At 34.6% G+C, this 72,089-nt stretch overlaps 3 protein-coding genes and 1 long non-coding RNA gene across 10 annotated transcripts; 2 read left to right on the forward strand and 2 right to left on the reverse strand.

Annotated features, from left to right (window-relative positions):
* Positions 1-2,679: 2,679 nt before the first annotated feature.
* LOC128239225 (uncharacterized) lies at positions 2,680-5,675 on the reverse strand. Of its 2 annotated transcripts, none has more exons than XM_052955774.1 (2): positions 5,563-5,675; positions 2,680-5,361 (listed from the first exon to the last, which is right to left on the reverse strand). In XM_052955774.1, exon 2 carries the CDS (start codon positions 5,276-5,278, stop codon positions 3,137-3,139), a length of 2,142 nt encoding a protein of 713 aa, XP_052811734.1. In that variant the 5' UTR covers positions 5,279-5,361; positions 5,563-5,675; the 3' UTR covers positions 2,680-3,136. The 2 variants fall into 2 exon arrangements, with proteins under 2 accessions (XP_052811734.1, XP_052811741.1); XM_052955781.1 differs by having other exon boundaries at positions 2,680-5,358; positions 5,563-5,637.
* A 3,126-nt stretch (positions 5,676-8,801) lies between these two features.
* LOC128239344 (coiled-coil domain-containing protein 89-like) lies at positions 8,802-37,224 on the reverse strand. 2 transcript variants are annotated; one of them, XM_052955974.1, is made up of 8 exons: positions 37,172-37,224; positions 27,797-27,933; positions 24,409-24,878; positions 23,859-23,989; positions 22,278-22,414; positions 21,191-21,273; positions 18,796-18,889; positions 8,802-10,405 (listed from the first exon to the last, which is right to left on the reverse strand). In XM_052955974.1, exons 2-8 carry the CDS (start codon positions 27,869-27,871, stop codon positions 10,319-10,321), a joined length of 1,077 nt encoding a protein of 358 aa, XP_052811934.1. In that variant the 5' UTR covers positions 27,872-27,933; positions 37,172-37,224; the 3' UTR covers positions 8,802-10,318. The 2 variants fall into 2 exon arrangements, with proteins under 2 accessions (XP_052811934.1, XP_052811926.1); XM_052955966.1 differs by having other exon boundaries at positions 27,797-27,925; positions 37,172-37,202.
* Positions 31,793-36,201, forward strand: LOC128223902 (uncharacterized). The gene is made up of 3 exons (XM_052933391.1): positions 31,793-32,192; positions 32,833-34,911; positions 35,188-36,201. Exons 1-3 carry the CDS (start codon positions 32,153-32,155, stop codon positions 35,727-35,729), a joined length of 2,661 nt encoding a protein of 886 aa, XP_052789351.1. The 5' UTR covers positions 31,793-32,152; the 3' UTR covers positions 35,730-36,201.
* An 11,479-nt stretch (positions 37,225-48,703) lies between the features above and the next one.
* On the forward strand, positions 48,704-64,060 carry LOC128240020 (uncharacterized). 5 transcript variants are annotated; one of them, XR_008262006.1, is made up of 7 exons: positions 48,704-49,440; positions 57,075-57,169; positions 57,922-58,057; positions 58,320-58,423; positions 59,473-59,550; positions 60,448-60,554; positions 61,882-64,060. It is a non-coding gene; the product is annotated as an uncharacterized LOC128240020 (long non-coding RNA). The 5 variants fall into 5 exon arrangements; XR_008262007.1 differs by having other exon boundaries at positions 48,704-49,201; XR_008262008.1 differs by lacking the exon at positions 57,075-57,169.
* The last annotated feature ends 8,029 nt before the right edge of the window (positions 64,061-72,089 follow it).

Here is a 72,089-nt window from a genome sequence, read left to right on the forward strand (position 1 = left end):
GTGTCCATTACCGAAGTGTTTACAGTATATGTAGTGTCCATCACCCAAGTGTTTACAGTATTTGTAGTGTCCATTACCGAAGTGTTTACAGTTCTTGTAGTGTCCATTACCCAAGTGGTACAGTATATGTAGTGTCCATTACCGAAGTGTTTACAGTTTATGGAGTGTCCATTACCGAAGTGTTAACAGTATATGTAGTGTCCATTACCGAAGTGTTTACAGTTCTTCTAGTGTCAATTACCGAAGTGTTAACAGTATATGTAGTGTCCATTACCGAAGTGTTTACAGTATATGTAGTGTCCATTATCGAAGTGTTAACAGTTTATGAAGTGTCCATTACCGAAGTGTTTACAGTATATGTAGTGTCCATTACCGAAGTGTTTACAGTATATGTAGTGTCCATTACCCAAGTGTTTACAGTATATGTAGTGTCCATTACCGAAGTGTTTACAGTATATGTAGTGTCCATTACCGAAGTGTTTACAGTATTTGTATCGTCCATTACAGAAGTGTTTACAGTATTTGTAGTGTCCATTACCGAAGTGTTCACAATTCTTGTTATGTCCATTACCCAAGTTTTCACAGTTCTTGTAGTGTCCATTACCCAACTGTTTACAGTATATGTAGTATCCATTACCGAAGTGTTTACAATATATGTAGTGTCCATTACCGAAGTGTTAACAGTATATGTAGTGTCCATTACCAAAGTGTTAACAGTATATGTAGTGTCCATTACCGAAGTGTTTACAGTATATGTAGTGTCCATTACCGAAGTGTTTACAGTATATGTAGTGTCCATCACCCAAGTGTTTACAGTATTTGTAGTGTCCATTACCGAAGTGTTTACAGTTCTTGTAGTGTCCATTACCCAAGTGGTACAGTATATGTAGTGTCCATTACCGAAGTGTTTACAGTTTATGTAGTGTCCATTACCGAAGTGTTAACAGTATATGTAGTGTCCATTACCGAAGTGTTTACAGTTCTTCTAGTGTCAATTACCGAAGTGTTAACAGTATATGTAGTGTCCATTACCGAAGTGTTTACAGTATATGTAGTGTCCATTACCGAAGTGTTAACAGTTTATGAAGTGTCCATTACCGAAGTGTTTACAGTATATGTAGTGTCCATTACCGAAGTGTTTACAGTATATGTAGTGTCCATTACCCAAGTGTTTACAGTATATGTAGTGTCCATTACCGAAGTGTTTACAGTATATGTAGTGTCCATTACCGAAGTGTTTACAGTTCTTGTAGTGTCCATTACCCAAGTGTTTACAATATTTGTAGTGTCCATTACCCAAGGGTTTACAGTATTTGTATCGTCCATTACCGAAGTGTTTACAGTTCTTGTAGTGTCCATTACCCAAGTGTTTACAATATTTGTAGTGTCCATTTCCCAACTGTTTACAGTATATGTAGTGTCCATTACCGAAGTGTTTACAGTATTTGTATCGTCCATTACCGAAGTATTTACAGTATTTGTAGTGTACATTACCGAAATGTTTACACTTCTTGTAGTGTCCAATACCAAAGTGTTTTCATTACTTGTGTTGTACATTAAATAAAAAAGTACTATACTTTAAGTGTATATAGTATTAGTAGAATTTATCCTATGTTTCAGAACAATTATGTCGCAGCAATACATAGGTTGTAACTCGTGACTTCAACGTGTACTTGTGGATTGTATACGATTAAAACTCGTAGGACACATGCACAAGTTGTTTTCTATGACGCATGTAAGCCTTGGTTCAGGCCTAATGGTTTATGATGCAGTCGGCAGTAGGTGAATATAAAGGTACACGAATAGGAAATGCCTTCGCAAACATATTTTTAGTTGTATGTCTAGTTTCGCGTATGCGTACACGTATTGTTAAGCAGTATCTTTATTCTTCCCACTAAAATGATCTGACTAATTTGATTACCCTAGTATCTGGCCCAAATATCATCAATTCTCAATCTTAATCTCATTTTACCACAGAACCGCGTTGCATGATTGAAAGATGTATGTTTTACTTTTGTTTTCAAGGTGCATTCTCGCATAGTTTACATCTATGTTGATACAAAGATTGTTTAAAGAAAAAAATAGTTCAAACGCAAAAATTATACTGGAGTTCAATATTCTGTGTTTATTACTCAAGTACTTGTTGTGCTCTAGAAATATAGAAATATGTTTTTAAATACATTAGAAAAATAATATTTTCCAAAATAATGTAGAAAGCGTTTTTTAAAGTAATTTTAAATCATGCCTTTCTTAAATGTGGAAAAATAAGTTGAGTATGAGAAATGACTTTTTCGTGAGATGGAGACCTGGCCCCAATATCACGAAAATACTTAAGTCAAGTCTCAATTATTATCTCAACTCATTTTATCACGCACAAGCATCGTATTATTCAAAATCTTGCATGTTTTCATACTTTTTGTAAATTTATTTCCTCATAGAATGTGTTATTGAAAGATGTTGAAAATATTTCAAAGAAATCTTATTCTAGAGCAAAAAATATACTTGATGAATTGTTAAAAGGCAATGAATTGTACTCAAGTACATTTTGGCTATAATATATAGTAAACTGAGTTGAGACTGAGTTTGAGATTTGACTTAAGTATTTTCGTGATATTGGGGCCTGCTGATTACTATATCGGATAGTATGGAATGATTGGGGTTGAAAACAGAAACTGTACATTCCGATTAATGTAGTTTAATTATAGATATATACATAACAATACACAACACATAAACAATGACATGTTTAGTAAATCTCATATTAGTAAACACAACTGGTCCCGGCTTCAATATTATACCTTTAAGGCGACATCTATTAAGCATTGTACATGCCAATGTAAACATGAAATTCGTATACAGTTAAACGAAGATGTTCCTTTCTTCCCCAACGATCGCACGACAGAATATAGCAGGATAAAGAATTTCAGTGTAATATTTTAATTGAAAGTTTTACTTGCTTAAACATATACACGTCACCGATCCATATATATTTTAGTTTCGGAAAAGAAAGAATAACTAACTCATATATATTTCATTGAAATAAATACGGTTGATCGATACGTTCGTCAGTAAGATTCGTCGGACATATTTGGGCCCGACAGTTTAAACTGCTTCCCTTTACTCTACAAACATATTTTTACAAAGCCACAATGCCGAAGGTGTTCGATTTTTCCTCGTCTTGAGAATCTGAAGAGATCATGGCGATGTTCTTTTTCTCATCTACGTATAAGCCTCTGGCCTCGCCGACAACATTGGACGTCTTCACAAGCTTTCCAACAGCACCGGATGCTTTATTCACAATTTTTATCCCGTCCTTGAATAAAATGTACAACGCTTTGGTTCCATTGAAAAGTGCCACCGGTCCCAAATTCCCGTTTTCTATCTTCACTTCCCACTTCTTTTTGTTGGCGGCAATGTCAAAGCGCTTCAAAGACTGCAACGACGTGTCCAGAATAAACATACAGTTCATTTCAAAGTCATATGACGTTTTCAAGTCGGCCGCCTTTTCTTTTCCCGTCATGCATGCTGCAAAGGATAGGGAATGCTTTGTTTTGCCAGTCTCCATGACAATAACTAATTTTCCGTTTCCGCTGACGGCATATTCGCGAGCATCGTCGTTAAAATCGAAACCAATCACGTCAACAATATCGCATTGAATGTCTGTACTTGTTTGAACTTCTATTTGTTCTGCAATAGCCATGTAGATGGTAAGATGAAGTTTCGTCCCTCGTCCAAGAACAGCAACCTTACCTCTATCGTTTCCGACCATACTTATGTAGTGACTTCCCTTGGGCTCGGATATTACATGTCCATCAGTACCAGCTAAAATTATCGCTGAATTTCGAACGTCGAGTAACACCACTCGATTTGTACTAAGTAAATTGATATTCACAATCGTACGCTTGATATCTTTCGTCGAGAGAGTTGAGGATGTATTCTTTAAATCCAGAACGCTGGAAGACTTGTGTTTGTGAATGATATCAGTTCCTTCAGCTTTGGCCTTTAGTGCGGGAAATTTGTCTAACAGTGATGACCTAGCAACTACCCTTTTTTCGGAGCCGCGACCTATTGTGGATTTTGATTCCTTCTCGCTATTTGACTGTCCCTGTGTAACATTTACTTTGACTTCAACTGGATTTGGTTTCGGTCTGTCACATGGTTGTTCCTTCTTTGCAGATTGAAGTTTAAGGTTAAAATAGGGATTTTCAGGAGTCGTTTTGGGAGAGGCTGGCGAGAAGTTTGGCAGAGACTTCTGCCGCTCGGGTAGCTTTACGACCGGTTGTTTATTTGGCTTTACTTCTGGTGTTGAGGACCCTTTGGTCACTGCAGCTTTCTTACTCATGCTTTCATATTTTTCGTAATTTTGTTCTTCTGATTTCTCAGTTGGAACAGCTGGTAAAGGCTCTCTGAAACGACCAGCGCTTAACTTCTTAGGTGTAACTTGATTTGTTGTTGTTGAAGATATTTTTGGTTTCCCAGCTTGTTTAGCGAGTGTCGTGTACGGTCCATGTTCTTTACCAGTATTTTCAAGCGTGTCGTAATTTGTCTGTCCTAGGGTATCGTCTGTGTCTTTACCAGGAGTTGTTATAAGTTTTGACGTCACTGGCGTCAGGTATTCATTGTCTTCTTGTAAGCCTTCATATTGTTCGTCATCTTCGTCTATCAAAATCTGACCGAGATACGGGTTGTTTCCGTACACGGCCTGTTTCAGAGTTGTATCGACGTGAAATCCGGACGATGTGTGTACGTCCGTGAACGGCAGATTCTTCACATTCTGTCGTAGGGAAAACATATCACTACCATCGTCGACCTTACTCCCTTTCTTGTTAAGCATTCGCTCAATCTCAGTATCGAACATTGCAATGGATGAATCGATACTTTCCATTCGACTGCGGTTAGTGTTCTGAATAACAGTCACTTTATCGTCAATCGATTTCAATGAACTTTCAAACTTCTTCTGCAATTCCTCCTGCAATTTATAAAAATACTTCTCTACCTTCCTTTTCAAGTTTTGCTTCTCAACATCCGTGTTTTCCATATGCGATTCAAGTTTGGTTTTCTTCAGAGTGATGCCAAATTTTAGTGCAAGAAGAGCGACAAGGTTCCTCTCGCCAGTTGTTTCCATGTTCTTGATAACTCTCACCTCACATTTCTTGCGGCTATGTTTCTTGTCTTCAAGGACACACTTCATGCAGATAATTTGTCTGTGCTTCATGCATACGGCCTCGCCGTGGACCGATGGGTGGTCCCCACACATTGGAGTTTCTGATATATCCATTTTGAGTGCGAAGACGGTTGTTTTTAATTAATCCAGTAGGAGTAGGTCATGTTCTCCGTTGTATAGTTTTCTTTCTTAATCTTCTGAAGATGAATCATAATAATATTTTAAACCCTTTGAATTAGAAAGCATTTATTAAATCTATCATGTTATTTCAAAAAGCAGCTATTAGGTATTTAGTATATACTATATGTATTATTAAACTTACATAGAACATGCTTAGATTCACATAAGCAAATGTATTTACAGAAGATCAACAAGCAATAAGATAAAAAAAGACTTACATTTTGCAGTCCAAACATTTGCACACACAACACCCTAATAGTTCAGTAAGTTGCTTGCAATGAACGGTTATGACTTCCTTGCAAATGCGTTATTTACATTGAACGAGTACGGGTATTTCCCCACCCAAAACGAATGGCGAGGGTTGATGATTAAAATCCGATATTCAGACTGCTTAAAAATACGACTTGTACATTCTTTAGTTACATGCTTCCGTTCGTGAAAGTGGATATGCTTTGGGGATATCCAGCATATGTCGGTTTTCGGGGTCATTATTTCTATAAAAAAACATATTTTGACAATTGTTCCAAAATTGTTACAAGCTTAGAGAACACAGTTTGGTAATATTTGAAGACTTGTAACGTATTGAAAAGCGTTTACTTTGTTTGCTTTTAACCATCTATTCTTATATCAGAACGTTTACCCGTAAGCTTCTCTCCGTGTTAATTAGTAGCGTGCGGCTTCAACGATATAAGTGATTAAATGCACACTGCTTATTGAACGCCGTCTTTCCAAATATGGAACAAAACTAAATTTTACACCCACTGACATCGTGACTGAAACTGAAGTTCGCTTTTCTTCACAAGTTGCGCTTCGTTCTCGTGTATAATTTAAGAACTCTTAGTGAGCACAGTAACCGTTACTTATATTTTACGAGCAATGAGTATAATAATTGACTTATCAGATCTCCGATCTGAGTATCCTGCGGTGCAATTTGAGATGTTTTATGATAGAAATGGACCCTAAATGGCCCTGAGCCAATAAAGAAATACACAGAAAATAGTCCCCTAGTGTGACACCAGTGCAATTAGCTGGAGAAGCACAGCAGGGGATTATCATGCCAAACATTCCTTATACAAGGCCTTTAAATCGAACATTCCAAAAGATAAATCCTATTAAGATCCAGTTAAGAACAGTAGTGAATCCTACCCCAACCATGTGGATAATTTGTCCTTTAGAAAAACAACAACTTTAAAAACATGTTTAAATCAACCAAGCTTTGTAAACTGGTATGGACGATACATAAACCCGCACTTATCAAATAGCTTTATTTGTATACGCTGTTGCATCTTAAACACCCCTTCCCTTTACAAACCACAATCCCATTGTATGTTGAAGATTTCTTTACAATTAGCGTGGCAAATATTTATTATACTGACTATAGAGTAGAGACTTATTGCCTTACCTTCGTCGGTGAAATTTGAGAACCACTCAATAGGAGAATAAGTATATGATGATTTTAAATTCGCACGTATTCCTCGATTTAGCTTTCAATAGTATTAACTTATAAAAGGCGCACAATAAAGGCTGATGCAATAAAATGTTTTTAAATTTCTAATGCATTATTTTGTTTGACTTATTTGACTTAGATGATCGAAACAAAAAAGTGCAATACTTTAATAAAGGTAGTTAAAAAGTGTCATTAATATTTTTGCCACGTAGCTGTTATTTTTTTTTATAAAGGTTAATATATTTTTATGTGAACCAAAATCACATGCTTTTGTGGGTTCATCCTTTAAATCAAATGAGTTAAACATAATAATTCATTAAAAATACATATTCAAAAACCATTTAATACAGATTGGAATAAAAAAAACATATGGTGTCAATCAAAGTATGTATTTAACTTAGATTTAAAAACAACAATTTTCGTGCCATGAATGTGTATTATCTTTAATGCCATTCAGAAGTAGAATCCATCTCGCTAAAGCTTTTTCAGCTATAAAACAGATTTGCTCCATTTAACTCCAAGCAGGTTTTAAATAATTTAGCTACGTGTTAACATTAGCGACATCATGTGCAGTGCATAAACAAAACCAACGCTTAAACCTCTACAGAGGTATTCACCGCATTGACTCCTTTTGAAGAGTGCACTACTAAGTCTGCTTGATTTAAGGTCATATTGAGTGATTTAAGTAGAGACACAGTACTGTATTTTGTATCAGCTTGTAGTCTTCAGCAGACGAATGAACTGACATTGATTTGGAAAAAAATGTTTATCAGTCAGTTCCCCGTCAAACTCGGGTTTCAATATGCATTCAAAATAAGACTGCGTAACTTAAACTCTAGACAAGAAGCATTCGGAACTCCTCGGCCATTTTTATCGAAAACAAATGCCGGTACATCAGTTGAAGTAGTTCGTAAATTTTGGAATAATATCATTAATTAAATGTAGTGTTTAACAGTTGTATTTATTGATCTCAGTTTACAATTGATGGCCAGTGAAGTGTTTTATTGCAAACATTATTAAGATTCCCAAGAGTTAAGTCATAAAGTTTAACTGCTAAATAAGATTACTACGCGATCTATTTGCAGCATACTTAAACGTGTCACTTTTTGAGTATGTAAACCGTCCAAATACATCCGAGGTTGTTTTTGAAAAAATGGCCGAGGAGCTCCGAATGGACATGAAGATACAGTTTTTCAAGTCTCAACCCATTCGGAACACCTCGGCCATTTCCCAGCTTTGTTTTCGATGGAAAATAGCTGAGGAGTTCAGAATGGTCTCAAGCAATTTATTCAGATGACAGTGTCAGTAGCAGTAGGTTCTGTTTTGCATGTTCCCCTGTTCCTATTTTAAGCATAACGATGCTTTTCCATACATGAGACAAGCAAAGGGAGAGAAATCTGTTCTTGTTACAAAAACAAACGTCTATTTCACTAATGGTTACAGGGGCGTATCCGAAAGGCAACCCCCACCACAAATCGGTCCAAGGTTACTTTTTTCGATATAGGAGAAACTTAAAAGTGATAAAGTTCTCTCAAATTGCAAAATTTCGTACTAGAAACTGTTAAAATCTTCTTTGGGGAGTACCCCCCATAACCCCCCTGCCCACACTTTAAACCAAATAAATTTCGGTTCTGAGGGAGGGGCGCAAGTCAGAATGTTATGCCCCACAGTTACACCCCCTCTAATGTAGAATACTGGATCTGCCCGTGTAGTTAAAATTGATTTCATCATACTTCTTACTTTTTTGATACAAATGTCAGAGCAAAAAACAGTTTGAAGTAAAAAAAAAAACTCATTCCTGATATGTGGACTTCAATCCTGAAAATTAGAACACCTTATAAAAGAAAAGCCCATGTCGATTGGAGCTAATTTTAATTTTTGTCTTAATATTGCAAATCACTATGACAACTAATACAAACGAATAAATTAACAAATATATATATATATATATATATATATATATATATATATATATATATATATATATATATATATTATATTAACATACATTTTTATACACAATCATTTAATTCATTAACACAGGCAACATTTGGACGGAATGCATTAATAAAATAACAGCTTCGATTCCGAAGGAATGTAATCGAAATTGGACAACAAAATAAAATATATACATATACAAATAATAGGGTTTCAGCTAAAGATTTAGAACAGGGTGCTGCACCCAGCCTTAATTTTGGCCACACCCCTATCCCCGACCTCATGGAGAGAAACATTGAGAACCTTTCTACCTTTTTAGAATATGAAATTAATTATACCCCTGGCATGGACCTCATGGAGAGAAAAACTGAGAACTTTTCTGCCGTTTTATAATATGAAATTAATTACTGGGTATTGTATGTGTTGTTGTTTTTTTTAAAAACGTTTCTATATGATTTATCATATGATAATAGATTTGTATAAACTAAAAATATTGGGCAATCAACCAATTTTTTCTCTCGTTTTAACATGTTTCTAACATATTTATAATAGTTTATGGAATGTTTGGCATGATTATCCCCTGCTGTGCATCTCCTGCCAATTGCATTGGTGTCACAGTAGGGGCCAATTTCCTGTGTATTCCTTTATTGGCTTCAGGGCCATTTAGGGTCCATTTTAATAATAAAACATCGAAAACTGCACAGCAGGATACTCAGATTGGAGATCTGATAAGCCAATTAGGCAATAAGATTAAGATCAATTAACAGAGGTTGTGTACAATTTTTTTTATTATTATTATTTTAGTTTTTTTGGAGGGGGGGGGGGGCACTTATAGAAGGCTTAAAATAGGTCTTTTAATTATTTTTTCTCCACAACCTCAGAAACCACTCTTTCCCTTTTCTGCAATACCCTGTCCTTTTCTTAAACCCAACAAACAAAAGTATTTGGCCTCTTAAATGCTAGCTACTAATATTTGCAATATCATGCTGATGAACAATAAACAGCAACACAATCCTAAGTGGAATTCATTTTTTACATTTTGTTGTAATTCAACCTTAATTTTGACAAATGCAAAAGGAAGTTAAAGATTATTTTAAAAAGTAATGATAGTTTCCTTAAGGTAAGCAAATTGTTTTTTATGCAGTTCTAAACAAAGCTTTAAATACTAAGAGAAGCTTAAAAATTATACATATTTTCAAAACACTGTCATATTGAGAACGTAAGGAATTTCGTACAAAAAAGCTGAGTTAGGTTTGAAATAAATGGAAGAAATATAATGCAGGTTCAAAGCCAATCATTTCTTCTGAAAATCATTTTAATGTCCTGAATAAAATTACCGGTTAAAGAACTTTGTTTTTTAGAATTATAAAAGTTTGATATAATAATTATAATAAAAAAACATAAAAAAACAGGCTGTACATTTTCAATTTTTCCAGATTACCATTTTGACATATATAAAATGTTAAAAAATGTATACACAAAACTTATAATTAATACTAAATTTCATATGCTGAACAGTAAATTGAAAAATGTGCATCAATATCTATTTAGAATTTAGTGGTGTTTAACTGTGCAGCAGACAACAGGAATCATCCACAAAGATGCCGAAGCCTTTCATTTAGTTCTTTTTCCTTCTTCAGAAGGGCTGTTGTGTGCTTCTTGTAAGCTTCAAACTCCTGAAACAGATATAAAGAAACAATTACAAACAGCAGTACACCGAAGAGGAAATGCTGAAATAATTGGTATGCCCAATGATAGGGTGACACATAAAAATTAACAGTACTTTGTTGAAAAAGGCTGCGAAACACTATACATTCTTTTTGCGTTCAAGGTCACTGTGACCTTAAACTATGACCCGATGACCCCTAAAGTCAATAGGGGTCATCTACTGGTCAGGTCGAACCTCAGAGTCAAGTTTGAGGGCCATGGGTGCAGGCATTGTCGAGTGATAACTCGGACAACCTTTTCACATTCAAGGTAACTTTGACCCCTTAAATCAATCATCTACTGGTCAGGCCCAACCTTCATGTCAAGTGTGATGACCATCGGTCCAGGCATTGTTAAGTTATCATTTGGAAAAGCTTTGACAACCCTTTCATGATAAAGTTCACTGTGACCTTCACCCGATGACCCCTAAAATCAATAGGGTTACCGGGGTAATATACTGGTCAGGCCTAAACTTCATGTCAGGTGTGATGACCATAGGTCAAGGCATTGTTGATTTATCACTCGGAAAAGCTTTGACAAACTTTTCACGTTAAAGTTCACTGACACCTTGGGCTTGACCCAATGACATCTGAAATCAATAGGGGTCATCTACTGGTCAGGCCAAACCTTCATGTCAAGTTTGATGACCATATTTCCAGGAATTGTCAATTTATTACTCGGACAAGCTTTAGTCTACTGACGGACGCACCTACAATCCGACATGTGCAAGGCAATTATTTATACCCTCTCTTCTTCAAAGGGGGGGGGGGGGGGGGATGGGGACGGGGGGTTTGGCATAACAAGTCAACTTAGGAAAACATGATCACATCAATAATGATGATTTACGCTTCCATACTGATGATTTATAGCAAGTAATACTTTTCCACAGGTTGAGTACAGTATTTATCAAAACATTTGCATGTTTTTTTTAAGCACCAAGTGGGAAGAAATATTCATAGATATGATTTGCAATATGATATGAAGTTATTTTTTCTATTTAACCTCTCAGTATGAAATTAAATTGTTCAGACATTCTTTAACAACTATGTCCTGTCAATATTATTTAAATGCCTTCAAGGTTAGTTCGTTCAAAATATGACAAAGTAAAAATTTGTATAATGTAATATGATATTTTTAAATCTTATCCTTCAATAAATCATGCTTTTTATTTTAAAGTGTATTTAAACATATTGTATTGATATATCAATACAACATCTTGATGTTTACCAATGTGCATTTTTATATATTGATGTACTGTACACAGATTTAGGGGACTGTGGTACGCTGCATGAAAGGAAAACAACACACAATGATTACTGTTTACGAAATTTAAAGTAGTAAAACCACAGGGGACAGAAGTATTCAAGTATTATTATTAAGGGTAGGAAAATATAAGGAATGGTTTGCCTTTGTTCCCTGTGGTTAAACAGTAGCATGCATTACTTGAATTCTGTGAATTCTCTTTCATAAACACTGAGTGAAGAACATGATCGACCAGGTATGTGTAGTGTGATATTCAATTCAATTGCTGGTAACTACATGGAGCAATCATGTCACAAGGGCTGTTGTAATGCCTTCTATTTCTATATGGAGTTGCAGCTGTCTTACACTAAGCCCGATATATAAAGAGATGAGGAAGGCATAAATGAAAAAGAAAGATAAGAAGAAATCGAAGAAGATGAGGAGGACATAGAAGAAGAAGAAAGATGAGGAGGACATTGAAGAAGAAGAAGATGAGGAGGACATAAAAGAAGAAGAAGATGAGGAGGACATAGAAGAAGAATAACGATGAAGAAGAAGGCAATTAGGAGAACATAGAAGAAGAAGAAAGATGAAGAAGAAGGCGATGAGGAGAACATAGAAGAAGAAGATGAGGAGGACATAGAAGAAGAAGATGAGGAGGACAAAGAAGAAGAAGATGAGGAGGACATAGAAGAAGAATAACGATGAAGAAGAAGGCAATTAGGAGAACAAAGAAGAAGAAAGATGAAGAAGAAGGCGATGAGGAGAACATAGAAGAAGAAGAAGATGAGGAGGACATAGAAGAAGAAGAAGAAGAAGAAGAAGAAGAAGAAGAAGAAGAAGAAGAAGAAGAAGAAGAAGAAGAAGAAGAAGAAGATGATGAAGGGGACTCTTTTAAGGATCTGAGCTATCAATTAGCAAAGTCCTCTAATTTTACTACCATAATATATAATTGGCTTAAGTTAGTTCTCCATTTATGACTATTAACCAATCCAATAAAAGCATTTCAATTTGAGTGATAACCACAGCTTTGTAAGTTTTGAAATTATTTATAAAGTAAATGGTTTGAACTTTTTATCATTTAAGAAATCTGGTTTAATACCTGTTCTTATTTTTGTAGGAAATCGGAATTTAGGTGATTTCATATTGTGTGAGAGCATAAGGCCTAACAAGAAAATGAAAATGTTTCTGGTTTCCTGACCTACCCAGGTACAGGGTAAAGTTTTTATGCAAGTTCAAGATGAAAACGTTTAGACTGTTATTCTTTTCTCCTTTAGGACAGAATTTCAGTTTCATTTCTTGTACGGGAAGATCACCTTTATTTCATTATGTAGCCATGTTTTTTGGGGGCAGTGGAATTAGACACAAGCAGTTTTATTGTGTAGGCCTTAGTTTAATAAAAATTATAACACAAAATTGTTAGACTGTGACAAGGAAGTTGAGTCATGATAGTCAGCCGTGATTTAAATGGAACTTTGCGTGTTTATTACCTTGCCCAAGGTCTTTAATGCAACCTTGAACATGTTTTAAAAGTTATGCACTTTGATTTAGTGCAACTGAACTTTCAAACAATATATATATATTTACTTTTCTGTATTCATCACTAGCAGGGTTCTTCCTACTATATCCTTTGATGTATGCCCCTTAGTCTAAAATGCCCTTTATCTAGTGTAATAATATTTAAGTTATAGAGGGTTTCAGCTATCAGGGTTATGGGAGGATACACAAAACAGTATATGAAGAGTACTTTTCAGGACCAAATTCTTTGGATTTTTCATCAAGTTATCTAAATAAACTTCAATTCAGTCTGTCATTGTTATGTTTCTAGGCATTAAACTCTTAAAACAAACTGACAGAAACATGCATGATATACACTTCTAATACTAAGAAAACCCTATAATGTTTAAAGCTGCACTCTCACAGACTTACAATTTTTACAACTTTTTTATTTTTTGTCTTGGAAAGGGCAAATTTTTGTGTATGTATCTTAACCAATGATATTAGATTGCTGACAAAAAATCAGATCGTAGATTTTCATATTTCCGTTCGAAAATTAATGTTTTATGGCTTAAACCATTACTTTATATATAAATTATAAAAATCTGCAGTCTAATTTTTTGTCAAGAGTCTTATATAACTGGTTTTCATGGATTTTCGCAAAAATTGGCTCGTTCCAAGACCAAATATAAACAAAAAACCCTGAAGGCCCTGTATCACTCACCTGATCCAATTCAAGTGTGAAAGAAGTGTTTTCAGGGCGGGAAAAATTGATTACCCAGTTTCAAACTCTACCTAAAGATCATCAAGAATAACATTCTAATCAAGTTCCATGAACATATGGTCATAAATGTGGCCTTAAAATTGTTAACATGCTTTTTTCTATTATTTGACCTGGTGACCTAGTTTTTGACCGCACATGACCCAGATTCGAACTTGGCCTAGAGCTAATCAATATAAACATTCTGACTTAGTTTCATAAATGTGACCTCTAGAGTGCTAACAAGCTTTTTCTATGATTTGACCTGGTGACTTTTTTAGTTTTTAACAGGTACATATAAAGATTAAGCGATATTTTGGTGCTTTTTCAACTGTTTTAACTTTATATGGCCATGTAGTTTTAATAAAAAATAACATTTAAAAAGGCTAGTATTTTCTATCGGTACCTGAACCAAATTATAGTTTTGCCAAGGCCTTATGAGTCCTCCTTTTCCTAAAATAACAACTATTTTATAAGTTTAGGATGTCTTTACACGGAAGTGCGTCTCTCATGAATAATTGTTAACAAAACAGCCGCACTAGTCCACATCTGAATGAGGTATCCACAATTATAATCTCATAAAAGTCAAATACTCGCTTGCTTCAGTCGACGTTACACTATGTGCACAGCATGGGCATCACTATAATTTATGGGTTTACAGTGAAATTGCTGCACTTGCTATAAATAGCCATGATATCAAATATACCCAAGGTCACTTTTTATGCTCGACATACCACTGATCACAAAAATTGACATGCAACCTTATTGTACACACTTATTGAAATAAACACCTTTTTCTTGTACTACCAATTATTGAAAAAAACTGTCACAAAAACAATTTCCCCAGTGGGAATTTATTTATAATTTATAATATTATATATTATATAATAATAATAATAATATAATATATAATATTAAAAATATTTAAATAACATATTTTTTATTTTTGTATTTATTTATGTTATAATTTTTATATATGTTTATTATTATGATAATTATGGCCTCCTATTCTTACGTACTCAAATGACATATTACTGGCCTCACTTCAAAATGCTGAAGCTGCATTTTTTCTGTTTCGGAACCTTTACATCACAAAAATCATTATTGAGACAAGCTGCATCTAACGGCAAAATGCTGAGTAAATAGTTCAATAAGAAAATGGTGTTGCATCATGTGATCAAAATGTCGAGCAATGATTGGACATCTCACAGAGAAGCAAAAGTGCCGAACCTTCAAAAATTGTAGCTACAAAAATTGTTACTCAGGCATTTTGTAAAAATAAATGTGTGATGAAATTATCAAGATTAAACACTAAAAACTTTGCTACTGAAAACAGGTTCGTAGCTTTAACATTTAGAAGTGAGCTTAGGCCATTGATGTCTGTACAAAATAATAGGGACACTGTTGAAGCTGAAACATTATAATCAAATGGTTTTGTTTCTTTTATTATAATTATACCACAATATGTGACTTCCATTTCGTGGTGTAAAATAGAATGACAATTTAAAAAAGCTCTTGTATATACAATAAATTTACAAGTGAATGCAGTTACATTGTGAAAACATTAGGTGACAGCGAAAAAGTCTTTGGTGTTTTTTTATTGTTCCTTAATAAATCCTTTTTCGCTCTCACACATTGCTGTGTTGGTGAACATATTATAAATATTGATAGAATTACCAAGTCGAAAAACTGCCGGCATCTGACTTCTTGCATGAATGTCGGTTCCTTCCATTTTGTTGACAAATTAGAATATATATACAACTGTCAGATATGATATTAGTAGTGTCTGTTCGCCAGCTAACATAGCAAGCATCGTCATAATTATGAGGTGTCAATTAAGCGTAATGAATAGTTGATACTATGTAATACATAATATTATAATAGTTGTCAACATTATGTTTTTGTCCAATGAGAAGGCAGTATTTCTCAAGATAATTTCCATTATACACTTATTTCAGTAAATCAGCAGTCAGCTTTTATTGATTTTTATCAGGTGAAGCATTAGATATAAACAGTGGCTGGCAAAGTAAGTTGGTAGTTTACACAGTATCATGTAGACCACTAAAGACTTTTTTTGGTTGTAAGTATTTTAAATAACTTACACAAAAATGGCTATATTACTGTGAGGCATCAAGCCATTCATTTTTGTAAGTAATTACTAACAATCTTTAACCATAACTAAGTAACATGACTATATATATGGAAAGTATACTTTATCATGTTGGTTAATCCCATGAAGAATGCTTTTACAAGACAAAAACATTTTTATAATTAACCTTAGATTTAAAATTTGGTTTGCTCTTAAAGAATAATGTTTTGTCTAAATCACCTTTTTTAAACTAACATGTTAATTTAAGTTAAACATAGTTATATAAGTCATGAAAATACATCATGCATGAAAAAGCACAGGTAAATATAAGTTATAAAACTACTCTCTATCTAACAAAGACAACTGTTGGAAAAAAATCACTGAAATATTTATAAGAATACTGTCCCTTAACTATACGCAACTCAACGTCTCTCATGATATCTCTATTTTCTTTATTCAGTATTTGACCTATCTACAGACGGCAGTATTTTCTTTGACTTTTTCGAAGATTTTTTAAATACCATGTAAGAATAGCCAGTATCTCCTAAGGGCTTTTTAACAACATCAAAGATCCGTCCATCTCCTGATGGATACTTTTTAAGAAATATGTTAATTTTGTTCCTGTCCATTCTGCGTTCCTGCAATATATTGATTATACATTTTTAATTTAAGATGCACTCTCACAAATTGACAGTTTTTACCTAATTTATTTTTTTTTTGTCTTAGAATCAGCTCATTTTGGCAGCAGTGCCTTTAATTCAGTCATAAGATAACTCACAATAGAACAGACCTCAATAGTTTGGTAAACTGCCGAAATTTCATATTTCTTTAACCATAAGGAATGTTTTTAGCCATATAACATCAATTTTCAAACCTAAATATGAAAACTGCCATCTGCTCTTTTGTCAGCAGTTTTATATCACTGGTTTCCAGACATTAACGCAAAAATGGCTCATTCCAAGACAAAAAATAAAAAAAATTGTCAAAACGATCAATCTTTGAGAGTGCAGCTTTAACGAGACTCATAATTATACAATTAAGTAAATTTAGAAATATGCCAGTTGACCGTATATTATTTTGGACTCATTTGAAAGAGTTTATTGAGTAGAGATGAATGTGTTAAAATATACTTCATTAAATCAAGACCTGCAAAAAAAAACATGAGAGTGGAATACGACATTTTGAATCAAAAGGCAGTTTACATAAAGCCTTTTATTATAATATATGCATTACTAGTGTCCTTGTTTTTGACCCGTGACCAATATTGGCACTCAGGTCTTGAATATTATGCTGACAAATACTCTGACCAAGTTTCATTTAAAATCAGATAAAAACTGTTCTATTCATGGCAAAATAACTCATGCAAAATTGTTTAATTCTACTGATCGCTCGCCTGTTTTTCGCCAACCTATATCTCAAACTTTTTTTATGAATATTCTTTGATTGATTGCAAAATGGGTAATTTTACATGTGATTTGTGTTGAAATTAAAAAATAAAAACATATCGGTAAAAAAAAGTAATTTACTATACTAATATGAGGATGTTATGTTTTATGGTCACATGTTTTATATAATAAAGTATAAGTATAATCTGTAAAAAAATACCCTTTCAAATAATACCAGAATTGTATGGGGTCACATTATGCCATCCAAATTGAACATTATTACCAATAGTTTATAAATGGCAAACTTGGGTGCACATTGAGTTCCTAAAGAACATTTCTAATTCCGGTTTCAAGCAAGTATGTTTTTTTTTAAATCTCTTTAAACTATACGTAAGCTTAGAATCTTCGAATATGATATTATTATTTTTTTATCATTTCACATGAAGATCTTTAAAACAACTAAACTTTCACTTATTCGTCATGAAAATTACAGGAATGAAGTCAAAATAGATTAAAATATAAGAATTAAGTGCCCACATTAATATCAATGTTGTGACTAAACATGAAAAACTTGAACAACATATAATTACCCTTGAAATTTTCGGTACCTCGTCCTTGTTTTAATGAGAAATAGGACACAATCATTAGTTAACGATGCATGATGACTATTTCGTTCAAATAATACAGTGTTTAAATGTTTTCTTCATGTACATAATGCAAATGGGTAGTCAGGGTATATAAAATTACAATGGCTGGCCAAATAGCTTCACAGCGAAGCGTCCGCCATGGTTTTAATTCCTGGCCTGGGCGCCTTGGTCACAGAGCCACAATAGAAATGGGTTCCTGTGGGGGTAACTCCAGTTTCGACCACAACAAAATACCTTTAGTATTATCGTTTTTTTATAGATTTTTAACAGTAAAATAATCATTACATATTTCATAGTTTTACACATTTAGGTAACAAATTGATATTTTTAACTGTTCCATACAGTAAGATAAAAATTTGATATTTTCACCGTTTTGAGGTTTTATTCCTTCACACTTCCAAATCAACATCAGAAGACACAGAGCAGAAACTTGATATTAACAGTCATTTCCAAAATGACATTTCCTTAATAAATAATTTGGCACACTTTCCTAAAAAAACATCCTTCCCTAAGCCATTAAATTAGTTTCAGTGTAAGATAGAAATCTTATTCACTGAGTGAAAACCAAATATTTTTAATATTTTAAATATTTTAATCAAGTCTACGCCGCTTATGAAATATAGCTTATGACAACTACATGTATACACATGTACAATGTATACTAATTATTAGTATTGTTAAAAATCATCGCTACATGTTTCTACTAAGCTACATGTATATTTATATGAACCGTTGGTACCTTTGTGACTTCAGTTTTCTTTGTTTCAGCTTCATCCAGTTCATCTTTTAACTTTCTCACCGCTCTGTTGGAATTAACTGCAGCTGCCTCACGCCTGTAAAATAATAGCACTTTTAAAGAGCTTTCTAAAAAAGACAGAATGCAACGCTTAAAGAAATATCAGCACAATGCCACATTAATGACATATAGTTGAAACTCGCTAACTCTGTTATCGTGATGTTCTGCTTAACAGGTTACGACAAAGGTTTTTTAAATATGTTGGGTTTATTTAGACACATTTTGTGTTTTGGTTAATATATCGAATGTTAATTATCTCAACATTTTTTCCCAAGGTCCCAAAGACTTTGAGATAGCGGGTTTCGACTATATGTATGTTTTAACTGTATGTATGTTTGATTGACTATGTGTAGTTTGTTATATTTACGGGTATAGTATTCTTTCTGCAGGAGGACACAGTGTCTCGCATCAACAAAAAAGCTGACTTCATAGTGAGAGAACAAGTACCAAATAATAACCAACATTATAAAAATTATGAAGTCACCTAACTGGGTAAAACATCACAATAAAAAAGAAAGCAAATTTTGTTAACAGTGTTTATGTTGTGATTCTTACTGGATATCATCTCAGTATTCATTCTACTTATAAACAGAATTGGAATTGAAACAATCCGATATTGTCACTTATAAACGGAATTGAAACAATCCGATATTGTCACTCATAAACGGAATTGAAACAATCCGATATTGTCACTTATAAACGGAATTGAAACAATCCGATATTGTCACTTATAAACGGAATTGAAACAATCCGATATTGTCACTCATAAACGGAATTGATTGATCTGACTTATTTATAGTTTGAAATTCTTCTGTGCGCTACATCTTTGTAATGAATGTAGTGATGGAAGGCCCATTGCTCTGTGGTATTTGGTTGTCATCAGCCCAGGTCAAACAAGTAGGCCTTCTATTGGAAAAGACATGACTGTGATAAAGGGCATACGACACTGTTCATCATATAATATGTCATCAAAGACTTACAAACTAACAGTTTTCGCTGACTTTCTTTTGTTATATAGTGACTTGTGAGAGATCCTATATATCTATATAATCTTATATATGTTTCCTTGAAATAAAACACATGTCCAAATAAAACGCGTCATGTCCAATTCAGTATCTGTTAAGCTTCAATTCTTCAAACAAAATAATCACTAACTGCTTTTTTAAGCCGCCTAATCAATGTCTCCTGTTTTGCCCGCTTAATTATATAAAGGCGGTAACTCTGACATTTGTTTATAAATATATTTACAGGTTGTCCGGTTAGCGCAGTGGTTAGCGCACTCGCTTCTCACCAAGGCGACCCAGGTTTGATTACCGGCCTGGGCGCACATGAGTTTGGTTAGTGGTCACCAAGTCAGACATGTGGGTTATCTCCGGGAAATCCGTTTTCCCCAATTCCACAAGACCACTCTCGCGGAACATCGTGCCAACAAGAGTGATATAGTATAAGTTATCACAACTTTCTTCACAATTGTTGTAAAATATGTAATGTTTAAACTTAAATATATTTTGATGCAGCCATGTTTTTGCATGTTTGGCCAACAAAGCAAAATTTCATCAATTAACTAGCCGAAATTTAACTCTATTTACAATGTCAAAGTTTATATACAATGCAAACATCTTAAGAAACTATTTTTTTCTCCCTTTTTTATCCTTAATATTGTTTTGCTCTTCTGTTAAAACAATTTGTTGCCTAAATTCATGTCTTTGCATATGTTATAATTACAATGAACATGTTTATACAGTCGAACCCCATTGGCTCGAACGTGCTTGGCTTGATTACCTCGTTGACTCAAACTGAATGTAAAGAACCAATTTCTTTATACTGAAGATAAGCATTCCCGATTGGCTCAAGTTCCCCAAGGCTCGAGGTATTTTTGCTGGTTCCTGAGAGTTCAAGCCAATGGGGTTTGACTGTGTTTAATGCAATAACAATGTTGAGTTGAGTTTTGTATAGTGTGTGTCTGATGGGCCGAAGCCTTTTGCCCTAAAATAAGACATTTGTGGATGGTGGTGTTAGTAGTTTTTACTTCGGGTCCCGGCGTGAGCACATTGAAGGGCCCCAGAGTGACAGTTTGACCACCACACACCTATCCTGGGCAGACTATCTGACGGTTAACCAGTACTAGGTGCCCTCACCTCTGCAAGTAACTACCAGGGGCAGTGGTACAGTGCGAATGGTCATAGAAAGGATTTCATAACCAATCACAACAGAAGTGACCTGGTCTACCCGGGAATCGAACCCGAGTTGTCAGATTCACAGTCCAACGCTATCCGGGCGGACTCAACATTTGTTGATGTTTGACCACTGATCTTATAACAATATAAAATTCACCTACTCGAATTTCTCGTGCATCTCTTGAACAGATTTCTCCATCTCTTCAATCCTCTTTTTCAACATCTTGTTGTCACTTTGTTCCTTCTGTAATGGTAATTTTTTGTCAGAAACATGATGAAGATCAAATAAAGGTGTGTTAAAGGAGCACAATAAAGGTTGATGCAAAAAATATATGCTGAATTTTAATGCATTATCATTTTTAACTCATTCGACTTTAATGATCAAAACAAAAAAGCATATGCTTTTTGTACAGATAAAAAATTAGCAAAATTTTGTGCCCTTTCGTAACTATGGAAGTTGTGGATATGTAGCTTTTTATTAAAAAAGCTGATTTATGTAAAAACTAATATTTTTTGTCTTCAAAAAATCATAATTATGCTTTTTTTGTTTTTTGCAACAACCTATATTGTGGGCCTTTAAGAAGAAATGAAATGACTACAAATAGTTGCATTACGTTTTTATGAGACTGTTTGGCATTACCTTTAAAATAATACAAGTCATTAATCTGTCAAGTTCAAGCTACCACTGAAGTTTCATGGTTCTATCTGTTAAAGCGTTTTCAAGATATTGTGTTTCCTAATGCTGTTTAAGGAAACAATGACCTTTAACCTACTAACCTAAAAAGCAAAAGGGGGTACCCTAATCTACTGGTCAAGGTCAAACCATTTTTGAGTAATCATATTGACAAAGCTTTCATAAGATTGTTGGCCATGACTTATGACCTTCTAACCAAAATAATCAATGGTGTTCATTTTATGGTCAAGGGCAACATACCACTGAAGTTTTATGATCCTTAATTGCTTGAACAGTTTTTGAGTTTAAATTTGTGTGGACAAAACATGGTATACAAACCGACAGACACATTTTTTGCAAAGGGACATAGAAATAGATTTTGTTCCTATACCAAAGTAACAGATATATCATTTTTGTAACAATAAGACAACTTCTTTTTCAAGACACCTCAAAATGGACATTTGTGCTGGTTTCTACCCAAGAAACTGACACAAAAATGACTTGATAAGCTATATTATATCAGCTTTGTCAAAGACAAGCAAAAAGAAATGCATAAAAACTGAAACCCTACTTACCTGTATAATCTTCCCACGTTGCATGGCAAGATCCAACATTTCATCTTTCTCCTTCGTTAGTTGCTGAATCTTGCGAGTCATCTCTGTGTCCGCATTTTGACGAGAGTCAATCTGGTTTTGAAGTTTGTAATTAGCACCTGAAAAGAGGATTCTATTTTATATAAAGGGCAATGTTTAAAGGGATTCTTACTCACAGAGTTTATGTAATGTTGAATGAGCCTTTGACACTGACTTACATGTGTATTTCAGACTTTGGCCTTTAAAGCTGCACTCTCACAGATTGAACGTTTTGACAACTTTTTTATTTTTTGTCTTGGAATGAGCCAATTTTCGGAAAATAAACGGACACTAGTGACATAAGACTGCTGACAAAAAATTTAATCCCAGAATTTCATATTTAAGTCAAAAACTCATGTTTTCTGCATTTTTCTTAAACCGTTGGTAGCCATAAAACATTATTTTTGAACGGAAATATGCAAATCTGCGCTCTGATCTTATGTCAGCAATCTTTTATCATTGGTTTGCAGATACTTACGCAAACATTTCCCCTTTCCAAGACAAAAAATAAAAAAGTCGTAAAAACGGTAAATCTGTGAGAGTGCAGCTTTAAGCATGACCATGACCTTTGGCACAACCCTGGGTCTTGTGTCCTAAAGGCCATCTCATCATGGTGAATCTAAACATAAAGTTTTTTGAAAACTTGATAATGCATGGTCAAGAAACTCCCTGGATAGGGTTAAGTCAGACAACAAGACGCACCTAAATGCACACACATACACAGATCAGACATTATGACAACTAACATTGTAAAATGTTTGTGACAGAGAGCCTACAATGACAATGACCAAAATTTACTGAACAATTTCGGAAACAATTAGATAAGAAATTAACCGAAAAAAAAATTAACACCTCCATAATTTTCATTTTCCAACCAGGGAAGTACATGTAGCATTTTTAATTAAACACACACATACATATTACAGCTATTGATCTGTGAATGTCCTTTCATTAGTTAAGTCTTAAAAGGACTAGACACCAGATGGTCCGTAAATCAGCAAATAAAGTATTTCCTCAAATTAAACAAGCCTAGAATTATCAATATGAGCTAGTAAGAGGCCAATAATACATAATTTTACATGATAAAACGAATATTTTGTTGCTGTCTCAGCTGAGTTAACTTGTTTATAATAAGCGCAGTAAGTATGATTAGATGTGTTGTACACGTGACGATATCAAATTTATTTTTGCCATGCAATGGTATCATCTGGTGTCTAGTCCCTTTAATATAGACTTATCGGGGATGGGAGTGAAAGATTGGTGTCCCCTGACATAGATTTTTTGTTTATGAATAATAAAACCTTGAAAGAACCATTTTTAACTTTGATGCTTTAACTAAATTTTAACCAGTAAATGTATTTACAACCCTTTAGCCTTTGTATTTCTTTTTCTTATCTCATCTCAAGATATAAGCTTTAAATTTGCCATATCGGGGGGAACCAAAAGTTATTTGTACACCCGGGCATACTGGAGTATGCGAAGGTACGCCCATGAGCATTAACAAATGCTATCGATATGAAATACCTTTAAGTCGTTCCTCTGTTTCAGAGAGTTTGTGTTGAAGAGCTTTAACATCAGTCCTCATTTTTTCTTGGAGATCTTGAAGCTCGCGTCTTAATGAATCCTCACGCGCTCTGCCCTCCTGAACTGCATGCCTAAAGAAATAAATCCCATTTTTTTATTCTCCTCTTTATTGCTATGCTATTTTTGTACCTATTTAGGACTCCATTCATTTCAAACCTTCTTACTTCATTGTTTTCCAAAAATTTAAAGATGCACTCTTTCTCCCAAATAAGATTTACCACAATTAATACAATTGTACAAACGTTTTAAGAAAAATGCATAAAAGATCATTTTTTGAACTTAATAAAAACTGGGATCTAATTTGTTGTCAGCAGTCTTATATAACTGGTTTCCTTGGATTCTCGCAAAAATTGGCTCGTTCCAAGAATTAAAAAAAGGTGTTGAAACGTTCAATCTGTGAGAGTGCAGCTTGAATTTTTTTTTGTAACATCTGATTACTGTAACAATGAAATTGAAGGGTATTTGGCTATAACTAATTGTTCAAGCTCACCTATATTTGGTGTCTATTGCTGCACACTGTTCCTTTGCAGTAATCAATTTTCCTTCCAAATTGTGAATCATCTCATCCTTTTCCAATAACGCCTTAGAAAACAATTTCGCATTCTCATCCCTAAGTCTATCGTTCTCTTTCCTTAACTCAGCATTCACTCTTTTATATTCATCCTTGAATTTTATCATTTCTTCATGGTTCGAAGCCAAGTCATTAAAACGTCCATCTAAAAGATTGAACTTTCTTCTTTCATGTTCTATTTGTTCTTTAGCACTATCCCGAAATGACGTGAGCTCTTCGTTGATTCGCTCCAGTGTTTGTATCTTATTTATCGTCTCATCGGAGCGATTTTTGAGAATCATTATAAGCTGTGACTGTTCGTCAATTCGGGATCGTAACATGGCGTTTTCTGTCTTGTCATCCTTTGAGAGACCTTTAAGCTTCGAAAGGGAAGAGAACTCTTTTTCTCCCTGAAGAATAAAATGTTTGAATTGGTGTAATTCGAAAATTATCAATTATAGATGATCAATTAGATCTAAAAAACAATAACAGAGTTGAGTGTTCTCTACATTTTAACATTTTCCGTTCTGCTTTAATTTAAAATTTTGATGGAGAATAAGTTAAAGTAAACATTTTTCTAGCTGCTGTATTGTCATTAATTGCAATGAGCAGTAAAAGTACATAACAAGTACATAACATAATACAGGAGGGATATATGATTATTTTATGACGCGACTGGGATTTTCATCCATACATGTCAGAACCAGTGAGAGAACTAGTTGAAGTCCAATTTCAGTTACGATAAACATCAAATATTCAAAATGTAACTAGTCTTAGTGTTATTCATAAACACCTTACAACAAGGCCATGACAACACCTTACAACAAGGCCATGACAACACCTTACAACAAGGCCATGACAACACCTTACAACAAGGCCATGACGACACCTTACAACAAGGCCATGACAACACCTTACAACAAGGCCATGACAACACCTTACAACAAGGCCATGACAACACCTTACAACAAGGCCATGACAACACCTTACAACAAGGCCATGACAACACCTTACAACAAGGCCATGACGACACCTTACAACAAGGCCATGACAACACCTTACAACAAGGCCATGACAACACCTTACAACAAGGCCATGATGGCACCTTACAACAAGGCCATGACAACACCTTACAACAAGGCCATGACAACACCTTACAACAAGGCCATGACAACACCTCCCAACAAGGCCATGACAACACTTTACAACAAGGTCATGACAACACCTTACAACAAGGTCATGACAACACCTTACAACAAGGCCATGACAACACCTTACAACAAGGCCATGACAACACCTTACAACAAGGCCATGACAACACCTTACAACAAGGCCATGACAACACCTTACAACAAGGCCATGACAACACCTTACAACAAGGCCATGACAACACTTTACAACAAGGTCATGACAACACCTTACAACAAGGCCATGACAACACCTTACAACAAGGCCATGATGGCACCTTCCAACAAGGCCATGACAACACCTTACAACAAGGTCATGACAACACCTTACAACAAGGCCATGACAACACCTTACAACAAGGCCATGACAACACCTTACAACAAGGCCATGACAACACCTTACAACAAGGCCATGACAACACCTTACAACAAGGCTATGACAACACCTTACAACAAGGCCATGACAACACCTTACAACAAGGCTATGACAACACCTTACAACAAGGCCATGACAACACCTTACAACAAGGCCATGACAACACCTTACAACAAGGCTATGACAACACCTTACAACAAGGCCATGACAACACCTTACAACAAGGCCATGACAACACCTTACAACAAGGCCATGACAACACCTTACAACAAGGCCATGACAACACCTTACAACAAGGCCATGACAACACCTTACAACAAGGCCATGACAACACCTTACAACAAGGCCATGACAACACCTTACAACAAGGCCATGACAGCACCTTACAACAAGGCCATGACAACACCTTACAACAAGGCCATGACAACACCTTACAACAAGGCCATGACGGCACCTTACAACAAGGCCATGACAACACCTTACAACAAGGCCATGACGGCACCTTACAACAAGGCCATGACAACACCTTACAACAAGGCCATGACAACACCTTACAACAAGGCCATGACAGCACCTTACAACAAGGCCATGACAACACCTTACAACAAGGCTATGACAACACCTTACAACAAGGCCATGACGGCACCTTACAACAAGGCCATGACAACACCTTACAACAAGGCCATGACGGCACCTTACAACAAGGCCATGACAACACCTTACAACAAGGCCATGACAGCACCTTACAACAAGGCCATGACAGCACCTTACAACAAGGCCATGACGACACCTTACAACAAGGCCATGACAACACCTTACAACAAGGCCATGACGACACCTTACAACAAGGCCATGACGACACCTTACAACAAGGCCATGACAGCACCTTACAACAAGGCCATGACAACACCTTACAACAAGGCCATGACGACACCTTACAACAAGGCCATGACAACACCTTACAACAAGGCCATGACAACACCTTACAACAAGGCCATGACAACACCTTACAACAAGGCCATGACGACACCTTACAACAAGGCCATGACGGCACCTTACAACAAGGCCATGACGACACCTTACAACAAGGCCATGACGACACCTTACAACAAGGCCATGACGACACCTTACAACAAGGCCATGACAACACCTTACAACAAGGCCATGACGACACCTTACAACAAGGCCATGACGACACCTTACAACAAGGCCATGATGGCACCTTACAACAAGGCCATGACGACACCTTACAACAAGGCCATGACAGCACCTTCCATCAAGGCCATGACGAAACCTTCCAACATGGCCATGACGGCACGTTCCAACAAGGCCATGACGACACCTTCCAACAAGGCCATGACGACACCTTACAACAAGGCCATGACGGCACCTTACAACAAGGCCATGAGAACACCTTACAACAAGGCCATGACGACACCATACAACAAGGCCATGACGACACCTTCCAACAAGGCCATGACGGTATTTTACAACAAGGCCATGATGGCACTTTACAACAAGGCCATGACGACACCTTACAACAAGGCCATGACAACACCTTACAACAAGGCCATGACGACACCTTACAACAAGGCCATGATGGCACCTTACAACAAGGCCATGACGGCACCTTACAACAAGGCCATGACGCCCTACAACAAGGCCATGACGACACCTTCTAACTAAACCTTTTTCTATTTAAAAATTCACAGGCTATAAAAACAAATTTTAAGTCTAAATATATGGAACCCATTTAGAGGTTTACCTCAGCCATGTCACCTGATCGCCCTGATCTTGGCGATGCGATCATCTGTCCATTTAACTGTACGGAGTACTCCATTTTAATTTTTTTGGTAAAATGGCAACTTCATAAAAGGTCAATTCTTCTTATCAACTGCATGTCTGAAAATTAAGATTAAAATGTTTTTTTTTTGGTTTGATTTATTTATTTTACAATGCTTCAATGTGAGACATTTTTTTAAAAGTTATTACAACATTATATGAATCACTCTCGATTGCACAATGTTATGCAAGAGTTTGTTTTGTGATGGAATCCAGAAAATGGTGGAAACCCACTTGTCCAACATCAGGATACTACAGATCAAACCCACATGTGTCCAGGCCAGGAATCAAACCTGAGTCACCTAGGTGAGAGCAAGTGCATTAAAATGTACCAAAAAGGTCATACAAAAAAAACACAATTTTATAAGTACTGTATAAATATTAAATGTATATGACAAAGAGATATTTTAATTTGTTTATTTATGTTCATTTTTTACAACATGATGACTTTTTCTGATATCAAATCAATTATCAAAAACAAAATTATCATTTACTTTTAGTTTTGAAATCTGAACACTAATCTCTACATGTTTTCATTTATAATTCTATTGGCAAACAGAAAATGCTCAACAGTTTGCCAAGAAGCATCAAGGAAATTAAATTAGATATATATTTTTTTTTCAAATGAATATATATAGTGGAAACTCACTAAACCGGATCTCCACAAAACCGGAATCCTTGGGATACCGGACATTTTTCAGAGTCCCGGTTTTCCCCTTCTATTTTCAATGTAAAATAATCCCTACAAAACCGTTATATTTGTTCAAACATGTCAAAATGATTTTGTGTATTAGGAATTCGCCAATCGCATGTCACTTTTGTCACTTTGTTTTACAGCCGGTGCGTCGTTAAACAATGCACTTGTGATGTTGTGTTAACTCGATAATCGATAATGATGATTGCGCTGTGGATCGACTGCCACGCGATAATCAAACGATTATCAAACTTGTGAAAAGAAAATTGATTGAAACATTAATTTGTTTGTTGCAGAAAATAAAGAACTAGAATCGGTTATTAAGTGATCATTTTGGAGGGTTGTTTTATCTAAAGACTTCTATGATTGAATCAAATTAGAGCGGTGCATTAATTAAACTATCAGACATACTTAACAAGCATTAAATTATGAGAGTTGTTTTATTTTAAGACTTGGAAAAAAAGATGATTATAAAAACGCAGAAATGTTTAATTGTGTTTATCACTTTTGCATGTGCTTTAATCATGTCTCAACCTCCGTCTAAACGTCAACTTCCCTTTAAAGGTTAACTCAGTTAATATTTTGAGTAAACTTACTCCGTACATCAATTCCTCACTAAACCGGAATCCTCACTGAACCGGAAATTTTGCCCAGTCCGGACCTTGTCAGGTTTAGTGAGTTTTCACTGTATATGAGGTTTCTCTTTTGTCACAAAATTAAGTACGGTAAAAGTACTCAATTTTCAACAAAGTATCAAAAAATCTTTGCCAACATAAAATCTGTAAGCGATCATATCAAGTCCATTTAACTTGGTTCTACATTTTGCATTAAATACCAAAGTTACCAGACTTAATACAACACGTTTTCTTCCTAGGATTATAAGACAGTTGTAGATAAAAGGGAATATAAAAGCTTCATTAGATGAACATGAAATAACTGAAATCAATTATGCTTTTAAACACATACAAAACATTTAAATTACACGGTGATTACTTACCTGATAAAATATTTAAATGTCTTTGGTACTAGCCAGAAACTTCAAGGGTCCAATTTCTCATTTATAGATTGATTTTGCTCAGTGGTTAAGCGTTGGTTAACAGTATTCAAAGAAATAATAGTTGAAATTAGTATGTTATGTAACACCCATAATGAGTCTTATATATAAATAATTAAAGTACATTAGGGGTTTAGCCAGGTTTTAAAAAAGAGGGACTGTTTCATACTGTGCTGAAAGGGAGAAAAGGCCTGTAATGCTTCAACTGCCAAATACTTTCAATTTGTTTGCATTTTCAGTTTTCGTAATAACCCATGCATTTGCCTGAAGCCCGGGACAAGTAATAATTCCCACTTGTCTGCCCAAACAGGAAAGTTTGGTTTTTACTCAAGTTTGTTGAAAAGCTGTCACAAAATATGATGAGGTAGCACAAAATGACTTCTTGACTGGTTATTCAGCCGATTGTATGTGTGAAGCACACATTAATTCATAAAATGTAACCATTCGGCTAAAACACGGTATTTGTCCATTTTATATTTTTTGGTTGTTATACATAGATTGAAGGAAAGTGTGTGATTTCAAACTTAATTCTTTGCAGCCAAAGCATGTAACCTAGTCCACTCCTGCTGGCCTCCAAATTTCAAGTGAAAATATCAATTTGTATTCGAGTAACAGCAAAAAGCATATCCCAAAAATGGCCATTTTCAAGCGTTATGCTGTCTCATTTGATTTTTTTATATATTCAAACTGTTATATATCTATTTTGCATGATGATTTGGAAAAAATGCATTACCTCAGCTTATAGAAAATTTCAAGTGCTAAATTTTGGTGGGTAAATCAAGAAAATAGACAAATTATTACAGAAAATATGACTTATTAACATAAAGTGGTGCTTTTGCCAATTTTTCAAAATCACAATAAGTATCCCTTGTTATATGCATGAAAAACATTGAAAATTCACCCATTTACAAGTGATAACTGTTTTGTAAGACTGATTATTAATCAAACTTCCAATTTTGTGTTGCTTTGGGCATTCATGATTCACATTCTTAAAAAGAAGGAGGTTCACCTGTAAGATTTTCAGGGTTAAAAAATCTGTAGAGTCCGTAACCATGGGTTTGTATCTACATATGTATTAATGACAGAAATGTGGCATTCCACAAATAAAAACCTCTGTATGAGCAGGGCTCTCAATAAGAGCCGGGGGCCAGGGATATCCCCCGGCAATTATGGCTGTATGACCCGGCTATTCTCAAGTTAACAGTTGTCATGATTGTATTCTTAAAATGTCCCTTATCTTACATAAAAATAATACTTTGTCTAAACGTAAAAAAATGAATTGCAACGATGTATTATGATCAAATTTAATGGTAAATGCGCCCGATTGCCAATTTGCATCGTAGTCTTCAAAGCGCTTGTATATGAACTAATATGCATCTACAAGACTTGGAGTGCTTTGAATCCGACAGACGATTATTTAAAATAACATGAGATGATATCGGCATATTAATTCGTTAAAATACAACCCAGAACATCGGCGATAACAAGCCAAATATTCGATAAAACAACATCAACATTAAAATGCGAAAATGTCAAAAAGTAAAAAACACGAAGGACGATGTTAAACAAAGAAAACTGGAATCGTTCTTTATTTCTAGGTAGGTATATAAATGATATGTTATATTTATGGCAACTCAATGACGGCGCAATTGTGGCTTTGAAATGTCATTACAAGAACTGTACACATTTCGGATACGATTATTTTCGACTGTGTTGATATTCTTTTGAAAGACCCAATTTTCTGTTACAATGACTGCTTTAATCTAGTTTATCTGACATCTGATGACTCAGAGTTGGAGGATGACTATTTTGATTAGAAGATGACTATTTTAGATGACTATTTTGATTCAATTTTCCTTTTTTGAATAAAAATATGTATGTTTTTGAACCAAGGACTATTTTTGTTTACTTGTATCAATGGTAATTACACATGTAAAATGATGTTCAAAACAGGAATTTTGCTCTAATGAGAGCTAACCTTGACCAAATTCATAATGCTTAAAATCGTTTTCGGCCAGGGGCCTGCGGCCCCCTGGACCCCCGGCTGAATAGGGGCTCTGCCAATTAAAACCCCGCTGGGGGAGGTCCCCCAGACCCCCCTCCTACTTTCCTATAACTCCCTACTACTTCAAAACTTATTGAGAGCCCTGTATGAGTATGTTTAATGGCTGAAATATTTTTGGAATATTTTGATTTTAAGTTGCATTTTTTTACATATTTAATGTTACGGACACTACAAAATCTGCCTTCAAATTTTGATTTGAAATTTCCATTGTTTTCAATAGCATATTTCCTTATATTTTTTCATGGTAAAAGCAATTTTTTTATTGTGCAATATTGCATCATCTTTTAACTATTGGAAAATACCAATAAAACGGCTGATGCAACAATATTTGTGATGAATTATTGCATCATCCAAAACAACCGCCTTTCTAAGAAATACAACAGTCCAGCTGTAATGATGGAATCAGCTAAGAAAATGGCTTATTTTGGGTAATAGTCGGTCAGATTCCAGCAAGAAGTCCTTTCAAATGGAAAACACTAAAGGTGTTGGTTCCAGTGATGCTCTAGGTATGTATTATCCTTATCTAAACATTCCATGCTATGTTACGTAGGGTCCGTAACCAAAACCATATGTCTGTACATGATGCCATGAATTAATGCAATTGTCCACATGAAATGCACATGTTGTGATGCTTATTTGTTGAAATTGCCATGCCCAACATATAACAAACTAAAATGGTCTTAACAGGTTGTTTAATGGAAATCCTATGACAGTATGACACACAATTTCATTTTGTGTAGCCTATTACGGAGCCGAGATGAAATATTTTTACATAAAGATTGGCGTGTATGCCAATGAATACAATCAGTGTTATAATATACAGATCACAGACACAGTGGATACTTGTTAAATGTACAGAATTGAAGCTTAAGTAATATTTGATTTGTACTTGTACTCAGGTTACAGACTCTACAAAATACGGCCACTTGTTTCTAAGTCTACTGTAAGTATGTTCAAAAACATTTTTATGAACAGAAACAATACAATTGAACCATATAGGGACATTTATACCTTTTGAGGTTTTTCTTTTCACAAAACCTGTCTTTATATGAAGATTTATATACCATATATATATATTAATATTCTAAGGTATACATTGAACCCAACCGTTTAAGGTTAATTAATATTCAGAATGTCTTTTTACAGAAGAGAGCCGAAAATCATCACTGCGATCCCGGAAACTTGAAAAAAATGCTGAAATGAATGCTGAAAAGAATGAAGACATAGAAAAGAAGCAAAAGGAGAAAAACAGGCTGAAAGTCAAGGCATGGAGAATGCGTCAGAAAACAGAAAACTCCACAAAATATTCTGAAATCAAAAAGAAAGACACAGAAAGAAAGAAGGAAGCTCGAATGAAAGTGAAACTCATGGCCAATTCAGATCCTGAATTAAAAGCCTCCTTAAGAAAGAAAAAAGCTGAAGAAATGAAAAGATACAGACAGAGAAAAAAGATGAAAACAACATGTTCTTCTGAAGATCCTGGTGTTAAAAAGAGTAAGAAACCGGCTCTGGAAGAAAAAAAGAAAAAAGCTGTGAAGCGAACACAAGCCTGGAGAATGCGAATTAAACTTAAGTCTCCTACAATTCCAATTGTTAACACAGTTGATGAAAATGACAGTCATGGAGAAAGCAGACAGAACAAAAGTAACTTATCCCGTGCAACAATATACAGACGAGCGCAAATGGTGAAAGGCATTCTGCCTAGGACACCAAAGAAGAAAGCCGCCATTTTAAAGAAGCTTATTGAGTCACCTTCAACATCCAAAGTACTTTCTGACCAAGGAGTAACAATGACACCAGCTTGTAAGAAGAAACTTGAAGTAGCAGATGCTATAGTGAATTCCTTGAAAGAAAGTATTTCCGAAGTAAACATTGGTGTTCGAAAAGACAGAGAAAAGAAACATGCATATGATGTAATACGTGAATCAGTACTAAGGAAATACAAAAAGATCACAGTTAGTAAATATTTCAATGTGTCTTACAAGACAAGGAAGATGAGAAATGAATGGTGGAAAATGAAACAGAGAAAAACAAGATGTGATGTGATAAGTGATCATGTGAAACAATCAGTGAAAGAGTTCTACCTGGGTGCTGAAATTAGCAGAGAGGTGCCATCCAAACGTGATGTTGTTAGAATCAAAACTCAGCCTGGTATGAAAGAAACACTACAGAAACATGTGATGACAATGACACTAGAAGAAGCACACAAGTTATACAAAACAAGAAACCCCAATCATAAAATAGGACTTACATCATTCAGCAAACTAAAACCAGTTAATGTAAAGAAAGTGTCCGAGACAAGCAGACGGTCATGCCTGTGCCAGACTTGTTGTAATGTAGCCCTGAAAGTAGAAGCACTTACAACATTGAAACGAGTTGTAAAAGAGACTGACATGACAGAAGACATTAAGATTGATAAGAAGAGTCTGAGTGATGCAACATTCTGCAGCTATGAACAAGAGCCATCTTTAAAATGTGTGTCAAGAAATTGTGAAAAATGTGGAGTACAAGGCCTTCAAAAGTATTTGGCGACTATGGAAGAAAAGAACAGAGATGGGATGGTGTCATGGTATCAATGGGAAAGCATTGAAATAAAGAAATATGACAAAGTAAAGCGCTGCATTTCTTGTGTGCCCAAAGAAGCTGATTTCAAAGTGTTTTTGACAGCTTTAGAGAAAGACATGATGGTGTACCCAGAGCATGCATTTAGAGCATCCTGGCAACAGAAACAAATGGGTGTATGTGTAGAGAAATTAACAAAGGGATCTGTAGCCATGGTAATGGATTTCAGTGAGAACTATGCATGTGTCTTCCAAAGTGAAGTGCAGTCAGGGTTCTTTGATAGAAACCAGGTAACTGTACATCCAATGATGTGCTACTATAAAGAAAGTCTTGATGACAAAGATGTTACAGTAAAACATGCCATCATTGGAATAAGTGAAGAAACCAAACATGATGCGGATTTAGCAATTGTCTTCGAGAATCAAGCCATTAAATTACTAGAAAGCAGAGGGGTGAAGATTGGTGAACTCCACGAGTGGACTGATGGGTGTGCAGCCCAGTACAAGGGGAAAAAGGCGTTTGCTGATATCAGTCTCAGAAAGCAGCCCAAAATGACTCGAAACTACTTTGAAACGTCTCATGGAAAGAATGTCTGTGATGGGTTGGGTGCAACTGTAAAGAATGCTTGTTATCGTGCTGTAATAAGTAACAGGAAAGTTCTTGGTAATGCTGAAGACGTTTACCAATTTTGTCAAGAAACTCTGAAAATGGAAGTAGTGGACACTGTAAAAAGCACTCTGTCGAGAAGAGAATTTGTATTTGTTGAAAATGTGAATAGAAAACCGACCAGAAACAAATGTACAAACATTAACTGGAACACGGAAGCTGCACTCTGTTAAGTCTGTTGGTAAAGACTATGAGCTTAACTCAAGGAAACTTAGTTGTTACTGTGATGCTTGTGTGAATGGTGTAACATCAAAATGTGAGAAATCAATGTAGACATAGTTAATAAGTGGGAGAAAAGAAACCTTGATGTTATTAGTAAAGTCCAAGAAAAACTAAATGTAAAGAAGAAACAACCATCTAACAAGGAGCAGCCTAAAGCAACCTGCAAAGAACAAACAAAAGGACAGAAACAAATAACTTTGAAAAGAAAATCGGAGACCAAGCAACCAAAAGCCAAGAGGAGAAAAATAGAAGAGACAGCAGCAACAACATCCCAACAAGATACAGCCTTTCAACCTGGTGATTTTGTTACCGTTGGGCTCAAACCGAGAAAAGGACCCATAAGTGTTTACGTTGCTGAAATTACAAGTAAATCTGAAACAGAATATGGGCTTAAATATATGAAGAAAGCTGGAAACGCATATGTGTGGCCTGAGAAGTCAGACGTTTCTCAGGAGCCAACAGAACATTTCATTTCAAAGCTAGAAGCTCCTGAACTTGTCAATGAAAGAGGTCATTTTAAATTCAATACACAGGAACTCAGCAAAGTTAAAGTTAATCTGTTGAAAATACACAAACATGTGTATTTCAAATAGAAAATGTTGAGCATGTGTTGGTTCTTACAATGTGTAGAGTCCGTAACCGTAGTGCAGTCTATTTCTATCTCATACAAAAAATATGTTCTATTGATATAAACAGCAGAAACTGACTATACTTGATAGGAAAAGTGTTTATTTTAGAAAAACAATGTGCTTGGGGCACTTGGTTCTACAAACTTTAAAAGTTACAGTTAAAGTTGTGTGATCATTTTTGTCAATTTTTAGAGTTCATCGCAACTGGGATGAAATATGTTTTTTTTTATGCTTATCTCAAGCAGAGATTTTATGCATTTGTTTGTTAACATTCTAATTGTTAGTTTTCTGTGTTAACCTGAATAATACAGACTTGTTTCCATTAAAATCTTTGTTGTTATATGCCTGTTGTAGTGTCTGTAACCTTACACTGACCTGTATGTAAAAGTCGCCAAAAAAATTAATTTATAAAAGCGACTGTAGGAAAACAAATATCATTTCCAATGACTGAAACTTTAAACTAAAAATGGACAAAATTTCATGGCCCTGCATTGAAGTTCATTTTTCCACCTTGGTGAGACACTTAGGTGGACAAATACCGTGTTTTAGCCGATTCCATTCGCCACTTCAATTTTAATATACATGTAATGACCTTTTAACCTTTGAAAACGTAAACAATAATGAAATATATTTCAATGAAGTTTGATCTTCGTTGTGTCAAAGGGGCGAAGCCAGGAAAGAAAAGGCCATGACCGGTCAGTCAAATAACAGATGACAATAAGAAAAAGGCTAAGTGGAACAATGAATGAACAAGAAAGGAAAAAGACAATTTTAGTCCATATAAACAGTCACTTGTGAGTATTTGACGATTTTTGTTTTGGCAACTATTTACTTTTTTCCAGGGGTGGTGGTTCAATTTGCGAGGAGTTCACATCCCCTTTAATTTCGGCCTAGGATGAGCCCTCAATGCTTATTTAATTATTGATGCACCGTCAGATTTGTCCAGGTTGAGAAACAATTATTAAAGTATTGAAATTGTATGAGCGTGCTCGATTAGATGGTCAGAATCGAGGACTTATCATATTCAAACTTCCATAATTTCTTCAAAACGAGTGATACTTTATGCTGTTGAAGTGTTGGCTAGTGAAACCTGTTTCAGGCTAGTAAAATTTCCTATCTGGTAGCACGAAAGGGCTAGTGGATTCATTTCTGAATTACATACACTGTATTTCAGTGATATTTTTGGTGCAATTTACTGCCTTCTAAAAGAAAGTTCCCTAAAACGTGCATAATTGTGGCTACAGTATGCCATGTTTTTGTACTTTTGACTTACAGATAGCTAAAATGCTACATTATAGATAAAAATGGCCACTTTTATAAAAACAACAGACTTCATTTTTTTCAAGATGAAAGCGATGGTTGTTGAGAAATCTCGAATGAAATAATGAATAACCTCAATAACTTACCTATAATTTCAAGAATTTATTCACCATTTTCCTGGACAACATGAAGCCGGTGCAGATGTAAACAAACACCCGTATATTTACTCCCGTAAAACGCTGCCTTATTGTACATAAAGGTTAGACTACACCATTTTTGTTAAATTTACTCTCGAAAACAAGACACCCTGCACAGTTACCTCCCTTTTTATTAGAAATTATTAAATTAGACGAGAACGGTCCTGGTAAACATGTTCTACGAATTAACAAAATTTGCAACCTCAATTTAGTTTTGGTTAGCTTGTTCAAGAATTCGACCAAAAAGGGTGGTTTTCTAGTGTCTTTATTCAGAATAATGTTAAGTTCTGATTCCTGGGAACCGTATACAATGTTGTAATGCACTGAATGGCAAATGCTTGGAGATAAGGAATGTGCAATATAAATAACCAGTAGTGAATAACACTAAGATTAGTGACTAGTAATTAGTTACATTTTGAATATTTGTTGTTTATTTTAACTGAAATCGGACTTCAAATAATTGACCTGTTTGACAAGCTATCTGAAGACCATAAAACGCTTGTTTGTAACTTTTGTAACGTGGGAGCCCAACAAAGCCAACAGATCCCTTCAGAGAAATGCATATTCTACCCTGGAGGGGTTGACTGGTTTTATATAAGTATATTCTCTGACCACACAAAATCAAAGTGCTGTAATAAACAATTATAAAATATTACAGCATACATGCTGTGCAAATTCAAGTGTCATTTATTGCAGTTTTAATGTGAATAATATGTAACATATATCTGAGTATTTGTCATTGGATCAAATTAGCAAATTGTTAAATGATGTCACAAGCACCTGCTACTGATAATCATCTGAGAACAAATTCCAAAAATTTTAACATTTAAAAAAACAACATATTTTTAAACTAGAAATACGGCGTACAAAAAGAAGACCGGCACACTTTAACGGTTCGTTCACTAGCTGTTAGCTAAGATGTTCAAACTTCTAACAACATTCAAATGATCGTTTAAAATTCCTCTTTAGTTTTTTTTATAAAAATATAAAGAACTGACACTTCCAATGTGTGAATTATCCATAGAAAAAATAGTCTTCAAACTAGGCAGTCTGAAACGAACGCTAGGCTATCGGGGCTGTTGCAAAATGTCGCCAACGTCTTTTAACATCTACTGCAACGTTTACATGTGCATGTGGGCGCGCATGTGCTGATTTGCAACCTCTCCAGTGTCAATGAATAACTAGATGTAGATTTTATATATTATGTTCAATAAGAATTGTACCGGACTTCGAAAATAACTTAACCTAACATTTGTCCACAATGCTTACGACATGAATATATATATCAGAAGAAAAACTAATGTATAACATCATTTACATCAACAAACTTAAAACAAATTTGGCGTTTCGGCGTAAAATAATAAACTTTAGCTTGTTAGACTCAAAATTGGTTCGAGAAACTTGGGCCTGATTTAAAGGCATTGCAGGTAGCGCGGGCAATGGCGTTTCTTTGTCAGTTGGTGGAATTCGGCTCATCATCAGCGCATTTGACAGTACTCAGCAAGCAATTTCAACCTCTTTCCTTTTCGAGAAGCCATTAGAACGCAGGCTCAAATGGAAATCACATGCATGAAAGGAGTTTCAACTTATGTATATTAATTGCTGGTTCAAAGCCGTTGTCAAAGCACCCGCTATGATCTGTATTGTGATTGATGCCTTTTTAAAATATAAAATAACAGTCCAGTGATAACAAGGAACAACATTATTGTTTTTCAAATGCAATTATTTAAGAATCTTCTATTTAATATAACGAATTTCAAAACCAAACAACAAAGAAACATTATAGCAATAATGAATAATTCACAATATTTAGGAGAGTCTTAATTATGCCCAGTAGGATGCAATAGAAATAATGAGCTACACTGTATAACACATACAAAAAACTGTCTGATAATTTACAAATTTTGGATTTAGATGACACAAGTTGGATAAATATCCAACAGAGCAGCCAGCGATAGCTACAAACATATTTTATATATATAAAATGAACCTTTTTAAACGCATACAATTTAAGTATTCTCCAATATGGGAATATATTTATCTCAAATTTACGGCAACACTCAGTAGTATAATCATAGCACTGTTCATCTGGATAGTAGAATCTTTTTGACGACCTTCGTTCTGATAAAGTTGCGAGCTCCAAAGACACCAAAGACCATTTGTCTTATTGTGTTGGCCCGCTCTGATCTGAGTATTCTCGTTTCGCTAATTCCACGCTGATGGGTCATCTACGTTGTCAGGATTGATTTCCGCATGGCAACCGAGTGGTCTGCAAGGAACAATTTGTGCTCACATACTTTGCCATATTTATTGCACCGCTGACGTTGGTAGTCGTAACGTTAGAACGTGTAATACTTTCTATTTGGCCACATGTTTCCAAATCTGTCTGCACGTTAGGGAATGCAAAGCTGGTAACGATCGGAATAATTTGCTTTGCAGTTGTTTACACTATCCATATCGCGTATGGGGTTGAACTGTACACTATGACACAAATAAACGTCACAGGTCAAATCAAGAATAACTTTACGTCAGCCAAAGATGTGTTCTTTGAAAATCCGACAAATGGCTCTATAAAACAAGCTTTAAAGTGACACTCTTATTCAAAATCAATACATACACATGTATAACAAATATACATTTTGAGTGATAGATCTTAAACTACTTACTAATTGATGCATCTATGGAAAATATTTTTACTGATAACAAGATTGTAGCCTTGTATTTAACAGCTGAAAACGCAAAATTATTAAATGATTGGTGAGTGTTAAAAGATTTACTGCGATCTTCTATCATTTCATAAGGTAGAAGTACCGTGTTCTGCACCTTCCCTTTAAATTAAACTCGGTATCCATCATAAAACCCACTGTTTTCAACATTTGTTAATCCGTTTTGGTATGTTAAAACAATTTTATTAATTGTGGTAAATCTTATTTGGGTGAAAGAGTGCATCTTTTATCAGTCGAGCCATGTACACCGTTAGCGACAGCAGTGACAACAATGCCACTGAAGGGTAAAGGGAAACCGAACGCGCCTTTCCCATTTGTGTTTACTGCAAAGTTCAGGTATGAACAATGATCCTGTTTCTGTATACATATTTTCCAAAATATCAATATAGTAACAACATCTGTAATTCCACTTGTCATCGGGCTGATTGAAGTCTCGTCATGATTCGGGCATTAGGGAAGACTCTGGTGAATGATCAGATCGAGGACAGGCAGCGTAAAAGATCTACCAAGAACGTCCAGACTGGATCAACACGCTGCTCAGGTATTTGGAATTTTCGATAGATCCAAAGTAGAGTTGTTCGTACCTATGAGTGGTAGGTCACGTTTCAAAGCGTTTTCTGTTTTAAAAAGATTTATAAATACGATTGCCAGTGTGAAATAAACAAGGGAGGCAAAACAACGTCTCCGGCAATTCTTCGTGGTTTAAGTAGTTCATTTTAAATAGACATATAACACACCTGGCTATTCATTTATTTCACAATATTTATCCAATTTAAAACGTCAAATTCAATTTGAACTTTTCTTAATTTACGCGGTAATATTGTCATTTCAGTTGTATTTTTACATTCGACTTATAGTAACAAGGGGTTTTACTTTTAGACCATATCAACTGCCGGTGCATCGTAGAATGTATTCGATCTTGCCATTGTTTCATTATGTTAACTATTTTAAAAGCTAAATTAAACGTTTCCAATTTATTCAGGTCATTGACTGCATAGAAAAGTCAATGAAAGGCTTTTTAGTCAATAATCCAAAGCTCTTTTCCTCGGTTGTTGTCCTACAAGCCATTCAATCAGGGCATACAGTTCACATTGCTGATTAGTCTTCAAAATTTAATTCGTACAGATAGATAATTGGAATACGTCTTCTATGAAAACCTGTTTGTCGATGGACAATCTATACGTATGAAAGAGTCAGTTTTATCGGTAATATAAACAGCTTTTTATGACAAGAAGTGCCTGGCATAGCCTTCGGTGTCAGTGGTAACATCGGCATCGTAATGCGGATCTTCAACCTTACTAGAGACACGCTCACGAAATGAAGTTTGAGTTGGCGAAACAATCTCTTACAATCTTCGAAAATTACCTTACCTGCGTAGCTTTATGAAAATAACAAATCTTTTCCAGCTCCTTCCTCCGCATGGAAATCACTGCAGCTTGTCAGAGTTACAAAAGCGAGACATAGTATATATAAGATTTCAAGCTTCATACTCAATCCTGTCGTGATTATTTTGTTTTGTGCACATAATAATTGTCTTCTTTTAATGAATATTTTTCAGTGTTAGTCCTTTGATTGTGATCAATGTTGTATATTTTGAATTTGAAGACTTAACAGTTTAGGTTGAAATCGATGCTATAGACAACGCGAACATGCATATTAAAGATGCACTCTTGCTCCCAGATAAGATTTACCACAGTTAATAATTAAAAAATTTTAGTGTTCCATAAAGGATGAACAAATGTCGAAAACAAGTGTTCTTATGAAGGGTACTGAGTTTTATTTGAAAGAAATGAGCATAAAACACAGTATTTCTACCTTATGAGACAATAGTAGAGCACAGTAAATCATAACTTCATAAGGCATTCACAAATCATAATATTTTAGCACTTTCTGCTATTAAATACACATTTACAATATTGTTATCAGTAATCAATATTTTCCTATATTTAATATTGAGTAAGTAGTTAAAGGTTTATCTGTCAAAATTGATGTTTGTTATGCTTGTGTATTTATTGATTTTGAATAAGAGTATCATTTTAAACAAGGCCCATAATTCGTGCAGTAGAATTGTTCATTAATGCCATCTTACTGCAAACAACTGACATGCTTTGTCATTCGCTTTTCGCCGCTTTTATTTTCATTTATAAGAAAGCGAGACGCAAAGAGAAATATAGTTTTATTGGCATTCAAAATAGGAGTTAAAATATTTTGTTCATATCACTGGATACGAAAACATACACGAAAGTGTACATGTAACTTTAACATTAAACATTATCTTATCCTTCACACAGATAACTGCGATGTTAATCTTCTTCAACTTGGTCTTTTTCGTTTGCACCCCGCCAGTTGACTATGGTATATTCTTGATTGGTCGGCCATAGTGGGTGGAAGGGCCAATGTCGGCCCTGGAGTGTTCCCTAAACGCCACAAGTCGACTGATTCACCCCAATGTAAAATATAATCTTTCACTGTAAATCCACAATAATAAACATTGCATTATTAAATGGATCCACACAAGTTAAACATGAATTATTTTAGCCATAACCTTTCTCATAAATACACTTAAGTGTTTCATGAAACTCAAAATTCAGATCAATCTGTCAACAAATCATCGCCATTTTTTTAGCTATCTAGCAGATGCCCGTTATCTTTCCGCTCAATATGCTTCGCGATGGGACCTGTCATTCTTGGCTAGGAAAACAACGAGTGGGATATGGACGCGTAGAGTCGCCAATTCAAAATCGTCAAAGACTCTGAAGCGGCTGTTTATATTGACTAGCCCTGGAGAAGATCCTTAAGGCATTTTGTAACCCTCTATTTTATTCTTCATTGGTGAATTCCGTGCTCTATTTCTGAGTGAAAGAAATATCCGGCAAATGCAGTATGACGTCATTTGCAAGGAATGCAACAAAAACAACAACAACAACAACAAAACATCACGAACAAGACGCAAGCTTCTCATAAAGTTCACGATTAAGTCTGTTTCCAATAATCTCATGTTTTGTGCAAAATAAATAATATACTGTATTTCTGATCATGTTAGCATTTGCCTTTGATCTGTTCATACACTTTTCAAACCCTCCAAGTGTAATAAATTTACTTCAGCTTTATAGTCTTGTCATTAACATATGCAGGGTTATCCATTGATGTATAATAAAATATGAAGTACAAAATCATAATTTGTTATGTCTTCCAACATAATACGTATGCTACCTGTTTATGTAATGCTTTGTGTATGATTTTTTGTCAGTCCATATATCTTGAATGATGTATGATGTATTAATGATGGATAACACACACATTGCCCTGACTACTTTTCTTAAGCAAACTGGTCCGATTGTAATGATATTTCACAATTGCTTTTGATATAAAGCCCAATAAAATTATGTATTCTACATGCTGATTCGACAATAATTGGTAGATTTATTGTTTTTATTTATTATTCAAATATAAACAGTTTAAGAAATAAATTTTACAGTATCCAGGAAATTTTATTGGAAAATACAGTTGATTTATTGTTTATTCTAGAAACTAAACTTGATGACTCTTTTCCTAATTCTCAATTCGCAGTGGACAACTACCATATGTGGCGAGTTAACAGGACATCGAAGGGAGGAGGCATCATAGCCTACCTGCGTTCAGTAATTGCCGGTGAAAGAAAACCAGGACTTGAGTTCAAAGACATAGAATCTGTATGTGTTGAGGTAAAATTAAACAATTCTAAATGGATCATCTATGGTACTTATAAACCACCATCTTTGAACAAGGACATTTTTCAAGAAAACTGTGATTTAACTCTAGTCTTTAAACAAATATGACAACTTGTTAATCATTGGAGACCTAATTATTAACATGCTTATTGATGACAAATGTGTACCTCTTAGAAATTGCTGTGATATTTTTGACCTTGAAAATATTGTTAAAGATCCTACTTGCTACCCTGTTAACAGTAGCCCTACATTATTAGATGTTATTTTAACCACAAGCAAGAACCTACTCGGCGACATTGTTAATTTTGATTGTGGACTTAGTGATTGTCATAATTTTATTGGTGTACAGTTCAAACAGGAAATAGATAAGATGAAGAATAGGTTCTGCACTTATAGAAGTTTTAAACATTTTAATATTGAAAATTTTAACCAGGATTTATCCAAAAATCTTTTAACAGTAGATATGTGCCAGACAGATGTAAACAAAATGTATAATGAATTTAGCAAAACTTTTACTGAAACTGCAAACAAACATGCCCCATTAAAAAAGAAAAAGATTCTCCAAAGACCAGCCTAATTCATGAATAAAGCTTTAAAAAATGCCATTTATAAAAAAAGAATGCTTTTTAATAAATTCAACATGAACAAATCAACCAAAAACTGGGAAAATTTCAGGAAACAAAGAAATTTAGTAACTAGCTTGAGTAGAAAATCTTTAAATAAATATTTCATTGACAGATGTGTGGGGGGTTGCAAATCAGCTGACTTTTGGCCTACTGTCAAATCTTTTCTTACTAATAAGGGGAACATCAAGCACAAAGATACCATCTTACTTGAAAACACAGAACCAGTAACAGACCAACAAGAAGTATGCAATGTTTTCAATGATTTCTTTGTCAACGTAGCCAAAAATATTGGAAATAATTCTCTTGATGTAAATGAAAACCATACAAGTATTGTATCAATTAAGCAAAACAACCGAACTTCATTTTAAACCTGTAGAGTCTAGCTTTATTGCTAAACAAATTGACAAATTATGTATCAAAAAAGCAACAGACGCTGATGGTATCTCATCTAAACTGGTAAAATTAGCTAAACCTGTCATCGCCAATCACATTACTTCTATCGTAAACAAGTCATTTTCAACATCAACTTTTCCTGATAGTTTAAAAATGGCACAAGTTACTCCTTTACATAAAAAGAACAATAATCTCGCGAAGGGGAACTACCGTCCAGTCAGTATTCTTCCAGTAATGTCAAAAATATTTGAACGCGCCATGAACACGCAATTAGTTGAATTCTTTGAACAACATTTTAATATATTCTTGTCTGCTTTTAGACCAAATTTCGGATGCCAAACAACACTTTTAAAAATCATTGAAGACTGGAAACAGGCACTAGATGAAAACAAATATGTAGCGTCAGTACTGATGGACCTCTCCAAAGCGTTTGACTGCCTTCCTCATGATTTTCTTATCCTTAAATTAAAATACTATGGCGTTAGTGAAAATGCACTTCACTTAATCAAATGCTATTTGAGCAATAGGAACCAATGCGTTAAACTAGGTGAATTTACAAGTGACTTTAAACATATTTATAAGGGAGTGCCCCAAGGCTCTATCCTGGGGCCTGTCTTGTTTAATATTTTCATAAATGATATTTTCCACTTTGTCAACAAAAATAAATTATATAACTATGCTGACGATAACACTCTGTCACATTCTGATCACAATATAGATGACGTTAAAAACACCCTAGAACAAGACAGTATCTCTTTGATAAACTGGTTTCCAGATAACAAAATGCAAGCAAACCCAGACAAATTTCAAGCCATAGCTATAGGTCCTAAATCTAAAAAGTGCAATTTAACCATCAAACTTGAGAATAGTATCATCCCATGCGAAGAAGAAGTAAAATTATTAGGTGTTACTATAGATTTTAGATTAAATTTCAATACCCATGTTTCAAACACCTGTAAGAAAGCATCAAGGCAATTAAATGTGGGAAAAATCTCTGTAAATTAGGTAAACTTAACATATACTACTCTTTTATTATGTCAAACTTCAATTTCTGTCCCTTAACCTGGCATTTCTGTGGAGAAGTAAATACTAATAAGATTGAAAAGATTCAAGAGAGAGCATTACGGTTTATCTACAATGACCATACATCAAAATATTCTTCTTTATTAATCAAGTCAAATCTACCATCATTAAAAATTAGAAGATTAAGAACTATTGCATTAGAAACCTTTAAGATCATAAACAAACAAACACCAGTTTATCTTCACGATTTAGTTAAAATAAAAAATAACTCTTATTCTTGTAGATATAGTAACACCGCAGAGGTACAAAGTATGGCCTCAACTCTTTCCGTTCAACAGCGCCCAAACTCTGGAATTCACTCCCTTAGCACTTTCGTGACGAAACAAACCTGAGTCAGTTTCGGATTTTGGTCAACGCATGGAACGGACAGAGTTGCAGGTGTTCTTGTTGCGCTTTTCATAGTTAAACCTTCCCCTCTTTTGTTTCTACCCTGACTGTTTTTGTCATTATGCCACGCTTTGATTTTTGCCAAGCTTTGCTTTTTGTCTTGCTTTTTAGTTTAGTTATGCTTAGTGCTTACTTAGCCTGTATTGCATCAATCATATCTATTTCTAATCAGTGCTTTTGTCATAGATATCCTTTGCTTAAAATTATATTTATGTGCTTGCATGTTCACTGCATAAATGTTTGCAGCAACTTCTGAGAGGCTGGTGCTAACATGTCATCTTGAATCTGATTCAAGCTGATATGTGTTTTAGTATCTTTTTAAGACACGCACACTTGTGCTATTTTTTCCTCTCAGTTTTTTTTTTTATAAATTTTCATCTTAAGTTCTTTTTAGACGACGGTCAAGATTAGCGCCAGCATCCCAGTTTTTAAATGTGTATACTGTATGTGATATCTGTATTTTTTGTCTTAATCATGTGCTAATTTACTTTTAGTTAGGTACAATTTCTTACATATTTTAATATTTTATATGTACATATGTATTAGTATGTGATATCTATATTTTGTCTTAATAATGTGCTAATTCTTAATTAGATTCAATCTCTTTAATATTTAAATATTTTATATAGATATATGCTTGTAATAATATATATATATATATGTAGTCGGTCAATAGCTATTCATAGCTAATGTTTTCTCTGTTATGTCATACCGACTGAAAATAAAATTTGATTTGATTTGATTTGATTTGTTCTTTCTACTTTTGTTCACTTTAAGACATTTTTTTTGACTGAATGAAATTATGGTTATGAAAATCGGCCAGGCACTTATTATTTGAAGATATTGAGAATTTTAGAAAAGCTCTTGGTGCTTACTCGGTGAAATATATAACGATCTTACACTGAAAAAATACACAATTATCCTCTTGTGCAATAGGATGTTCCATTCGTAATTTTGATTATTGAACAAACCAGAAAGTCCGACACCGATGACATTAAAGATCGCATACGTGTTACGCAATGCTGTTAAGGCATTCTTCCTCCAAGAAAAGTTCATGAATTACAAAATACATGACGCATAATGTCATGGGATCCTCCAATTAACTAGAATAATTAGTTTAGTGTAATTTAGAAACTAGTAATGTTTAACTTACATTATTAAAAAGGATGCAGAATGGTAGCTCAGGTTCACCTGTCACGTTGTTATTATCATATGAAATTAACCATGAAACAATGTCTAAAGTTGCTGTAATTTCAAAGAGAAGATGAGTGTTGTTGCAGGATCAAATTTAGATACATTATTTTCGTTTAGTCTTCTAAGAACTTCAACGGTTACGATAATGGAAAAACAAACGAAATAATTGGACAAGCTTATACATTGCCACTAGTCATCGACGCTTAGGTAAGTGTTTAACAATATGCACATTCGTAAAAAGAATATTTATGTCTCAATACGTTCCTTAAAGATGCATTCCTGCAGTGTTGCCTAATAATGATTTGTCTGGGAAAATGTTATTGAATAGGATGTATGTTGAAATACCAGTGTTGGTTCAGAATTGTGAACTCTGTTTGCTTCAATTTTACGGAACATTTAATTGATTTCTAAATTTCAATAACTATACAGCTACATGTATACTCTCCTAGTGCATCAATGTTTCAATTCATTATATTTGATGTATTTCTAATTTGAAACTTATAGCACTGCAGTATGAGGTAAGTGGAGCTGACCAATGACGTGCTCTTCCAACGGGATCATGTGCCAACTAACTGCCTCGAAACTGAATAGTAACCAATTGTCTGTCTTTCCTCAGATATTAATCAGGATTAATAAAAATACATCGCGGATAAATTAAAAAAATCCAATTGATTTCAAAAGCCTCGTAAACTTGATGGATTTAAGGTTCTTATTTGGCATTAAGGGTTGATGGTGTTTGATTGATTGATGAGAAAAGCCTCAGTTCAATTTTAACCATAATATTTCTCTTGTCCAATTCATGTAGAGTTTCAAACAACACTAGCATTGGGCACGTTGGACTTGCCCTGCTCAATGTGCATTGTTTATCTGAAATGAGCGGCCACATTTTAATATTGTTGTTTACGTAAACACTCGGAGACTTTGGAACAGTTACCACAAATTATTATTTTTTAACGGCTATGTTTGTTTTGTTTCGGTTTAGTATGAATCTGTGAACATATTTCGCCGTTTCAATGGGAAAGTGCTTATGGGTTAATAAAAATTATGAAAGGAATATGATTTTTTCAATGTTGACAACTCTTACTAATCTGTACTTAAAATGTGTGATAAAGAACCTTGCGTGTAAAAACTTCCAAAACGGCGTTTTACGTGAATTAGCTAACGGTTGAAACGAAATATTTTAAAAAAAATCGCTGTTTTTTTACTGGTTGCCGGTTATATGAGCTCGTTATTTTATATATATATATATATATATATATATATATATATATATATATATATATATATATATATCTACTACAGATATTAAGGTGACCATATATATATTAATCTAGGCATTATGGGGACCGCTGGGTTAAGGCGACAAAAATTGGTCTCCTTAATATTTTCAGTCCAGATTTGATGTATCAAATGTCAATAAAAATGTCCATTGACAGTAAGTTGATAAGCTTGAATGTTTATTTACGAGATCATTTCATTGTTTTAAATATTATTCTCTTTTAATATTAAAAAAAATATTCTTAAACTTTTGTGTTAGTATATTTGTGTATCCATAAAAATAGCTATTAAGGCGACCAGGGAAAAAATCATAATTTTGGTCAAAAATAGCTATATACTAAGCATTTTTTATTTGTTTTACTTTATTTAAAGCTTATTGTATATTATCCCGAAGTTTCATTCCATAAAAAACAGAAATGAGGAAATTCGATATTTCGTGTACCATCAGCATCCAAATTTTCAAGTATACAGAAATTTAACTTTCCGGAATATAACGGAAATTTTCGGGTATCTCCGTGGTACCATCTCCGTGCAATTATGCAGTATGGCGTTCATCTCTTACAGAAAGAGAATGGTAACTTGGTAAGTGTTTAAAATACATATTCAACGTTTTTTCGTTTATTTTTATGACTTTTGTACAGTTGTATAAATCGTCCACCCTTTGGATGAAAAGCAAATGATTTATCCGGATTTTGTTCATCCGAAACTAAATCACTAGTATCAACATCCGGTGTAATTTTTGCTTGTATTTTGGAGAAACTCGATTGATTTCTAGCAAACTTGGTTTACCACTACTGTACATCGTCGCTTATTATTATTTGGTATGTTCCAATCTAAAAAGTGATTTGCTCCCATAACATCTCAGATTTTAATAAATAAAAGACAAAGGATACAAATGCCTTACATTTTGTTTGTCAATGTCATGTCATTAGTCATTCTCATCACCTTTGAATAGCAGAACAGAACGAACACTATCACCAATTCGTATTGTGGCTTTTTGCATGTGTCTTATATTCTCATATTTGATAATAAATGCAACAATAAAATATTTCCCTTATTCTGCCACAGTTATGCACCAGTCAATTGTAACAATGGCGCCCAGGTCTTGTTTATACCGGGGATAGCAGGGGAAATGGGCCATGTTTTTACCTTCCAGGTGGACCGGCAGTGCTGAGTGAATGCCGTGTTATTGTTTTTGCGCTGATAACAGGGATTGGGCCTAACCTAGGATGCCCCCAGGGGCATTTGACGGGGATCTGGTCATTTCGTAACCTTACCATTTCGTAACTGCTGATCTTGGTTATTTCGTAACCATTCTGTTAGTCAATTCGTAACCGTCAAGTAATCAATTGCTCATATAATAACCACCATTTAACAAGGTGATAAATAGTACACTTAGCACCTCGTTAAGTGTATTGTTCGAACCTGGATGTATATGGCACAGCAACCAAGACACCAATTGGGAGACATTACTCGAATTCTCACTAGTAACAAGCCAATAATTTATGTTACTCAATAGTTATTAGATATATATATATCATGCTAAAGTAGAAATGATTTGTTATACTACCAAAATATGTTAATTATTTTCTTACATTTTGCTTACTTATAAACAATAATTAAAGACTGATCGCGATGTATTTTTGAGTAAAATTACGTTTACATAAATGATCATTCTTGACCTATTTCATTGACTATATTTGTTTGAATTGTTTAAAACGAACAAAATTTTTTTCTTTTTTTTTCTCAATTGATTCATATTCTGCATACTTTATATCCGAAACCGACAAAAAACAACCTTAAATTATTTGTTAGGCCAAATAAAAAAATAGGTCTGTTTCAGGTTACCCGACCGACCCTATTTTTTCCCGCCGACCCTAACCTATTTTTCCCTGAAAAAAATGTGATTTGGGTACGAAAAGCATTTGTTACGAAATGTATGTACGTAAGGTTGACAATATTAGAGTTGGATTTTTTTAATGTATTTACCGTACTTCACCTTAGAGTTCGGACACCTTAAAATAATTAATTTTTCGCTCTACCAATTCATAGAAAATAATCATTTCTACATTTTATTTACATGTATGGTAAACCTGCCTTTTTTCTTCATGTCTGCATTTTACCACTTATTATTTTATCCGTAGTTATCAATGGTTATTACGCCTATAAGTCACTGTAGCTCCTTCATCAAGATGGTTAAAATCCCATTCAACACCATTTTATACATGCATTGAAATGAATAAACACCTTTTATCGGCTTCAGATCAAACAGTCCCATTTTGTGACGTCACATAACTCAGTTATACCCACGAGGATCTCATGGAGAGCATGGATATTGTTATGCAGGATTAATGTGTCTGGTGTTTTTTTATTGTAACTTGAGTATTGCATTTATAACTTTAATTCATCACATTTAATAGTTACCTGTATCATTGAATGTGTTGACTTTATTGTTTTCATGCCAAGAAATCCTATCCAATTTTCAATTAAGAAGGAAACCCCTGTATGCCAGCATATACCTGGATTTTAGCAGCATATGCTTTATGTTCCATTCAGTGGTTTTGTGCTAAGGGTTAAAGGACTGACTTGGTTCTCCATGAATTTTTTATCAGTTATCTGCTGTACAGCTAATTCATTTCATTTAATGGCCATTAAGACCAGCATGAAATTCAGGGGAGCAATAATTTTGGTCATTTTTCGGAAAAATCTTTCTATAGTGCATGGTTCTTAGATTTAACGCTTCATCTCATTTTGTTGATTACGACACTTGTCAAAAATAAAAATAAAAATTCAATAATAGTTTATTATTAAGTATTGACATGATTTTCTTAACTATAAAAAGTATAATTATTAATTAACTAAGCTAAGCATTACATCTTTGATATTGTTTATGAACAATCTCCTTGATAACAATATTTAACTATCTAAACCACACTCTTGTTATTATGTTTAATTATGTTTAAAGATTGAAAACATCAAGTACAAATGTACTAACTATATTTCTTAGTTCCCCGACAGCTAAATATTTTCCTCACGCCGGCCAAATCCTAATAGCCTCTTATAGAACAATACCGTAATCAAGTCGTTTAATTTAACAACTTGAGTACGGTATTGTTCTATAAGAGGCTCTTAGGATTTGGCCGGCGTGAGGAAGTTTTTTGAAACAAATAGAATCACAAACTTTCACTTTCAGTCAAACTTATCAACTTCCGGCTCAAAATGTTATGACTCATGTATATTTAATAAAATGATACCGGGGAGTTGTTTATCTGTGGATGTCGAAAATCTGCTTAAAGGGTCTATACTCCGTATGATAAAATAGCGGAAAAAAAGAGAAAATTTTCGAAAACTGACATAAACTTGGCATCGATGAGTACAATGCATTGAAACTTACTAACTGAAGAACCCGGTCTCCGACACAGTTTTTTTTTTACATTTTGGTACTTTTTTTTACAATTATGATAAAGCGTAACACAGTCCATTAGATAATTGTCCTGAGATTCGTTACAGAAGAAAACTTTTTTGGTGCGAATCTGGTGTACAGTCCCTTTAAGGGTTCATTGTACTTTGCGCTCATTATAAATAGATAAATGAAGGGTCTTCGCATTGATACAAAAAGCTTAGTTCCTTCATTCACAGCAACATATAATTGATTAACGCAAGATTAGCAGCATCAGTAGAAGTTATATGATAGTTAGTAGAAGGAATAGTAGTAGCTGTTGTTGTAGAAGTGGCAACAACAACAACAACAATTCAGCAGGAGCGGCAGTAGTTTAGGGGTATCATCATCATCATTATCATCATCATCATCATCATCGGTGGTGGTGGTGGTGGTGGTGGTGGTTGTGGTGGTGCTGACGGTGGTGTTGACATTGGCAATAGCAGAAGCAGTAGTGGCAGTATCAACAACAATAGCTGCAGCATTACCACCTGTATTACTAAGACTTAAGAGCACACATATTAAATGACCAACATAGTCGGTTCTGTTCGGTGGGGTTAAATACCTGTTTACAGTAACGTTCTGAGTCATGTTATTATTTGGGGTGGGGGTGGGTCAATATTTTACAGAAAAGGAGTCACTCAAGGACAGCGACCATTGTTGTGAGTTTATGTCGGTCAAAACATGTTCTTTCACAGGTCACGGTATGAAGACACTGCCAGATGAACACAAAACTAAGCAATTTTTTTAGATTGAAACATTGCAAAAACAAATCCCAATCAGTTATACGAAAATGCATTTTAACCGCCTCATGTGTTCATGATAATATGAACAAAATTGGAGTAAATTTAACATTCGGAGATTCAGTTTCGCCAATGTGATATATTTTTTCAAGTTTCGTTTATATTTCCCATTTTCCATGGTGTATACGTATACTTACGAACTCAATATTTTATACAGTGAAATAAAAACAACAAAGCTTTAAAAATGAACAATAAGAGTGTGTGTTTTTGTTAAAAAATGTGAACCCAATAAATCTGACATTTTAAAATCAATATCCATACGCTTAGTAAAGCATACCCTTAAATATAATTTGACCTACGAGACGGCCAGATTCATATATAATGTAATATAGATTACATTTTCATTCCAAATAAAACGGTTGGTTAAGCATACCATTTTCATTAACATCTGTCATACACATGTATGTCTAAAACGATAATGTTACTCATTAAAAACATCATATTTTTGTTTAAGAATAAGTAAATAATAAGTTTTACTAAATTAAGTACTCTGTAATTTTAATTAATTGTAGTTAACACTTGATACTTCTTCACGTCTTTCTGGGCAAAATTAAATACATTCTTCCAAATCTTGACCCAAACTACAGCAACTCCCTAGATATGAAAACATGATTAAACACATGGTCAGATTCTCGGTCAATTAGGGGTTAATGTGTAGCTGAAATTGGCTCTTGTGTAGAAATGAAAAGTGGAAAAATTGGCTGGTATTTCTTGGCATGATTGATGTTTCAATGAGTATTACTGTACGATTATTGCTTCATAAAGTCTATATTAAAAGTGTGATACAAGTTTCAAAGTTAATTGGCGGATCGTTTTACAAACATGTCATGTCTGTGTTTTCTTAATCTCTGCATTGCCCTTGTTGTTTCTTTAATCCTCCATTGAATATATCACACATCCTTTTCACCAGGCAATAAATCGTTTAGGATGGGTAGTAACCAACTAACTTATCACAGTGATGTATACGGTTAGGTAATCTAGCCAGGCATTGTAACGATAAAGATCAATAATTTTTGTCTGTGAGACTTAGTAACTGTAGAAGTTCAGTCGATGTCCTTTGGGTGTCCGAAAATTAGGTACCTAAAATAAATTATTTTTGAAAATAATAATGGATGTCCGAATTTATAGAATGTCCGAACTCTTAAGGTGAATTACGTTTGTGCTTGTGTGGCAGGTATGTTTCAATTCTTGAACTATATTTTCTTGTCAGATACAAATGTGTCAGATACTGACTTTCGGATTGATATGTCAGACTTAAGTGTGCAATTTTTGCAATAAAACCTGCATGTTACTTGTTCTTCAAACCTGAACCCCAAGGTCCTCTTGACAGCATTGAGGTTTCCTTGGCTAATGGCTTATATGGTAAATTTGCCGTCCCACTCTTCATGTAATTATGTTTCAAGGAGGTTAGTATTCTACAGAGGGTGATTGAAAGCAAACGGGTGCATAAAGAAAAGTAAAACCGTTCCTGGAAAGTCTCAAATAATAGCAGAGTGGTGTACCATAACTTAGTTGAAATCCAACCATCATTGTCAAAAGTATTTAACCAGACAAATAAAGAATGTTTCCTTTGAAGCATGTAACATGTTTAAAAACTACTGATAAACCTGAAAATTGATGACTTTTATTTTTGTTACTTTCTGAGTCAACAGTTACTGAAATCAATATATCAAAAAAAAATAATAAAAAAATAAAAAAAATATTCCGACCTACCTACCCTATTTTTTTTAGCAGTGTTACCTGAAACACACCTATTTTTTATTTGGCCTTATGGTATTAATTTCCAATAACAAGATACAAAATTAAACATATCGGCACATTCTTAATACAATAAGCATATAAAAAGCGCATAATCTCATTCGGCAAACTCACTACATTTTACAATACTTCTATGCAATTTAATGAAAAAGAAATTCTAAAGTAATATGGTCTATATATTTAAAAAATATTGGCTTAAGGTCACAATTCCTCTCAATGGTAGAACATCTATGAATTAAAAAATTATTACATTTAATATTCAGCCTGCTTATAATATTTCCTTCGCAACATAAAAAAATAGCTAGTGTGAATGTTTCTATTTGTCATAGTTTCAGAGTTTATTGGCAAATCGCACTACACTATTAGGAATAAAGAAGGAATACAACTACTAGATTTAACTTTGTTTATGTTGTTATTTTTATGTTTTATACTTACAGTAAACTTATTTTGTAAATTCAAATGGTATTAAATTAATTCCTCATAATTATAGGAGTCAACGGTTAAGATATGACCATTCGATTTCTTAACGGGTACGAATTGACTAACACAATGGTTACGAAATGACCAACAATGAGCGGTTACGAAATGATCATAATTCATTTGACAGGGCTTTTACCAGCTGTTTGTCTGTGCAGAGCGGGAATTTTACCTGGGATTGGCTGGACCGAAAGTCAAAGTCCCCGCTATTAGCAGGACCTTGGGGGCCCATGCTGCAATTGACTGTTGCATTATTTGGATTTTTTCTTAACTTTACGACACGCCCCCCTACAGTATTTTATAGTCAAGTTTAGTAATATTTTTTTACAGAAATTGGATAACTTAACAAGTAAAGTAAACTGTACTGAGCTTTTAAACAAACCTACATACTTATAAATCAAAATTGATATTTTAGGGTCTACACTGAATAAACCCAAAATGTTAGTTTTGATTTGCTAAATTCGAACAGTATTTAGTCAATCCACACAAAATTTACAGGATCATCAGATAACAAATTTTCTAAAAATTCTCCGTTTGCCAAATAGGGAAGACAGGATTAAGTGGGATTAAAAGGTTGCTATCTGTGACCAAAAAAATACTGTTCAAAATTGTGAGTATTCATTTATCTTTCGTTCAGTATAGAGCATGCAATGGCATAGTGGTTGGATTAGATAATCTGACAGCGGTGCTGGACGTCAGGAGTTCAAATATTGTTGTGAGTTCAATGTACCAAAAGAATACCTTTGGAATACACTACCGGGTATTATCTATAAAAATGGCAGAGCAAATTGCCCATATTGTAGTAATGTCTTAGATCCAGCTTGGATAACTTGGACACAGTAAGCGGTTCACACCCAGGGAAATTCTCAGATAAAACAGCGCCTATAAACTTGAACATTACATTTTTCATTGAGACAATTAAAGAAAAAACATTATTGCTGATCTTCTGAAAACAAATCCTCTAACATTCAAATATTTAATTTGTTGGATGAACTAAGGTTTACATTGATAAGAGATTGCTTCAGTTGGATTTAAACTAATCACCAACAAAAATATATGCATTTATATCACACAATGTAAACAACTGCGCCACAGATCTTATCTGTATGTTTTGGGTTTTTAAAATTTAGCAGTTAAATATAGATTAGCATACTGGTAGGTCTGGTTGGTCTGTTGCTTTAGTTGCTAAGTAAACATAATGTCAGTGATTTCATCACTATTTCTATTAAAATATCAGTTTTCCTCTTCAGGGCTTCTCACATTTGCACCATTTTTTTACCATTTGAATCATAAAAAGATAACAAACACATGAACTTAACACTTTGTGAATATTTAAGGAATGTAAGGGGTCAGATTTCAGATTGCTCATTATTGCTGGAACACTAAATACTTTATTTGATTGTGTACACTGCACTTTCTTGTTAAGCATTCATCCAAATCATTTGGGTAAATTTTGGCAGAAAAACTGCTTTTGGATTTATACTGGTCATCAAAACCGGCACTGACAAAACATAAGACGTGTTTAATTAATGTGCGGGAAAGAGGTTTAAAGGTGTCGGCCCACAACGAAAGGCTTGCGGGTAACAGTACCCCTTTAAGTAGTTCTTGAAAAAAATGATTCTCTGAGGTAGCATTTGATTATGTGTACATTGTATTCTTGTATGTATTTTCAAGTTAACACATGATTTATATAAGGTTTGTATAATTTTAGTTTTATTTAAGTTTTAAAATTTTGATATTTTTTTTAAGATTTGCCTGCCCCTGTCTGAACACTTAAATTCTTGGTCTTTGGTCTATTGTCTGCAACTTCAAAACACACTTTTTGGAACAGGACACATTTTCCTGATATTTTATCCAGTTTGACTGCAATATAAGTTGTATTTATCAATAATTTAAGTAAAAAATGACATTTATGTTTCCATAATTACCTGGTAGTTATTTGTTAATTTGTTTTAATTCATGGATAGGTTTATTGCAGTGTCATGGAAAGCTGGAACTTTTCAGTACACAACATGCAAACTGAGAATGAACTGTGTGTGCCGGCTTTGTGAACAAAAACGCAAGGCGGCTATGGTAAGTTGCGTCAAGATATCCTTGGGACCCCCCCCCCCCCCCCCCTGGACACGCAATACAATTCGTGTTTCGCTGATCTGTTGGCTGGGATCAGAATATCCATTTAGGGATTTAGATATGTTACCCCAGTCACCAGGCTGAATGTTTAACCGTCACCAGACACTCTGCCATGAATGTGAGAGAGTTTAAAGCTATTTCTTATTTTCCTGTGTAACTATATTGATGTTTGATTAAATTTACGCCGTCGTGTTACTGAGTAACAATTTGAAATTGGGCCAAAATCATCAAGCTAGAGCTTTGCATAATCTTTTTCAAACTTCTGGGAGATTTCTGCCCTTGAAAGTATTTGCTCGCAGCCCGCCTCAAAGTTACACTTCGTTCAGTATTTAAAGCTTTCGGATACACTTTTTTGTTAATTTGAGATCTTAATGACGCTACATTGTACTTCTAAGTAAATAGATGCTCAAAGTAACAAGATGCTCTGGGTGTTCACTGGGTGACAAAGGCTACCCAGTATTGGTTGTTTCTTTTTTTTGAAAAGATGTTTCTAGTGAATTGCCAAGTTGCAGTGGTTTTGACGCCACAGAACCAGCACAGCTCCATGACAAATATATATGTTTTCGTCATTGATGTCAGTACTGCTGTATTGGTGGCCTCACAATTTCTGTGTGGAAATGTCATCTGATACACTCATAACGGCGTATTTCTAGCATAGCTTTCATAAGTGCATGGCCATTCTCTGTCATTTTCAGATACACTGTGTTGTGTGTGGATAAGAAATGCAGAGTGGTACCACCAATTACCTAAGTAACCATTCCCCTAACAGACAAAAGGCTCATGGGGACAGTTCCTGCAGTTTACAGCAAATTGTAGCCCTACAAACTTCAGGTAAGTGATAAATCTGGGCTTCAAGATATCTCTGTACTCACTTTAAGTTTATACTTCATTTGAACAAAACTTACAATTTCAGCATCAAAATCTTTCAGCATCAAAATCCAGGTTTAGATCCCAGACCGAACCTTGTCTCCTTTATTAAACTTCATTTCAGATAATCTATAAGCCACATACATGTTCACTACTTATGGCGGATAAGAACTTTCGCAAATTGATTATAAATGCGTTTTCCCAGATATACACCCTCCTCTTGCAGATACTGCCAAGCTTGGGTGCACTGGGCCGGTTATCCAGCCGTGTGGAATCAACATCTCCAGCTGAACTTGGGCCGGGAATTATATAAGAATCCTTAGCAGCATGGTGAGCTTTTGTGTATTTATTTCCAGGCTCGTATACCCGTCCAGACTTCTGTGTTTAAGCTTTCCTTTCGTCATTTTTTTAAATAAGGTATCTCAAGTCTTTCAATGAAATCACAACTTTGGAGGCTAGATTTAAATTAAGGAACCATTATGTGTAGAAAGCCTTTTGGGTGATTTAAAATCAAATTAGTAAACAGGATTCTCATGGTTCATGGTTTATAATTGGCCTTGTGGACCTTTCATTCTTTACTTTGGTAAGAGCCGCTTAGGTATGTAAGAAGGGGGGAGGGGGGGGGGGTACAGATGTGATAGTAAACAGTGTTTAATAAGGTATATTTGTTTTTATTTTATCACCATTTTGAAGGTAATGATTGTGTTATCAGGGATAAGTAACAAGTTTAACATAAACACTGTAACATGTTCTTTATTTCAAATAAAGCTATAAATTATCTCTGGAGAATTTAGTCTGATCTCCATTTCTCAGAAAATGTAGCTGTCTAAGTGCCTATTCCATCAATGAGTATCACTGTCTTTAAATTGCTGTTGTGGTACAGTTTAAATGGCAAAAGTTTTATGGCCCTGCTTGTTTGCAACTCCTCATTCATTTTTGTACAGCGAGAAAAGTAAGGGAATTCTAGAGATTTACTAGAATTATGGATTGTTTTTACTAGAATTATGAATTGTTTTTCTTGAGTTACACAGTACATAAGGAGGAATTAGTGTGTACACAACTCCTCATTTTATTCCTGTTTATTATTTATATATGTAACATAGATGTGTACAAGACCTACGGTACTGTAGAAACATGACATAAAAGAGCTCACTTTGATTAATTTCCTCAAAAAAAGATATCTTTACTGTTAAAGTAAGAACTTTTACTGCATAGTAAGTAATGTCTTCTGCTCATCTTTATGACATCATTACATGGAATGATGTCAACTTCCCAAGACACATTTCCACATGGCGCAGCTCATTTATATATATTGCTGATGGATTGTTTAGAATGGGACAGTTTTAATTGGACATAATGTTTTAATCGCCATTTTACAGAGTGCCAGCCAGTCATTGCTGTTCTTTGCATTGCTGAGGAGGACAGTCCTGCCAACATAACAGTTTGTTCAATAACAGGTAAAAAACTGGTGTCACTTTACATTTTCAACCACTGTTCGATCGTAACAATTATCAAAGAACCGGCTAGTCTCAATCATGAAGCCGCTCTAATTAGAGTCAATGAACGATATAGATCTGGATACAAGCGTCTAGATGATCGAGACTAAATTGGCAACATGAGAACATTTATTTCCTTTCCTGATTTTTGAAAATTACATGAACAAATGACAATTCTACTACCATTTAAAGCTTGATTAATTTTCGGACAAATGTGTTTGTTTTAATTTGCCTTCCGCTTAAAGTAAACGTATATATACTGGGCAAGAAGTGCTGAATTTCATCGTGAATCACAGTGATTATCCAAAGTTTGAATTTGGTTCGGACATGTTTGACGGGAATTCAAAGACATTTTTTGTCAGCCGTCTTATATCACAGGTTTCCATGCATTTTGCATACATTGGTTCATTCCAAGATAAAAATTATAACCTTTTTCAAAACGTTCAATCTGTGAGAGTGCAGCTTTAATAGACCTGTAAAGACTTGTCGATGTGAAACTTAACTCTCAATCAAACTATGGTAAAAGATCAAATGCGGGGCTCCGTGTGCGGCATAGACTGCTAATTTTTATTTAATATGATGAAGAGCTAGTTAAGTTATCTTTTTTAAAAGTCTTCATTTGAAGCAAAAAAATGTTTCAATACCCTGTATGAATTTTCTTCACCGGATATTGATTCATAAAAATCATTGCTCCAGGGTGCGGAGTTACTTTTTGATATATGTCTATATGGAAAAATCTTCTCCTCAGAAGTCAACTTTGTTCCCCAATGTGCAAGGCACAATCGGTGAAAATAATTTCAGTAAAAGTCACTGATTATTATTATTGTGATTATTATTAATAAACTTTTACTATTTCAGGAGACAAACAGAAACACAGAGGTGCTATACATTCCGATGGAAAATACAACAAAAGCATCTCCCATCATTTTGGCGTGGCTCAGATCAAGAGGAGAATTTTAAGAAAGGTAATAACTGAGCAACTAAGAACATGCACGTTGCACTGGTCAGAGTGTAAGATCCATCTCGCTTCATAAGAATTGATAATCATCAATGTATTAAATCAAGAAATTGAAATCAAGAAATTGAAACGTAAGTGTCTTGTCTTTTGCAGTGTTTTTGAAATAGAATATAATTTAAAAAAAAAACTAAATTATTTTTTAATATGATTGTAAATGTGTGATGTTTTCTTCCGATCATTCTCTCTCAAAAACCAGATACAAAAAACATATTTGTAGATTTTTATACGCCCGAAGGGTCGTATTATGTTATGGCCTCCATCGTCTGTCCGTCTGTCTGTCCGTCCGTCCGTCTGTCCGTCCGTTAGCAATTCCGTGTCCGGGCCATAACTTGGTAACTAATAAAGCAATTTTCAAATAACTTTATACAAATCATCACTACATTAAAAGGATGTGTCGCGCGCAATTTCCAGGTCCATACCTGAAAGACTAGAATCACCATGGGGGGGGGGGGGGCGTTAGCAATTCTGTGTCCGGGCCACATCTTTGTTACTCGTCCGTTAGCAATACCGTGTCCGGGCCATAACTTGGTAACTAATAAAGCGATTTTCAAATAACTTTATACAAATCATCACTACATTAAAAGGACCTCGAGCCGAATCTTCTTCGGGCGTATAATGCTCCGTTTCGCGGTGCTCTTGTTTTGTTTTACTTGTAAATATAGTTTTAAGTTTGTATTTTAGGCAAAGCCTTTTATTCTGCTCAATACAAACTTAAATATTGTAAGAGTTATGGCCCTTTGTAATTTTTAAACAAATACATTTTATTTCATGTTTTTGTAAGCCCATTATTTAGGGACTTTTAATATTTTCACCAGCAGCATTATAAAGTCAGACCAAAAGTGTCCAGTTAGTGTCCAAACAATAACTAAGTTAGAATCCTTTCTCAAATCAGGTGAGCGATATAGGGCCATCTCTGTGTTTGTCTGACAAAAAAACAATAATCAATCTTTGAGTTAAATTGACAAAATATTGTTGTAGAATGGTTTGTGAAGACATACTATTGGATTACTTTTGTGTCAATAGGATTAAGGTTTCTGCACATAAAAATTATTTAGAATAGCATTTGGGTCAGTCGGTTCACGTTCATAATTACTGATAGTATAAGTGGAAGCAGTGACTTAAAATTAATTACCAAACAGTTTCTGCTCAATTGCTTTGAGTTAACATACGAGTTATGAAACTTGGAATACTAGTTCTTGGTGGCATAAATGAAAGACCTTGTTTTGTCACATTGACTTGTAATCAAGCACTAACTTCCTCTAAAACAATTTCAGGTGATGGTTGGGCACACACAAGAAGACATAGATCACATGTGTCCAGGCATATGAGTAGACAGGAGTTTCACACTCTGCCAAACTTACTTCATCAGAGGAGCAGAAAGCTTCTCAAGATCCCGCACTGCACACTTAGATATAGTCTTTGACTACAACAAGGGGATGAAAGTACAGAGAGGTCCAATTGAAATCAATTCTGTGCTGCGTCATTTCTTCATTCTGGAAGTCGATGGACATGATTTATCATGGCATCAGGTGTGCAGTTTGTCGACTATCAGCAGTCTTGTTCACCAGTTGTGCAACTTGAGCTGGTAGCTTTATTGCTTGAAGCCACATCATAAGAGGGGGAAGGTGCAGGCTCATCAAAAAGTCTCAAAAGTTGAAACTAGGAAAAGAAGTTCGTCAAGAGTGTGAATATTTGCTTTGAAAACCATCGTTACGATGATTTGGTTTCCTTTGAAACTTGATACATACTATGTGTATGTTGAATGAATTGAGATGCTTAAATAAAGAACCGCTATTCAAATATCAGGAAACTGCATTTTTCATACTAAAGGGTAAATGATGTCGCCATTTCCTGTATGTATTTAAATGAGATATGTTTCCACAATTAATATTTTTAGGGAATTTTTCTCATCCTAATGAATGAGATTAAATTGTACAGCGTTATATGAGCTTAATATGTGTTTTCTGTTTCTTTAAAATTGGTGAAAAATTGTCAGAAGATAATTAGACCATTATCCATTACTGCAATCATACAATCAAATATACAGGGACAAACCCACTGGGCATATAATATAATTAAACCCTGTTCAGGGGCACGAGGCAAACAGAGTTACTTTCAAACGTTAAAGCTGCACTCTCACATTTTGGACGTTTTGACAACTTTTCTCATTTTATGTCTTGGATTGGAACCATCCAATTTTTGCGAAAAATTAAATGGCAGATTTTTCTATTTAAGTTAAAACATTGATGTTTTATGCACTTTTCTTAAACCGTTAGTAACATTAATTTTTGAACGGAAATATGAAATCTGTGATCTGATCTTTTGTCAGCAATCTTTTATCATTGGTTTGCAGATAATTACGCAAAAAATTGCTCATTCAAAAACAAAAAAAGTTGTGAAAACGGTATATCTGTGGGAGTGCAGCTCTAAATGTTTAATTTCTTGATTTTACTACTGTATTAGAAATAACAGGGGTTGGGGCATATTTTTAGTGTTTTTATTGCTTTTTATGATTCATACAGTCATACTTTATTCCTCAGGGCATAACTTACAAATAGACAAAACTGGAAAATGGTCGTTTCAAAAGGCCAAAGATAATGCAAGTTGAACAACCATATTGTTCATGGCTTGTATTTTTGGTATATTTTGTTGCATATGCTATAGAAAAGTTGAAAGTTAAAAATAAATTCATAGTTGAAATGATGGCTTTGAATGGTATTGTCAGATGAGAAAAGGCACTTTTAAGAAATAGGTATAATGGTACTTTATTTATTTTGATCAATTTTAGATATTGTATAAAAATTATTATCTTATTTAGTACATGAGACCTTTTAAACAGTTATTGACAATATAACAATGTGTATATGAAGCTTTAGATCAACACTTAAAGCTGCACTCTTACAGATTGTCAGTTAAGACACAAAATTGTCTCAAAATCTGCTGATTTGGTTATCATTCCTTTAATTCAGTCATATTAGATAATTCACAATAAAACCCATCAGAAATGTAAAAGTGCCGAAAATTTCATTTACATTAAATTGTTCGTAATGCTTTTAGCCATAAAACATCATTTTTTTAACATAAATATGATAAACTGCTATCTGATCTTTTTTCAGCATTCTTATATCACTTAAAATTGGGTCTAGACATTTATGCAAAAAAATTGTCCATTTATAGACAAACAATAAAAGAGTACCGGTAGTCAAAACGATCAATCGTTGAGATTGCAGCTTTAAATACACCTTTTAAGACCGCTGTAAAATTCCAATGGTTTGCCTAAATCGTTAAAGCTAGCATACTGTTTAATTAACAACCATACTTATTGTTTAAAAGTGTCATGATATCTTTGTACAATGTTTTTTATATAATTCATTAAAGAAGTCAAAACAAATTTGTTTATCTTGTAAATTGTTTTCTATTATTTAAATGACCCAGACAAATATGGGAACGTCAGTGCTAGTTCTTTTACTATTAACATCCCATGAAGTTTCTATTGGTGTAGCAGCAAGGAGGTGTTATATTAAGGATGCACCATTTAAACCAAATTATACATTTATATGCACAACATACAGGCGTGTAGCCGCCTATACATGAATACGCGGCTGAATCCACATGATTCTGACAAAAAAATCAACCAAAGTTGCAGTATGCGAACTTGACTACATGAATCTAAAACTGGTTATTTTCCAGTACTAAATAATGCACATCGGAACGCCCAGAATGCACTAGATTGCACCATGGTTTTCAAAATTTTCAAGTTTGCCCCGAACCCCCAGCACATTTATGAATCCTCATGAATAGAGGGGTAGCTACGCCCCTGACATAATTGAAACCACAGTGTGGCTAAACAACACTTGTATGTTTATCCTACGCAGTGATCTCCCATGGAAATGCAATCGTCAAAGAATCTGAAGGGGATGTTTATATGGACTACATTTGAAATGCACCAAGTGTTTAAAAAAGTTGATTTCAGTCACGAAGAGAATCAACCATACCCCACACTTGTTGGAGTAAGATGAAATGTCCACTTTCCGCGAGAAAGAAAGTACATTGAAAATGTTCATTTGATTCAAGTGACTATTTTTTATAAATATGTTACAATACATAAAATACGTTATTTTTTTATAATTGTTTACCCATGTTGAATTTTATTTGGCAAATTTATAAGAGATTTATATACAAGGGCATAGCCAGAAGTTCGTGGAAAAGCTTGATAAAATGAAAACAATATGCAGCATATCTTTTAAACTTTCATACAATAATAATCAGGTAATTTGAAATTAAGAATGCGAGATTCATCGTAAAGCATGTTATAACGACAACGTAGTGATCACTATGGAAACAGGTGGTCGCGCATTCCTCCGCAGTTGCTAAAATAACCCATCACAATATCTTGTTTTGTTGACCACTCACATTGAAACCAATAAAACGGCGCGAAGGTTTGCACATTTGACGTGACGTTAATAACGTGTGATGAAGTGAAGTTTTAAGTCAGTGCGTTTGTTTGTTTATTTCAAAGGAAACATTTTAGCTTGAACGGAATAGTTAAATTTTGTTTAAAATGACGCCAGAAGACAGATTGATAAAACGGGCAGTGATACAGTTCTGTGTAAACCTAGGGAAAACTCCATCGCAAACACTTAAACTGATGAATGAAGCATCGAGTGAAACTCAAGTGAAGCGAATGCTCGTTTACAAGTGGCACAAGCGGTTCAGTGAGGGGCGGGAAAGCATTTGTGACGACGTGAGGTCTGGTCGACCGGTTTCACAAACTACAGTGTGTGACGTCGAGGCCGTAAAAAACATCGTTGACGCTGATCGTCGAGTCACTCTTTATGAAATATGCAAGATGTTGGACATGAGTTATGGGTCGGTACGGAGGATAATGAGACAGTTTGAAAATGAGTCGAGTGAGTGCGCGTTGGGTTCCACGGCTGCTGACAGAAGATGAGATGAGCAAAAGAGTACGGGAATCACGCCGATCCTTAGCTCGGTACTAAAAGGAAGGAAACCGTTTTCTTGAGAAGATAGTCACTTGCGATGAAACCTGACTGTTTTATTTCGACCCTGAGACAAAACAGCAAAGCAGTCAATGGAAGACTACCAGTTCCCCGCCTCCGAAGAAGGCACGACCATCCTGCTCGATAGGAAAGTATATGTTCATTTTCTTTTTTGATGTGCACGGTGTTATCCTACTCCATGCAGTTCCGCAGAGCCAATCTGTGACGGGTGCTTCCTACTAAAAGGTAAAGTGATATATAACAAAATTCATTTTTATCAATATTTAGGACTTGATAAAATCTGCATAAAACAATGTTTTAAAAAGTTTATGATTAAAATATGGGATTGAATAAGTGTTAGTTTTAATTATATTTGATGAAGTACGCAAAACGCGACAAATGTTATAAGCCTCAGTTATGTTCTCCATTTAAGGTTTTGAGGCGTGACTTGTAGAGGGCGATGGCATTTAAGAGACCACTGGCGTTGCATGATGGGTGGATTCTTCACCAGGAAAATGCATCAGCACATAGATCGGAGGAGGCACCGACTACCGCGACAATCCAGCTTGAAGCGGAGATCCTTCCCCACCCCCTTTATTCGCCAGACCTACCACCATGCGATTTTGCCTTATTTCCGAAACTTAAATGTGAACTAAAGGTAAACGCTTCAATGACTTTCAGGCACTACAGAGTGAAGCTCAGACACGCCTGTATTTTTACAAGTCAGAGTGGTTCAGTGACATTTAGCGGCAGTGGGTAGCGAGACTTCGACGTTGTATTGCGGCGAACGGCTCTTACTTTGATAAGTTATGACGTTGACGTCAGATTCTGACGTTTGAACTGCGCGTGCTATACTGATCTCATGTTAATGAAAAAGCTGTAGTTTCCTTTATATTTTATGTATCAGTTTGAAGTTTTCTATGTCATTTACAGCTGAAATAGATTTTATAGCGAGCGTTGAAAAATATTAAAATGTGTTGATTGTATTAAGGAATTCCACGAACTTCTGGCTATACCCTCGTATTAAGAAACTCGGAAAGTATGTGAATGGTTTGGACCGGCTTCCTCAGCCGCTAAAGAGGATATGATTATGAAGCGTTAAGGGTTTTAAAAATGCATCTTTTACTTGGATTTTATAGATTGTTATTACGAAATAAAGTATGGCGTATCAAACGAAGTGTTAAAGCTAAGCTATTGATGGCTGAAACCCTTCAATAAATGTTGATATGTGCTAACATATAGTCTTTGAAGTCCAATATTTGGAAATGCGTTACTAACCCGATTCAACAAAAGGCTGTTGCACAATCAGTTGATTGACATAATCACGTGATAAACCAATAACTTCCATTAAGGTTAAAATATTCAACACCTTAGTATGAGTCCCTGTGGGCGAGTGGATAAGCGATCCGTTTTTTATTCTATGTGTTATCTGCACCCATATGTGCTTGCTCCCAACTTGAACAAGATTAATTTTTAATACTTCAATCGTTTTTTAAAAATGCAATTGAAGTAAGAAAATCAACCTGGTTACTATTATTTCTGCCATTTCAGTACCAAGGAGTAAAATAAATATACATATAAGTGTTTTCAGATGCATTACGAGAAAAAATATGTTTGGTGCCAAAACATGAGAGAGTCTCTTTAACGGAAAAGTTTTGACTGTTACTCAGTCAGTCAGATGGTGATAAATATAATGCATAGCATCATCGCTCTGGAGTACGAGAACGTTGTATACAGAGTATTTTTTTACTGAACATGCGTCTGTTTATGTTGATGACACAAAAGGTTTAAACTGTTTAAAGGAACAATAACATTATGAAACAACAAATCTGATTACAGATATCAGTGGCAGATTCTGGAATTGACTTAAGAAGGGGTACGTGAAACTCATGGGCTTAATCTTTCCACATCCGTCCCTCCCTCAGAACAGAAAGTGAATGGCTTGAAATGTTGGACCGGGGTGGGGGTTAGACTTCCCCAATTTATAGTCCGAAATAGTGCATTTTTATCTTAATATTGTATTTTTCCCGATATTGACTGAGAACATATTATAAACGGACGATTCAAAGGGGTGGGGGACGGCGCGCGCGCTGGGACCGATTCCCCCCACCCCCAACCCGCCCCCTGAATCTGCAATTGAGTACATGCATTAAAACCGTCTCCGTAGCCTATTGGTTAAGGCGTTCTATACCCTTCATTAAATTGACTTAATACTTCACACAATTGTTCAGGACCATAAGCCAATGAGGTTACATAACTCCATATCCTTAATACAAGTTATGGCCCCTGATTGACTTAGGTTAAACTTTTAGGCAAGTAAAATTTAAGGGGAAGTTGGAATTTAATAAAAAAATCTTCCATGGGTCACAATGAACCCAATGAACAATGTTCTTTAATCATGAGCTATATAACTGTTCAAGCGTTAACAGACACATTCGTGTGCAGACGAAACTTTTATTGTTTTTACAAGCACAGAACTTGTATTTAGCATTTACAGTTTCTATATAATTCAACTGAAAGTTCTATTTAACCATAATATATCAAATATTAAGTCACCATTCACTAGCGGATTGAGAAGGGGTGCAGTTGGCGTGCGCTCCCTCTAAAATCATCCAAGTTTACTTTTTGTGTCAATATGTGAGAAGAAAATAATAAAATATACACATAATGCATCATTTCCGACTACAAATTGTTAAAAATTACTTGATTGAGTAACCCTCAATCCTCCTGCAAACGCCCCTAAGTAACGCCCCCTTCTAACGAGAATTCCTGGATCCGCCCCTGGTCATTATATATTTTGTTTATCAAACGGTACAGAGATCAAGTGACTGAATCTGACTTGCATTTAATGAATGAGATGGTCTGTAAAAGATTTCCGATGAATATCCTATGAAATTTGCAGTCCTCCCGTTTCGACTGGTCATTGTTTGTGGATTTATTATACACAATTATAAAAAATACTATTACCAAGTTGTCTCTTAAGGTTACGGGAGCCTATACTGTCAAAAGTTAAATATATATAATTTGTCCCCCTAATGCCATAAAATATGGATGGTCCCCTTAATGCCTCAAAAATAATATTATATATACACTGGTCTCCATAAACCCTTCTACATATATACCTGTCCCCTTAAAACCTGCAACATACTTACAAATTATTAAGGAGACCGCAAATTACGTATATTTTTTGTTAATTAATTTAAGAAACCTAAATTTTGTACTCATAATAAATGATCATTTCAATACTAAATTATCAACAAAAAAGCAAAATAAAGTATAAAACAAAAAATATACAAATTGTCTCCTTAATGCCGTAAAAAATATACGGTCACCTTAATGCCCTAAGTAGATATATATATATATATATATATATATATACAATCGTTTCATAGAAAGTGAATATATTATATATATATATATATATAATATATTCACTTTCTATGAAACGATTGTCATACACTTTGTGTTATTAAATAAGCTCGTGAGAATGTACGGGTACATTGTTAATGATAGTTTATGTATTTGACATAAAATGTTAAGTGCCAAAACTTGAAATAAATTGACTAATTTTAACTTAAGTGAAATTACACGATTTAAAACATGAAAATATTAGTGTAAAAAGGACATTATTTGACCGAAATTAATTTTAACTGATTAGAAATGAAAGTTCAAAGTTTTGTTCACGCAGTTCAAACCAAACATTAAAGATGCACACTTACTCCCAGATAATATTTACCACAATTAATAATATTGTTTTAAAATTCCAAAAATGAATAAGTGTCTAAAACAATAGTTCTTATGAAGAATACCGAGTTCAATTTGAAAGAAATGAGCATAAAACACGATATTTCTACCTTATGAGACTATAGTAGACCACAGTAAATCTTTTAGCATTCACCAATCATTTAATATTTTTGAGCTCTCTGCTATTAAATACACGGTTACTATCTTGTTATCAGTAATTAATATTTTCCATAAATGCATTATTTAGTAAGTAGTTAAAGGTTTATCAGTCAAAATTTATTTTTGTTATACATGTGTATGTATTGATTTTGAATAAGAGTGTCACTTTAATGATAAAAAGAAGACCGATAAGGACAGAGGTCGAAATAATAACAAGGCCGAATCGACCAGACCCAACCGATCGTTGATAACGCAATGCACGAGTCTAGATGATGATCGAATAATTACGATTGAGAATGCAGTTGAAGATTAGAGTCTGTCCAATAATGTATCACTATTTTTTAGGAATGCAAACTAAGATGGCAAAACTGATAATCGAATATTCGTTGTTGTTTGTTTCTTTCGATCGAATGTTCGATTACCAGAAAGTGTGAAAAATATGATTATTCGCTATAGATGACGATTTCCCTATTATTGTATGTCGAATATTTTTACTGTTATCAAAATTTAATAAATAAACAATTTATATGATTATATTACCCTCGAGTGGGTCTGGACTGGATTTTTCTTATAAATTGTGTCGAGAAATGCTTATTAAACAGGTTAGGGTTAAGCGTTTAATTGTTTGCGGACGAAATCCGTCAGAGTTTATTTGTTTCCTCCACAGATATAAAATTGGCATCTTTAACGTTGATCAGAAATACAAACCCTGTATGGTAATCTTAAAATGTATCGACAGCAAAAATTCACAAGGTATTTTATTTTTGTATGATGTATATCTGATCGACACAATTGATCTTACCAAAACAAGCCAAAACAGCATACAATACACCCGATATTGTTTAAATACACACTGATTAAGGCCAGTGGAACACATTTTCTCCAACCTCAGATAAGTAGATTCAATAATTTAACCATGCTAGAAATTCTTATCTTGCCCACGAGCGAAGATAAAATGCCCGTATGGAACTCCTTTTTAAAGGTCACTACATTGTAATTTCCTCCCTTGTTGAAGACTGTCGTCTGTAGCATCATCGAAACCTTGTCGTGTGGCAATATGTAGAACGCTAATTAACTATTTCTCGCTTCAAATGTCACCAGTAAACAGTTTTCAAGCACCTTTCAAGAAATAATGCTTCACTCTCCTTAGAACTATTTAAAGACCGATTTGACTATTAACATAATCTGAATCACTGCGCGCATATCCATGACAACCACGAATTATCGCATATCCATACGCAAATATTTTCACTACGCACAAAAGAGTTCCAGCAAAAATACATTTTTACTTAATTTTGTTTAACTGAGGTGGGAGCAAAAGAATCTACCATAGCCGCTCGTGTAAGATAGGTTCATCCCAATCCTCGCGCAGGGTGTTTTGCGGAAACTCAGTAAACCTCGTTTCCGCAAAACACCCTACGCTCGGGTCGGAATGAATCTTACACTCTCGGCCATGGAAGATACTTATAATGTAGGTCTGTCAAACATACAACACGCGCGTTTTATTCCAAGATTTACACGTATTGAACATTTATTAAATATAATGTACATATACTCAGCATTTTAACAACCAGTTAAAAGTAATAAAAACATTTTTTTCTAAAATCACAATATATATCAAAAGAATTGTACTGACTATAACAGCGGTGTTTTAGCGACTATGTATAATTGCTTTTTGGTGAAGTACGAAACTATTTCGTGGTACGTAGATAAAAAAATCAAATAACATCTTTTTTGATATTTTTGATATTAATAACTTTTATGATAACTGTAAGTAAACCCACAACATGTTAAAACGATTAATTATATTCTGTTAAATTAGTTTAAATAATTTAATTTGACAACGACTTACCATAGAATAGCGATTGTAATCAATTGTGCAAACAACAATATTTACAAATCTGAAATTTCCTATATTTTGTTATTTAACATTATGTAAATTAAAGTATACTTGTGCACATACTTGACATGTAGACTGTCATGACCTATCATACCTGTCTTTTAAATCTTTTGACATCCCCTCGCTCTTCAAGAAAAGAACAAAGCTGACACATGTGCACTTGGAACTATTGTGTTTTAAAGCAACTGTGCACCAGATGATCAATTTGCAATATGTGTGCAATGCATTGAAACTTACTAACTGAAGTACCACATAGTTTACAATTTATTTAAGTTTAGCAGTCATTCCGTATTTTTCCATTAAAAGAGATTACTGGGTATGTCTACCTAGGAATTCATTCCTTATGCGTGATTGGCTGGTCGATGTTATCACGTGTGTTACCGAGTTAGGTTTATAGCTTAATTATGTCACCCGATTTGAGTAAGCCTTCGTAGCTAAGTAGATACGACGCTGGACTGCAATTTTGGCGACACGGGTTCGAACCCGGTCTCCGACACATTTTTGTTTTACATTTTAGTACCTTTCTTACAAATATGATATCAAAGCGAAACAAACTCTATTAAATAATTGTTCTGAGATTCGTTACAGTAAAAACTTTTTTGGTGCCAATCTGGTGTACAGTCCCTTTAAAGAGTTACCGATACGTACGAAAGTGGTACTCTGTATGCCAAATTAACAT

The sequence above is a fragment of the Mya arenaria genome, chromosome 1, assembly GCF_026914265.1.
Source record: "Mya arenaria isolate MELC-2E11 chromosome 1, ASM2691426v1".
NCBI lineage: Eukaryota > Metazoa > Mollusca > Bivalvia > Myida > Myidae > Mya > Mya arenaria.

What these genes read in the sequence shown, in the direction of transcription:
- LOC128223902 (XM_052933391.1), top strand. Translation starts at nt 32,153, where the DNA reads ATGGAAAACACTAAAGGTGTTGGTTCCAGTGATGCTCTAG. An exon ending in TGGTTCCAGTGATGCTCTAG is followed by an intron (nt 32,193 to 32,832) that starts GTATGTATTATC and finishes GTCTTTTTACAG; the next exon opens with AAGAGAGCCGAAAATCATCA. An exon ending in AAGTAACAGGAAAGTTCTTG is followed by an intron (nt 34,912 to 35,187) that starts GTAATGCTGAAG and finishes AAATCAATGTAG; the next exon opens with ACATAGTTAATAAGTGGGAG.
- LOC128239225 (XM_052955774.1), bottom strand. Translation starts at nt 5,278, where the DNA reads ATGGATATATCAGAAACTCCAATGTGTGGGGACCACCCATCGGTCCAC.
- LOC128239344 (XM_052955974.1), bottom strand. Translation starts at nt 27,871, where the DNA reads ATGGAGTACTCCGTACAGTTAAATGGACAGATGATCGCATCGCCAAGA. An exon ending in GAGATGCACGAGAAATTCGA is followed by an intron (nt 18,890 to 21,190) that starts GTAGGTGAATTT and finishes ATTATTTTACAG; the next exon opens with GCGTGAGGCAGCTGCAGTTA. An exon ending in AGAAAACTGAAGTCACAAAG is followed by an intron (nt 10,406 to 18,795) that starts GTACCAACGGTT and finishes TATCTGTTTCAG; the next exon opens with GAGTTTGAAGCTTACAAGAA.